The sequence below is a fragment of the Silene latifolia genome, chromosome 9, assembly GCF_048544455.1.
Source record: "Silene latifolia isolate original U9 population chromosome 9, ASM4854445v1, whole genome shotgun sequence".
Classification (NCBI taxonomy): domain Eukaryota; kingdom Viridiplantae; phylum Streptophyta; class Magnoliopsida; order Caryophyllales; family Caryophyllaceae; genus Silene; species Silene latifolia.
Window position 1 is genome coordinate 136,773,426 of NC_133534.1, and position 60,948 is coordinate 136,834,373.

The following is a 60,948-nucleotide window of genomic DNA, read 5'->3' on the forward strand; positions in this document are numbered from 1 at the left end:
AAAACAAGAATCAACAACACTCACAGCGTGCGGTGGTGCCTAGCAACAGCAGTGACAACCCCGAAAAGAGAAAAGAAAAACAAAAAAAACAAGGTTATTCAACCTCAATTCATCAATAACATGAATTATCAAACTAAATTTATCAAAATCAAGTCCTAAAGAAGGTTCCACTTAGCTAATAGCTAATTTCTCTTAATCCAAAAGACGGTTCCACTTAGCTAATTCCATTAATGCAAAAGACGATTTCACTTAACTTAATATTAATAATAATACGACGGTTTCACTTAACTTAGTAGTAATAATAATAATAATATTAATTAAGACGGTTCCACTTAGCTTAATACTAATGATAATGAGACGGTTTCACTTAGCTACCAACACCAAACACCACCCCACGATCCACCCCAACCACGGCCGATCACCACCACCACCACCCACCGAACCACCCCCACCCATAACCCTAAACCAAGACAAAAACCCCTTTAATCATTCCCTTTTAATTCAAACACAAATTAAACTAAATCTAACTACAAATTAAACTAAATCTAACTACAAATTAATCAAACATACTAACTACAAATAAATCTAACCAACTAACCACAAATTAATTAAACTAACTACAAATTAATCTAACAAATTAAACTAATTAAACTGAAATTAAACAAAAACAACTAACCTAATTAAAGAAGGTGGATGTGGCGGTGGAAATGGCGGTGGAAGGGTGGTTGTGTGGTGTTGTTGGTTGGTTGTGTCGTCGTCGCCGCTGTTTCGCTCTCCCGACTTTTTTTTTTTTGTTTCGTAAAGAGTAAAGTATGAGAGAGGCTGGTTTCTATTAAAAATTTTGGCGACTGAATTTCATTTTGGCGACTGAATTTCAGTCGCCAAATTTGGCGACTACACATATATCAGTCGCCAAATTTTAAAACTCGGTCGCCAAATTGATTCCCTTTTTAAAAAATGACAGCCTGGTTTCTACTAAAAAAATTGGCGACTGAAATTCATTTTGGCGACTGAATTTCAGTCGCCAAATTGGCGACTACACATAAATCAGTCGCCAAATTTAAAATCTCGGTCGCCAAGTTTGATTCCCTTTTTAAAAAAGACAGTCGCCAAATTGGCGACTGATTTTAGTCGCCAATTTGAAAATCAGTCGCCAATTTGGCGACTAAATATATCAGTCGCCAAATTTCGGTCGCCTGTTTTAGTTTTTCTTGTAGTGTTTATCGGGGGTTCTTTGATGAAGACCATTTTTAATATCTCTCGGGGGAATCGATGCTCGGACTTGTTGCCTCACGAACTCTTTCTCTCCGGCATCTAAACCCGCAAAATGCCTATCACCGTCTTTGTACTTTGCTACTTGGTGGTTGTGATATCCACCGCTCTCCGATGTCAAAATGTTCCAAACAATCAACTCCTTCCCATTTATATCATTACCCCGGTTCTCCACGGCTCGAACCCGGAACAAACACCCACACTTAGATGTCCCTTTCTTTTTAGGCTTGTCGGGAATATCGGGATCGATCTTCTTTCTGGTTCGCCCGTACCTTGAACAACGAAAGTATGAGCCCTGCAACTCGGGTTGTTTATGATTTTTGAACCCATTTGATGCTTTTAGTAAGGAAAACCCGTTATCAAACGCTATTTTCTGAGCCCAGTCAAACGCCTTATCTCGACTCGCAAAACATGTTACCGTCTCAAATAGGTGGTTGTAATTAACATCGTTTTGACCAAAAACCTCAAGTGAATCCTGTTAACCAAAATTAATAATGATTAGATGCTAAAATACGTAAAACGGCCTAAATATACGAAAAAATACTAAATAAAAAGACAAAAAACTAAATTAATAGTCCGTTCCATGAACGGACAATGACTATTCGCGTCCAGCACCAGGCCTGACGTGAACAGTAAACGTCAATGCCCCCAACAGACGTGAATAGTACACGTCCTTCCCCATACTGGACGTCCACATTCATCGTCCACAATAGCATAGACGTGGAAATTCATCGTCCCTGCTCATACCAAACGTGTGGATTCATTGTCCATGTCCATGTCCATGCCAGACGATGAATGTAGCCGTCCATGTCCATGCAGGACAATGAATGTTCACGTCCCTGTCCATGCAGAACAATGAATGTTCACGTCCATCTCCATGCAGGACTGTGAAATTCAAAGTATAACAATACTACGACAAACAAATTTACGATGGCTTTTGGATGTGTTCGATTCATGCTAATTCTATTAATAAGGTAATTCAATACTAATTCTATGAAGACTATTTCGATTCAAGCTAATACCATTCATATCAAGTTAACATGTAATTCGATCATCAATCCAATTAATACTAATTCGATTCAAACGAGAAATAGAATAAGTAGTTAATTACTTACCGATGAATCGTTGTTAGCGTTTGATGTAGATTGTTCGTTGTTCGACATTGAATCGGATGAACAAATTGTTGATTTTTTTTTTTTAAGGTTTGTTGTTTGTTTGGGAGAGTTTGGGAGAGAATAGAGTAGAGAGAGGGAAAGGAAGGGTAGAGAATGTCTTTTTTTAAAATAAAAAAACGTCGGCGATTTGTTATAAAACGTCGACGGTGTTTTATATAGCCCCATAAAAATGTGTATAAGAGGTAGACGTGTAAAGATATGGGCCGTGACAAAGAAGAGGGCCGAAAGAAGGTGTAGACCCAATAGGAAAATACTCTGTAATAAGAATGGATATAAACACAGCTAAGCATTTCAGTTGGACAACTTTTGTGTTTTTTTTTTTCTCTTTCCTCTCTCTTTGTTCTGTTTGTTTGTTGCATCAAAAACATCAACAGTAGACTCCCTAACTCCCTAAACAAATCGAAACGATTTACGTCGATGATCTTCAACGGCGTAATTACCCTTTTCCGATCCGTAATTTATCTTTTTTAGGGTTCTCTTCATCTTCATCTTTTTATCGATCCATTTCTAAACATATACCGTGCTTCTTCTATTTTCGCGATCTACAACTTTTCTTATTCAATTTTGCTGCCCTCAACTTTCAATCTCATTTTTAGTCGGGATTTGGTCGCCATGTGTGATTTTCATCTGTGTTTTTGACGATTTCCATGGCGGATGCAATTCTTACCGTAAGGTATAAACCCTAATTTATTTCTTTTTATTTATGTTTTTTTTTTAATTCGATTGCTATTTGTTTATTTATTTTGGATTGATTGGATCTGGAGATCGGGGGTTCGGTTTCGATTCAACATCTGGTGTTTATTTGAATCTGGGTTGTTTCAATTTCAATTTTGTTACAATGTGGTGGATTCAAAATTTCAAATATTTAATTTTGTTAGGGTTTTATTCAAATCAAAGATTCAGCACTCTACTTTAATTGTTAAGGATCTTACAATTTTGTGTGATTTATAAAACTGATTGTTTTTAATTTAATTGTTTTCCTCAATGTGCTTGCTATAATCTACAATTTTCGCGGTTAAAGCTACTCCCTCCCTTATATCCAATTCCATACATTTGTGTAGTACCCGATTTACAGAGGGACTACTTGTTACGTTGACCTTTTGCTACATTATATGCTGCACAATTCAATCTTTCTAATACCGTATTTATGTCGATAGCCGAGTTTGACTTCATTTTCCGCAATTTGATGGATTTTTAATGCTTCGGCGATTCATAGCTAACTTTTTACATTGATTTTTTTTTTATTATTGAATCTTCCTAATCGAAATTGAGGATAGCGGAGTTTGACTACATTTTGTCTTTTAGATTCTTTGCTGTGTTCTTTTATTAATTTTCGAATCAATTTCATTTTTCACCTTTCTTGTTATCATCCTCAATATTTTGTATTACATTTTTTTTGCTTACGTGACTTCAATTTTCTATCATGTTTTCTGTTCTCTCCACTTTATCATTGTTTCCCCTCAATTGATGACCTATATGGAGGTTCGTCGAAACAGAACCCAAATTTTATTGTCACTCTTTTCTTTTTTTTTTTTAGTTTTTCTAATATATTTATAACCTTGAAGTGCAGGAAAGAATCTCAGTGAGGCAGCTAAGATGATGAATCAGGTAGCTGGTTGAACTCCTTTTTGTTTATTTGTTAATTCTCATCCAGTATCTATGTTAATTTTTATGTTTGAAAATTCATGGCATAAGCTCATTTTTCCGCAATGTGTTTTCAGCCACTTTCACCTAAAAGTGAAAGGATTGCTTCTAGCAATCCTACTGCAGATGCAGCCATCACAGGGCCTTCAAGGAATGCCATTGAACCCGCAAGAGCTGCAGATGCAGCTGCAGATAGTAATTCAATCTATCCCACCTATGGCTCTCTTGAGCAAACATACTTCTATGGAGGTTAGTTTTTCATCGTGCTTGCGATTTACTTATTCAGATTGGGCCCCTTTACCTTTTGCAACGCATGTACTCCCTGCCCTTTCAAACTTGAGGAGTTCGCTAAATGTTTGGCTCTTTTAATTCTCTCAGGATACGATAGTAGCGCTAGCAATTGGAGTGGATACCCCCAGTATGCTGGTGCCGAGGGATTGCATGTCGTACCTCCGGTGAGGCGGCTTAGACAAATCATTCTCTCTGGTTCTTGTGCTAATTTCCATTGTACTTTATCTAAACTGATTTTCCTGTTGCTTCTTTTTATAATTCAGCAAGTCATCTATGGTGATAACTCCTCCCTTGGACTTCATTCCCCGTATGGCTATAATTCTCAAATGGCATTTGGACAGTATTCACCAGTCAGTACACCTGTGCCACAATTAATGGTTGATAACCAGCTTTATTCACATCAACAACTTCCAGTTTCTCCGCAGTACTACCCGCAGCCAGTTGGTAGCTCAATGTCACATATGTATACAGCAATTCCTGTTTCTCATGCTGACATAGCGACTCCTAAAGGTAATTCCATAAGACTCTCAATGGGGTAACTACCCTTTTCTTGAAAATAAACTCAAGCAAGAGCAAGTTGATTGGGAACTTAGTACTTCTGTGAGTTTTTCTTGCAGGGCATATGTCTGTGAATGTGCCGCATAATCACGGTTTCTATAACATGCATGGAATGTTTGGCTCTGGTGAATACTTGTCAAGTCCATCAAACACTACAGATGGGTGGAGATCTTTGACTTCTAATCCAGGATATCCGCAGTCAGTAGGCAGTATTGGTTCATTTGACCCCACAGTTGGACAGGTTGTTGGCTTCTCTCCCCTAAGGTTTTTATGACTGCATTTTATTTGTATGATTTTTTTTTTTATTAATTAATACAATGAGATGAATTGCTTGATAGATGTGAATAGAACATTCATTTAAAAGGTTTTCATCATTTTGGTATGTCACTCACAATCACAAAGGCTTTCTTGGTATTGTTGCTGTGAAATAAGGGGATACCAAAGCTAGATTTGATACTCCATTAACGTGTTCCCTATCCCCTTCTTGGATTCTGACTAGATTTGTATTCACAAAGGATTTGTATTCACCAAGAAGTTTAAGTTTGTGTCTGCACTTCTTCTGTGGGTGTTTCTCATCTTTCTTATGTTAATGCAGGTTACGCAGCATAGACCATATCCTGGATATGGCTTGGTACCAGATTATGGACATTATCCTTACGATGGATCATTCCAGAACTCCACCTTTGGTGGCATACCTAACTCTCAATCAGGGGCTACATATCGGAATCGTCTTAATTTGGATAAGGCAAGAAGTCAGAGGGAGCAGGATTCAATGTTTGTTATCTCAGGTGACCGCAATAGAGGACCAAGGGCATCAAAAGGGAAAGGAAAGGGAACCATGGGAAATGGTTTGGTGCCTGGCAGTGAAAGTCCTAAACAAAATGACGTATTGGATTCTACTGCTAAAATTGATGGATCAGCTTCTGGGATTGATCATGGATCCTACAACAGCGCTGAATTTCCTACAAACTATGAGAACGCAAAGTTTTTTATCATTAAGTCTTTTAGCGAAGATAATATACATAGAAGCGTCAAATATGGTGTTTGGGCAAGTACGCCTCATGGAAATAGAAAATTGGATGCCGCTTATCTGGAAGCAAAGGAGAAAGGAAACTGCCCCATCTTCCTGTTGTTTTCGGTATGTAATTTGTGACCGTTAATATTTACCACTTTTATTAATCCTTATGGGTTGAAGAATTTGGAAAAAAAAGGGAGGCATTTCCTGGAGTGGTACCTGCATACTAAATTGCATCTGTTGTTATGATGTACCCTTGAATTCTCAAATAGCAAAATAAATCGTGCTTCAAATTTTGTTTTTTTGCATTATCTGTAATGTTTCAACTTTCAAGTTCTCTATTGCCTGATGACTTTGTGTTTTCTAGCTCATAGTATTACATTGTTTATCTTGTCCCATTTTACTTGAGGAAAAGCTCGACACGATATTTCTTTCAGAATACTATTGATAATTAAACCGCCAAGGAGGTCGGAGTTGTAGAAGGTTTTGATTCGTGTGTTTGCTTGGCTCTTTTGCGCCTTTTTTGGCGTCACTTTTTTTCTTTCCAAGCTTAAATCTGTTGATTCTTTCTCATTCTTAGCCTAAAGCATGGAGATGCTTAACTGGTATTTTCCTTATTTTGATATCTGAAATAATGCCTGATGCAAGATGCAATTTGATGTTTTTCTTTTGATGATTTCATAGGTTAATGCAAGCGGCCAGTTTTGTGGGGTTGCAGAAATGACAGGACCGGTGGATTTTGAGAAGAATGCAGAGTACTGGCAACAAGATAGATGGACTGGGCAGTTTGCAGTTCGTTGGCATATTATTAAGGATGTTCCTAACAACAAATTTAGGCACATTCTACTTGAGAATAATGATAACAAGCCAGTTACTCATAGCAGAGACTCACAAGAGGTATGAAGTTCATTTCTTTGTGTCATATCCACTTCTTCTGCAATATTTTCTGTTACAAGTTGTTTGCGAGTTAATGCAATTAGCATCCAAGGCCATGCCACATTGTAAATACATAATTATGTTTGAAGTAGTCTCAGTTAATGTACCTTGATTGTATGCCATAAACAGCTCTTTGTCTGCTTAACGTTTTCTACCTTAAGTTTACGTTTGGACTGGGGTGAAAGTTGATTAAAGAGGTTAATCTCTCTTTTCACCTTGCTCCGTATACTTTTAGTTCTAACCTTTCTACACTTAGTATTACCCTATTTTAGTAGCCACTAATTTGGTGATGAAACTACGTGAAGGTGAAACTCTTTTAAGTATTATTGAAAGAAAATGATGGCTAGGAGAAGTAGGAGTTTTATAATAGTATTTAGATCTTCCAACCAGTACGATAAGAAGACTTACCAGTTATCATTGATTGTATCTGCCAGAAGCCATCACAGGAGGTTATGGTGAACGTCAAATATTTTAGGAAATGTTTGATGAAGTGTTTTTGAGATTATGTTGAATTATTGATCTTATTTTGGATAGTTTGACGAATGCCATTTTACCATGTTTTTCTTGTAGAACTGTTTTATCCGTTCAATGTTCTGCTGCCTTCGTATAGTGGGGATAGGGGATCCTACCTCCTTTGATCCCCTAACAAATGATTTACCTTTTTTGGCGGGTGTTCTGTTTTGTAGGTCAAACTGGACCAGGGGATCGAGATGTTGAAGATATTTAAGGAATATGATGTGCAAACATCCATTCTTGATGACTTTGAATTTTATGATGAGAGGGAAAAGGTGTTGCAGGAAAGAAAGAATAGACAAGTAGCCAAACCAAAGCCAGTGGGTCCCGAGTCTCTGACCGATGAAATGTTGAATATTTCTGACAGATTAGATCAAGCTCTCCAACTAGAAGAGAGTTGTAAAGATATAGCCGCAACTGAGAAGACAAGCAGTCCCCAGCAGGTCAGTAAGGTGTAGTTAGACGATGCGCATATGGTGTTCTCTGCAAATGATGCACCCCTTATTTCTCATAAGACCAATTTGTGTCATATCTTGGAGATACTTGTCTCATCATGCCCGATTCCTTTCATTACTTCTTTGTGCCGTTCTTCACATATTTCGTCTTAAAAAAACCTTTGTTTGGAGATGTACACGAGCCAGGTCTGGTGTGTGGGGGTGTTTCAGTTGGTGGTAGTGGTCGAAAGTTTTATATTGTCCCTGGCTCCTTTTCATTGTGTAATTTTAGCCCTTTTATCCTCCGGAAAAAAAAAAAAAAAGATATTCACTTGATTTCCCCTTTTTTCCTTATAAACTTATTTTTATCATGAATTTTCTTTTCAGTGGAACCTATAGTTATAGGTTAGCATTTCCCTTAGATACTGGTACTGCAAGGATTTGTACAATTTCCCCAACTTTTTTGGGAAGCAAATTAATAAAGTGTTACAGCAAAGGGCTTTTAAAGGATTGATTTGTAATAAGATTCTATTTATGATTCCTCTATTTGGTTTTGATGTTTAAATCGATTCGGAGACTGTCAGCTTTCATGAATTTCAGGACACTTAAGTCTTTGAGAGCTCATGATGGTAAGAGTGCAGTTTCATGTTTTGTAATACATTGCCACGGTCTCCTTTGTCATACGGATCCATGGATTATTGACAGAAACCCATTTAAAGATGTTCTATTCCCATACAGCAGATTCATTTCATGTTGCACATTATATAAATGGTGAAGCATTTTCATTTCCAATGTAAATAAAAATCGCTGCTAGTCCCTAGTGATGCTTGATCTGCAGGTATGAGTTATGATATTGATCTGGAAGTACACAAGTATCATCGTAGAACCGCATGCTAGCTAGTTCATTAAATTACTTGTATAGAAGATTGTTACTCAAGTTTATTCACAGGAATTCAGAAAGTGGTTGGCGATTTTACACTGTGAAGTTGCCTAACAAGAGAGTTAATTGAAACTTGTAGAAAAAAAAAACACAAGTTTCAGTAACTTCCACAAGTGTGAGATAATGTTACTCTGACAGTGCGGGATTGAGGCACACCTGATCAGATATAGGCATCTTTTTGCATAATCTATATCTAGGGTGTTCAGAATAAACCGAACTGCAATAACCGAACCGCAAAACCGAAAAACCGTCCATTTTTAAGGTTTGATTAACCGAATCGTTTCGACAAAGCGGTTCGTTGAACCGAACCGTTAACTTTATTATGGAAAAGGTTCGGTTAAGGTTCGCAATTTTAGATAACCGGTTAACCGCGAACCGAACCGTTTCACAAAAAAGTAAGCAAAAAATTAAAATATTATATAAAAAACTGTTCTTTCGTTTAATTTTCTTAGTGTATCCAAATTTAAAATTTCTTAAATTGATTAATGGTAAAGTTTAGCTTATTAACTTTATTGTTGGGTATAATATATAATGAAAATTTAATTAAACTATTAGAAAAAATTAACGAAAACTGAAAAAAAAAAGTAATATAGAACGATTATCGGTTAACCGGTAACCGAACCGCTAATAACCGTTTAAAGTGGTTAACCGAACCGTTTATAACCGTTTCTAACGGTGCGGTTTAGGTTCGGAGTTTTGCCGAACCGAACCGTGTGCGAACCGAATTAAATTAAAAGTTCGGTGAACCGAACCGCGAATGAACACCCCTATCTATATCACATCACCTATGTTACTCTTACTCACAGTGTTGTGTCGGCGACCACTTCAACACGTGATCATAATCAAGTGTCAGAGTTATATACAATATATATGTAAGTTTAGTGACTTCTTATGCAAGTTAGTTTTTTTTTGGGAGCTGTAAAAAAAAATGAGTTTACATCCTCATAACTCTCTTAGCTAAGCTGTGAGCTCTTTTATTTAGATTCCTAGGCACAAAACTAAAACTTAGACAATGAAAGGACGGCAGCAAAGCCGCAAGCACTCCTTTAGTAAGGTGATGATCTCTCTCAACCCCTGCAATTTGACAAAGTATTTGGAGACAGTCAGACGAAATTTCTAGATGTAAAAGTCCATTGTAATGACCCCACTCTAAAACTTTCCTGATACCAAGAGCTTTAGCTTCCCAGCCGATTTAGCCTTGAATTTGCTCCCTCCTTCAAACACGACACTTCCCACATTACTATACACAATCCATCCAGCCGACGCCTCCAAACTAGTATACCAGCTAGCATCCACCTTAATGCGAATCATAGAGCATGATGACTCCTGACCAACCATAGAGAAAGCATAAAAATTCCTAATTCTATCCTTAAGATTATCCATTGGACATAAATCATTCCAACTGGGCCCCTTTTGACCTTCATTTACCTCACTTAGCGCCTTAGAAGCATAAAAATGTGATTATGAAACCAACTTGAAAAACACTGCCGGAATTAATTTAGTCCCCCTAAAGATGCAATTATCCCTATGTACCCATATATTCTATATGATAGGCAGAAATAACATGATCCTATTATCCGCCTCATCTAACTTCCAAAGATAATTGATCCAACTTATGATCCAATCACCAATATGGCAATGCGAATCATTCGTTGTATTGATGCCCAAAATAGAAGCAGCCCAGATCCTAGAGATAACGTTACAGTCCCTGAACAAATGCTCAGACGTCTCAACCACTTGATACTCCTCCTCGCAAAAATGACAATGTGGATTAATATTAATGTTCCTTGTCATAAACTCATATCCAACCGGAAGAGTCCCCGTAATAATCTTCCACACTAAAATCCTCCATGTACTTGGACCCGGAAGATGCCACAACTTTGTTTTACAAAATTTTTTACCTACTGAATTAATTCGCGACTTATCCTTCTCCGATCCCCTTTCTCCCATAACGGCTTCAACTGCCACACCATAACCACTCTTAACTGAATAGTCGCCATCACTAGTGTGTTTCCAATAAATACAATCCGAATCTTGCGAGGAACACAATTGAATGGCCAAAATTTTATTCACTCATTCATCCGCGAAAACATCTCTAATATACACTTCATTCCACAAATCATTTTCATGACGTAAATCACAAATCATTAAGTTCACCAAATGACTGTTTGTAGAACCGACCAACTCATCTTTCGGCTCAGGAATCTCCCCATTAACCCATGGAGAGGTCCAAACATTTAAACCCGATTTAATCCCCGGTTTCCATCCAAAATTTTGCCTAATCAATTTCATACCATGATAAATACTCTTTGTACCCCATGACCAATTACCTTTTTTAGTAATCAAAGGAGCATGTGACCATTTTCTGATTCCTAAAATCTTAACACTAAAGACACGCCCAAAGAAAAAGTTGTTCCCCTTAGCTATTCTCCACGCCCCGGAGCTCTTGGGTAAACTGAGGAAATTTTTGCTACACCAGTGAATACACCTAGATGATCTACTCCCCGCCACAAAAAATGTGACAATAGAGAATTAATCCTATTTGCCACACTTACCGGTATTTTAAATACCGATAGAAAGGAATTTGAAAGGTTTGATAAAACAGAAGAGATCAAGGTGAGTCTACCTGCTGAAGACAAGAATAACCCATTACAAGAAGATATACGCTTCATGACATTGTCCACCAAACTCTTAAAAATACCTCTTTTCGATGACTGGAAATTCGTGGAGATACCCAAATACTTTCCAATACCTTTATTACTTTTAATATTAAGCACCTTAAGACACCTCCGGGCCTTAGCAATTCTAGTGCCCGGGCTAAACAAGATACCATACTTGTTATCATTCAAAACTTGTCCCGACACCATACAATACCTAGTCAAAATATTCTTCAATTGCTCCGCCGATTTACTATTGTCATAAAGGAAAAAATTGAATCATCGGCAAAGAAAAGATGCAACAAAGCCTCTGAGCGTCTACTTAACTTGATACCTTTCAATAAACCCCTTTGCTGCGCCTAAAGAACATTAGCAGATAGAACCTCCATACATAAGATAAAAAGATAGGGTGATAGAGGATCCCGCTGACGAATACCACACCTAGGATGAAATTGCAGCAAAGGAGCTCCATTAAATAGCACCTCATAAGAAACAAAGGTGACGCAATTCATAATGAGGTTTACCATTCTGTCCGGAAATCCGAAACCACATAATGTAGCCCTCAAGAAATCCTACCTAATACAATCGTACGCCTTACTCATATCTGCTTTAAACGCAAAACGCCCATTCTACCCCTTTTTGTGAGAATTAATATTGTGTATGGCCTCATGAGCAAGGAGAATATTATCGGTTATTTGTCTCCCGGGAAGAAAAGCGTTCTGAAAGCCGCCAACCAAATATCCCAGAACTTTCGCCAATCGATTGACAATGCATTTTGTGATAATCCTCATTATCACATTACACAAACTAATCAGATGGTAATCGCTCACCCCCTCCGGATTTTCATGCTTTGGATGAGCGTAATGAAGGTTCGATTCAGCTCCTTTAGCACCATTCCTGAATTTAAAACTGACAGAACCGCTTTAGTAACATCATTTTTAATCGTATACAACACTTATGAAAGAAAATCGCAGGAATTCCATCCGGACCCGGAGATTTAAGCGCCCCCATCTGAAAAGTAGCACGTCTAACCTCCTTAGCGGTAAATGGCCTTTTCAAGAAATCCACATCATCACTTTTAATAGTTCTTTTAAGATTTAGGGTTATTTAATGGGAATAATCCATCGTATGCCCCTTCTTTCCATTTTAATCCATCCTACGTTTTAACCCATATTAATCTGTGTAGATACCCGTATCCGTCGATATTGGAATTTATAGAGAACCCGACAAACACCAGATGATGATAGGACACATGTATTTTTTAGTTGTCATTGTCATTATTTGGGTTCGTTTTACGATGTAGAATGAGCGTTGTCGACGAAGTATTTTATTAATTTAAATGATATTTAAATTAAATGTTTTTTTAAAGTGAATTCATTTTATTTGTTTTAATTTGAATTTATTTTCTTAAATTTATTTTATTGAAAATAAAATATATTTTGGATTTGAAAAATCATTCTTTAGTTACTTGATTTGAAAAATCAATTTAAATCGTTTTATAAATCGTATTTGAAGAACTCGATTTTTACGACGATTTTATACGCGATTTTGAGCTCGTTTTCTACTTGATTTGGGCTCGATTTTCGACGCACTTTCGGCCCAATCCCCTCTCCTCCAACCCGTGTTCAAATCCCAGCCAAATACCACCACAAAACCCTGGCTTAGCCCTCCCAAATCACGCCCAAACAGCCCACACAGCCAACCCTTTCCCTTACCCGTGTTCGGCATTACCAAGCCCCAAACCCGCTCCAAAAACCACTTAAACCCGTGCCCATTAACCCTAAACCATACCCTAGTATCCTACCCATATTACCCTAGCTTAAACACCAAGAAACACCCCTCCAAAACCCTACACGAGCTCACGAAAGCTGCTGGACAACAGCAGCGAAACAGAGCAGCCCGACTGCTTGTTGCTCTCTTTTACCCTACTTTAACTCCCTATAAATACCTCCCCTCTGCCATACTTTCATTCCTCTAAGTTCTCCATACATACTACCGTCACTAACCAACACTAATCTCCACAAACAAACCCTAGTTGCCTCTCAAAACCCTCGACAAAACCGAGACATCCAAACTGAGAAACAGTTTGTGTCTCTCTCGAAATACCATTCGTTTCCCCTTCAAATCTCCATTAAAATTCGAGTTTCTTGTTCCTAATTAACCATATAACATCCATCTACATCTTAGACAAAGATTCACGAGCCAAATTGACCTTGAGAGTACACGAATCCCCTCGAAAAGCAGTGTCATACACTCTGTTTTTTGCGCTTTTCCTGTCTGTCCAGTTCTGTTTGTGCTCGTTTTTCGTGCCCAATAACTCAGAACGAGCGTGGTTTGTTTTAAGATATCTGTTCTACTCTCTTTCTAGTTTTCAAAACATCTTTTAAATCTAATTTTCACCGAGAAACGAGTGAGAAATTGCAGTTTGAAAGTTGCTGTCCAGATTTACCAAAAAAATGTGTTGTTGCTTTGTTCCTTCGTCGACGACGGCCTCTCGAGATAAAATCTACGATCGATTACGACCCAAGACGGTGTCAACAATACATGTAGGTTGAGGGTGCATCAAATCCTCCTCTTCTCCCTTTTATTTCGCTTTTCTTTATGTTTGTTTTTTATTGTTCGTTTTTACTTTGTTTATCGTTTTGTTTATCGTTTGATATCGTTAACTATGAAACTAGTTTAGTTTGAGTACGAGTTAAAGTACCACCATGAACACCTGCGTTGACTTGAGTCGGGAGATAAATCCGCCACATCGGTCGGTCGTATCCCCCTTCTCATTTACATATCCTCATGTTCAAGGTAGGACATTAATAAAACGAATTCTAACTTTGTTCCTCGCTTTTGACCCCTCGCTTGTTTCGCTCAATTCGACCTGCCCTAGGACCCTTCGCATGTTAGTTCGACCTCTGATTGTTAACATATGACTCATTTAAACGGCAGTAGATCGTTTTAATAACCTAATTAGACATGTTAGGTGGCATCGACATAGCCTTAAAAATCGATTAACAATTCTATAACCTAATTGAATGTATCTCTCTTTTCACTTGATTTATCGCTAGCATAGGAGTGTGTGATTAGCACCTTCCTATTAACACTCGATGAGTAAGCATTAATCTTGTAACTTTGTGACCTAATTGGACCTTTTTTAGGCCGTGTAGAATGCATTCGCGGGATATCTTCTCAATCGATCAACGTCGTTTCTAACTCGTTTTCTAACTCGTTTTCTAACTCGTTTCGCAATCATTTGATCTAACTAATGAACCTAACCTAGGAACTAGGGTGGCAGTGGCTTGGCCGTGAGGGTGGCCGTGTCTCTTGTCTTTCTTGCTTTGTTTTTTTATATATTGTTTATTCTTTGTTGTTTTGTAGCTTGTAATTTATAGTTTGTTCATCGAGTTGTAATTTTCAAGTTTGTTTTACTTTTATCGAGTCAAAACTTCTTCAAAAACCTTAGTCTCATTTGGTTAGATGGTTGTGTTCCAATTCGTGTAAGAGCGTAGTAAATCGCATGTTGTTTAAAGCGACATGGCCCGATTTATGCTAATGCATGCTTTGGTGTGTGACCTAATGTCTAATTCGATAAGATTAAGCGAAAGCACGCATTACGAGGAGTGACCCAAGGCCGTGAGTTATGTAAACCGTGGGCCACCCCTTTGTGCACGTTTTCCTAGGCCGAATGGCCATGTGTCGTGTATGGTGTCGTATATAGCAATTGTATTTAGATCGAGTTGTATCCCTAATTTCTCGTTGTGTCGGCATGAAATGCCTGGGTTGTAATAAGGTAGATCCCAACGGCTCCCCCATTCCCCTTAAGCCTTGTTTGGTTTGTTTTGTATGTTGTTAGATCAATCAACCCACATGCTAAATTACAACTTTGACAAAGTTAGTTTAGTTGCATCTAAATCGACATAGAAACCTCACATGTTAGGGTTTTAAAACGATGTTTGCATATCATATACCGTAGTAGCTACGACCTTGTTTGAAATCCGATACTTGACTTAGTAGAGGCCGTCATTGACGGGCGGGGTTAGGTGTCCTTATGGGCTTCCTAACACGTACCCTCACCCCTTACTCAAGATCTATGGTTTGTAGATCCGTCTAAATACCATTGGATTACGAGAGTCATTCAGATCGAGTGATATAGGATACAAGTCTTTATCTTTAATCACTCATAGTCGATTGACTTTATGCTTTTCGATGAAAGGTGTAAAGTTGACTTGAACGGTTCCAAGTTCCCATAAAACTTGGTGGCGACTCTAATTTGTCTTAATTCGATTCGAAAGAACCTCGAGTCGATTGTGCCCCTGTGGATCCCGCGGACGCAGTTCCCGCGGGCGTTGTCCACAGTTTGGCGACTCCGCTGGGGAAAAGAGGACTAGTTACACTTTGTTTCTAGGGTCTTTTCCTTCGAGGTGAAACTTGAAAAGAAAGTATTGGAAAGTAAAACATTACTCGTAGTGCTACGATTCATGCATAAACCCTCAAGGACTTTCCCGGGCCATCCCAGCGCTTCTTTGTGACGCGTGGGAGGAGACGTCCCACTATGCCAGGTGCTTGCATATTGCTTGCTTCCGCTCCGCCTCGTCGTGGTTCTTGAGGGTGGGGATGCTCTTCTAGGTACTCTACCTAAAGGCCCTTGCTCTATTAGACCCAAAAGGACGGAGGGCATAGACCTTCTTGTAGAAGACTTGCCGAGACTTAGAAATGTCTAGGAACATACATCCTTATAACATGAGAATGACAATGTGCAAGGTGAATTTCCCGAGTCTTTTCAAATTTTCCATATCAATTTCAAAACCGAACTTTTGAACAACTTACTTTCAAAATAGCATGGTTTTAAAAACGCGGAATGCTGCCCAAGTAGGACTAGATTTTTTGGCCCAAAATAAGCTTTTATAGCCGGCATGCTGCCCATTTTAAATCTCATTTTCAAATCGATTTTTTCGCTTTTTTCGAATTCAATCCAAAATGTTTCTCGAACCTTAACCAAGCATGAAATACGTCGAGTCGTGTCCGGTTCTTGGCCGTGTTTGGCTAGGCGTGTTTCGTCCTAAGTATCTAGAACACGACCCTGTTGGGTCACCCAAGCTTACCTCTTGGGATTCGAGTCATGTGGGTCGACCAATTGGTCCAGGATAGTACACAGAAACGTCCAAGCTAGGCCATTTTAGGGCGTTTCACTTAAACGTATGGGCTATGTTAGTCCAATCACGGGTTTAGTCACACCGAGTCCAGTTTAGAATCGAGCTATGACAGCTTGAGTCATGTCGTTTTGTCGAGTCTAAAATGAATCGAGGTCTAAATCCAACCGTGAATCGAACCTTTTGGTTAGTCAGTCTTAAGTCGAGTCTTTGCTTGAGTCAAGTTGGTGTCGTGTCCTTAAGTGTGCAGGGGCTCTTGCATTTGAATATTGACTCAGTTCGGGGTTTTCTTGTCGAAAGGCCGCCAAAAACCCGACTTCAAGCAATGGAAGATGCTGTTAACAAACTCACTGAGGCCGTGAACCTCATGATGGCCAGAATGGATGTGATCGAATCCAAGATGGGTGAAGATTCCTCTTCATCTACCCCACCTCTGAAAGATCTGGAGAAACGGTTCAAGTTCATTGAGGACCGTCTGAAACTCTCCCAGGGGAAGAACATCCATTACGAAAATGCTAGGGCCTATGCCCCAATTCAGGATAAGTTGCCCACGAACATGGTACTCACTGATATCCCAAAGTTTAAGGGCACGAAAGATCCATCCACCATGTTAAGGCCTATAAGGGGTACTTAGCACTCAAGGGAGTGCTCACGACATGCTCTCTGAAATTTTTGCTCAATCTCTGGATGAACACCCGAAGGCGTGGTTCTACAATCTGGACCTTAAGAACTTCCCTACTTTTGAAGATATCACGGTGGAGTTTTGTAAGCACTATGCTGGCAATGTCGAGATACGAACCAATATAAGAACGCTAGAGGTTATGACACAGAAAGAAAAAGAAGGCTTTACTGAATTCCTTGCAAGATGGCGCGCTGAAAGCGTGAAATTAGCCAAGAAGCCTGATGAAGTTGAAATGGTAGATAAGTTCGTAAAGAATCTACGACCTGTTTACCGTAATGCTCTGAAATACCAGAATTTTGGTTCTTTCAAAGAATTGATAAGAATCGGGATAAAGGTAGAAGATGACGTCCGAATGGCAGAAGCTGAGAAGCCAAAAGGATACCAAGGGGCCTCGTCATCTAAGACAAAAGCCCCAACAACGACCCATATTGATGAAGCCATCAATCTCTTAGAAGGGCAATCGAAGAAGTCGCAGCGCCAAACACCTAGGGCATTCACCGATATCGGATGCACTTATACATACGCTCTCCAAAGGCTCATAGCCCAAGGAAAGCTGAAGCCTATTGGTCCAACTCCAGACCCTCCCGCTGATCAACAAGGTAAATGGTATAAACCAAATGCCTACTGTGCCTTTCATCAAGGGAAAGGTCATGATACTGAAAGGTGCTATCGATCAAGCACGAAATCCAAGACATGATTGAGAATGGAACACTCCCAATCCCAACTGTTAAACCCAATAACATCACCAATCCATTTAGCGATCACGCCAACTTTGTTTCTGTCGAAGACAATGTCGATTATTCCCATCTTATCCGCCCATGTCACTTGAAAGGGGTGTTTATCGGGAAAATATTTGTGTATTGCTTTGAATTCTTGCCAAACCCGAAGAATGAAATTCAAGTCGGGAGTCTTGCTCTAGAATGTACTCCTCTCATTAACGAAGTTAATAAAAGACAATTCGATTCACCAACCTCCATCACTAGCGTAGATCCTCAGAGGACTACCTCGGGATGGAGGCAAACCATCACAAGGATCAAGGACAAGAGCCGAGCATCTAAGTTGACAACTGAACAAGGGAAAGCTCAAAACTAGATTTGAAAATTATGAGTCGGGATCTGTTTTCTTATCTTAGTCGAGTCGAGTCTAGGACTTTCTTTTCTTGAAGTTGAGCCGTTTGTTCCGCGATGACCTAGGGTGTGTCCTAGGAATCGTTCTTTCGAGTCTGTTAAGCTTTTGCCATTCCAATAAAAGGTTGCAGTTTCGTTTCCCAATATGTCTTGTTTTCAATCCTCAATCATTCCGGAAACATGATAAAATGCACAACACACTCAAAGGCATTCCTGGGGTAGAAATATGTCCCGTTTCAAAATGTAAGGTACATTAGGATCCCGTGTTTGATTCCTTTACCTATTCCATGTCTGGCGGTAGAAAACCTCCATCAAAACCAGGCTTATGACAGGCTTTTAAATGATTCTAGGACAAACCCGGATTAGCTCCTTGGTTTCCATATCGATGCATGACGGAAGGCAAGCCTTTTTCCCACAGAATCATCCCCTCTCGAAGAGAGAAGATATCAACCCGTTCTAAGAAGGAATTGTTAATTCTAACCCAATTTAGTTGGCGAAGCCCAGGTTTTAAGGTGTATCCATTTGTGACTAAGGGAATAATTAGAAGACCATTTTCAAGAAGAGAAGAAAAAAAAAAGATGAAAAAGAATGAAAAGATGAGGGAAAAAAAAGGACGAAAAAAAAAAGCAAAAGAAAAAAAATGAAAAATGAAAAAAGAAAAGAGATGAAAAAGAAAAAGAAAAAGGGAAAGAAAAAAAAAGAAAAGAAGAAGAAAAAAAAAGAGAAGAGAAAAAGAAATGTCAAAATGTTGATCGAAGTTCAAAGGCGAAGCCAAAATGGTCAGGTAGTGCCATCAGCAGTCATCCATACCTCTAAGTCCTTCCCGAGGCATTTACGAGGGAATAGTTAGGGATTCTGAGAATCAGTCTGCTTGTGTTAGTACACCCAAGCCTTTAGGGTCCAGACATGGAAATTTGATCCCACATCGATTTCCAACCCATTTGTAATCACGTTTCATCCAACCTGAGACACCATCTCCATCCACATCAGCAGCCATAGCCCTTAGCCTTAGCACCACAAAACAAACCTTCAGAATGATGGTTAACCATTCAAACTTATTATTACCAAGCTCCACATCCCAAAGAATCACAACCTTCTTCACTGACCCTAGACACGGGATTTAACAGTACCTTACAGGCTAGAATGGGATACGACATGATACCATAGGTGAAACCTTCGAGTGTGTACACACAATTAAAATGCCAAGTTTATGCACCTTGATCGAACTACGTCGGATTTGATTTCGCTCCACGCGAATACGTAGGCAGTCTTTCAGAATAAGGGATTCAATCCACTCATCAACCAAGTTGTCATCTTGTCGGTTTCTTACGGGTCTTAACCAAGTACAAATGAAGCCACCTTTGTTTGAGTTGGTCTTAGTACTCGATGTAAGCTAGGATAAGGATATAGGTTCACATGAATAGTATCAAGTCTCAGAATGAGCTTTATCGAACGGTTTAGGCCAAGATGCCGAGTCATATAGATGTAGGTTTGTGTTGGGAACAGAAAATATGAAAAACCCGCTGAAAAGAAAGAAGGCGTGGAAGAAAAATAGTAAAAGTCCGCTGAAAAGAAAGAAGGCGGTGTCAAGAAATGATGAGTACTCGCTGAAAAGAAAGGAGGCGAGGAGAAGAGTGGCAGAATGTTCCCAACATGAGTGATGTGTGATGTCCAACTGTTCTCATAAAATCAGTCTGTGTTTAGTGTCTAGGCGAAGCTAACGTTGTTGCTCCGTGAGTTTAATCCACCTTGTCAATGCCAAGTGATCTTGATTTCCATGTGCCCTCGGGAGCACGCCCATGCCATACGATATCCTCGTTCCACGTCCGACGACCTTGTGATTCCCATTTGCCGTTTTTTGGGCGCCAGAATGGCCTATTTACATTTCTACCCCCAACAAGTTAATAATTGAATTAAAACTCGTGCACACTTACGGTTTTATTTTCCTTTTTTGTTTTACGGTAGCGGGCTACGCCCACGTTGTTTACGGGTCATACGGAGTGTCTGAGTCGTATTTCATGCTCACCCATCAAGGTTCGATTTCAAAAAAAAAAAAAAAATTTCGAAATTTCAAAATTCCAAAAACTTTTTGCGAATTGTGGATAGATGACCCAAGTAGTGGAATCTTTGTGGGTCGATGATCCAATCCTTCGAAATTCAAAAATTCAAAATTCAATTTTTGAAGGGCCGATGGCCCAATATTCCAAATGATGACAAATTCGAAATTCGGGTCGATGACCCAATTATTCAAAATTTTCGTATTCAATTTTCGGGTCGATGACCCAATCCTTCAAATGATCCAATTTTAAGATCGATGATCCAAATGTGCTTATGTGATGATTATTGCTCGTACATTTTCTATATTTCAAATAAAGCAGGATATGCTTCAACTGGGGGCTCTAAAGTCTTCGACTTTAGAGCCATCACAAGCTGGGGGCTCTGAAGCCGTTGGCTTCAGAGACCATTATCAAGATGTAAAGGATGACATCCACCAATAATTCAATTCAATAGAAGAGTATGAAATGGAAGAATTCCGTAGCTGAAAGCAAATGATGAAAGCGGCGGCAACCTCCTCGGAGAGTCCCGTCCCATTTCGGACAAGTGCCAGCAGATGATAAACTTTGGGCAAGTGTCAGCAGTTGCCGAACTACGACGCGGGTTTGATTCCGTCAGAAACGGATACGTAGGCGCCTAAGGATAAGGCTCAACCCACCATATATGCAATTTTATGGGTCGACGACCAGCGATGATAATTTGACGCAACAGAAGCAAAAGTTAATCCCCGACGAAGTTTCAGGTATGATCTCTTCTTATGGCTGGCGAGCTTATATACGCAAGTCTAATGGACTATAAACGACCCGCGGAATCCTCAGGTCGAGAGGGGCCTGGGGTATACTTTGACTTTCGCCTTGTCCAAGCCTCAGTCAAAGTGGGGGCTCTGTAGATACCCGTGTCCGTCGATATTGGAATTTATAGAGAACCCGACAAACACCCGATGATGATAGGACACATGTATTTTTTAGTTGTCATTGTCATTATTTGGGCTCGTTTTACGATGTAGAATGAGCGTTGTCGACGAAGTATTTTATTAATTTAAATGATATTTAAATTAAATGTTTTTTTAAAGTGAATTCATTTTATTTGTTTTAATTTGAATTTATTTTCTTAAATTTATTTTATTGAAAATAAAATATATTTTGGATTTGAAAAATCATTCTTTAGTTACTTGATTTGAAAAATCAATTTAAATCGTTTTATAAATCGTATTTGAAGAACTCGATTTTTACGACGATTTTATACGCGATTTTGAGCTCGTTTTCTACTTGATTTGGGCTCGATTTTCGACGCACTTTCGGACCAATCCCCTCTCCTCCAACCCGTTTTCAAATCCCAGCCAAATCCCACCACAAAACCCTGGCTTAGCCCTCCCAAATCACGCCCAAACAGCCCACACAACCAACCCTTTCCCTTACCCGTGTTCGGCATTACCAAGCCCCAAACCCGCTCCAAACACCACTTAAACCCGTTCCCATTAACCCTAAACCATACCCTAGTATCCTACCCATATTACCCTAGCTTAACCACCAAGAAACACCCCTCCAAAACCCTACACGAGCTCACGAAAGCTGCTGGACAGCAGCAGCGAAACAGAGCAGCCCGACTGCTTGTTGCTCTCTTTTACCCTACTTTAACTCCCTATAAATACCTCCCCTCTGCCATACTTTCATTCCTCTAAGTTCTCCATATATACTACCATCACTAACCAACACTAATCTCCACAAACAAACCCTAGTTGTCTCTCAAAACCCTCGACAAAACCGAGACATCCAAACTGAGAAACAGTTTGTGTCTCTCTCGAAATACCATTCGTTTCCCCTTCAAATCAACATTAAAATTCGAGTTTCTTGTTTCTAATTAACCATATAACATCCATCTACATCTTAGACAAAGATTCACGAGCCAAATTGACCTTGAGAGTACACGAATCCCCTCGAAAAACAGAGTGTCATACACTCTGTTTTTGCGTCTTTTCCGTCCCGTCCAGTTCTGTTTGTGCTCGTTTTTCGTGCCCAATAACTCAGAACGAGCGTGGTTTGTTTTAAGATATCTGTTTTACTCTCTTTCTAGTTTTCAAAACATCTTTTAAATATAATTTTCACCGAGAAACGAGTGAGAAATTGCAGTTTGAAAGTTGCTGTCCAGATTTACCAAAAAAACGTGTTGTTCATTTCAAAAAAAAAAAAACGTGTTGTTGCTTTGTTCCTTCGTCGACGACGGCCTCTCGAGATAAAATCTATGATCGATTACGACCCAAGATGGTGTCAACGATACATGTAGGTTAAGGGTGCATCAAAACCTCCTCGTCTCCCTTTTATTTCGCTTTTCTTTATGTTTGTTTTTTATTGTTCGTTTTTACTTTGTTTATCGTTTTGTTTATCGTTTGATATCGTTAACTATGAAACTAGTTTAGTTTGAGTACGAGTTAAAGTACCACCATGAACACCCGCGTTGACTTGAGTCGGGAAAGAAATTCGCCACATCGGTCGGTCGTATCCCCCTTCTCATTTACATATCCTCGTGTTCAAGGTAGGACATTAATAAAACGAATTCTAACTTTGTTCCTCGCTTTTGACCCTTCGCTTGTTTCGCTCAATTCGACCTGCCCTAGGACCCTTCGCATGTTAGTTTGACCTCTGATTGTTAACATATGACTCATTTAGACGGCATTAGATCGTTTAAATAACCTAATTAGACATGTTAGGTGGCATCGACATAGCCTTAAAAATCGATTAACAATTCTATAACCTAATTGAATGTATCTCTCTTTTCACTTGATTTCTCGCTAGCATAGGAATGCGTGATTAGCACCTTCCTATTAACACTCGATGAGTAAGCGTTAATCTTGTAACTTTGTGACCTAATTGGACCCTTTATTAGGCCGTGTAGAATGCATTCGCGGGATATCTTCTCAATCGATCAACGTCGTTTCTAACTTGTTTTCTAACTCGTTTTCTAACTCGTTTTGCAATCATTTGATCTAACTAATGAACCTAACCTAGAAACTAGGGTGGCCGTGGCTTGGCCGTGAGGGTGGCCGTGTCTCTTGTCTTTCTTGCTTTGTTTTTTTATATATCGTTTATTCTTTGTTGTTTTGTAGCTTGTAATTTATAGTTTGTTCATCGAGTTGTAATTTTCAAGTTTGTTTTACTTTTATCGAGTCAAAACTTCTTCAAAAACCTTAGTCTCATTTGGTTAGATGGTTGTGTTCCAATTCGTGTAAGAGCGTAGTAAATCGCATGTTGTTTAAAACGACATGGCCCGATTTATGCTAATGCATGCTTTGGTGTGTGACCTAATGTCTAATTCGATAAGATTAAGCGAAAGCACGCATTACGAGGAGTGACCAAGGCCGTGAGTTATGTAAACCGTGGGCCACCCCTTTGTGCACGTTTTCCTAGGCCGAATGGCCATGTGTCGTGTATGGTGTCGTATATAGCAATTGTATTTAGATCGAGTTATATCCCTAATTTCTCGTTGTGTCGGCATGAAATGCCTGGGTTGTAATAGGGTAGATCCCAACGGCTCCCCCATTCCCCTTAAGCCTTGTTTGGTTTGTTTTGTATGTTGTTAGATCAATCAACCCACATGCTAAATTACAACTTTGACAAAGTTAGTTTAGTTGCATCTAAATCGACATAGAAACCTCACATGTTAGGGTTTTAAAACGATGTTTGCATATCATATACCGTAGTAGCTACGACCTTGTTTGAAATCCGATACTTGACTTAGTAGAGGTCGTCATTGACGGGCGGGGTTAGGTGTCCTTATGGGCTTCCTAACATGTACCCTCACCCCTTACTCAAGATCTATGGTTTGTGGATCCGTCTAAATACCATTGGATTACGAGAGTCATACAAATCGAGTGATATAGGATACAAGTCTTTATCTTTAATCACTCGTAGTCGATTGGCTTTATGCTTTTCGATGAAAGGTGTAAAGTTGACTTGAACGGTTCGAAGTTCCCATAAAACTTGGTGGCGACTCTAATTTGTCTTAATTCGATTCGAAAGAACCTCGAGTCGATTGTGCCCCTGTGGATCCCGCGGACGTAGTTCCCGCGGGCGTTGTCCACAATCTGAACTATACACTCATTTAACTTTTACTGAACCAGTCTAATTTTTACCTGTTACAACAGGTTAGATTTCAGGTCATAAGCTTGTGTACCTTTTTTTTTCTTCTTCAATGAACTCAGCATTCATCTTCTTTCTAATCTTCCAACTTTTCCCAAAACAACAACCAAAACCCAGAAAATCATATTTTCTTAAATCATACTTCCTTAAATCCCTCAATCAATCGGTATCAAATTTCCATCAAGAAGTTTAATAATACAACCACAAATCACACTCAATTCTCCTTCAATCTTACCTCGATAATTTGTAATGTTCATCATTCTTCTTCTTCCCCAAACCCCCAATCTACATTCACCAATAAAACACCTCTTTTCTTGTGCTTCTTTTCCCTAATCACAAAGGGTCATCTCCTTGTGGAATTCGTATATGCCGCTGTCGAAACCGCCACAATTTCACCGTCGGCATCCCTCTTTTTCACCTCGGATGTCGTCTGAGATGGCGGAAAAAACGCAAACATTGCTGCCAAATTTGACATTGAACACCCCATTTTTAATTAAATCAAAAACTACCCAACTCATTAATGCATGTTAAATCTCATAAAGTTTGAAACATTCATGAATTTTGTGTCATATAATTTGTGGGTTCTTCTTGAATTTGGGTTACATGTGAGTTTTGTTATGCTTTTTGTTGATTCTTTGTGCTTCACGTTGAAAAATGGTGTGGTGAGCATTGAAGTAGTTTTTTTACTATTTTTTCTCAAATAAAATGTGTATATATGTTACAAAAATTGATGTTAATGAAGTCAGAGTAAAATCGGTTGCTAATGTTTTTAATGATTTTCTTTTTTTTATTTTTATTTTTGTTTTTGTAAGTGTGACCTGACAAACAAGTAGTCGGTTACCTGGTGCATTGAAAGATAAATGAGTGCATAGTTCAGATTAATATAGGTTAAAGAGTAGGACGGATTAAAATGAGAAGAAGGGACATAGGATGGATTATCCCTATTAAATAACCCTAAAATTTATTAACATATCCCCTAAAATCAAATTACCTTCACTTGAGCCATAACCTTCTTTATCAATGTTATCCGGATTATATAAATCATAGAAAGATTTATAAAATGTATTTCCCACCTCCTTTGGATCATAAATCCAAGAACCGTCATTTCCCTTTACTCCATAAATAAAATTTCTACCCGCTCTTCCTTTAACCCAGTTAATAAAGAACTTTGTACATGTATCTCCATCAATATTCCATTTGATCTCAGCTCTCTGCTTCCAAACAATTGTCGCAGCTTCCGCAAAACTCCGGACTTCCTCATTAACCCTAATATATTGCTCATCTTTACCTTCTTTTATAGCTATTTCCATTCCCTCCTCCAATCTAATATCAAAGTCTTCCCACTTCTTCTTCCATTCATGTTTTTTTATCAAGAGTCCATCTACGTACCTCCTGCCTTACTCGTGCAAGTTTCCGTATAATTTGGAAGGCCGGGGAACCCGTAACTCTATAACACCAGCTTGTACTAACCACATGCAGACAATCCTCATACTCCAATGCCCATGAATCAATCTTATATGGTTTTTGAAAATTATTACAAGTCAACTGGAAAACCAATTCAATTGGAGTATGATCCGAGATTTGAATTGGAAAAATTGCAAGAAATTCAACTTTCCAGTTACTTCCATCATCAAACAACATTTACTCAGCTAATGAAATGATTGCTTAGATATTAACATGACATAATCTCTGTAACACCCCGATTTATGAAGGAGCCTTTAGCAAGACATTCCCTAATAAACCGGACTGTTACCATCTCGGTTTCCCGAGGTAGTGAATAACAAATTAAACTCCAAGGCAAAATATATAATTATTTAACTTAATTATTACAAAACCTCTTTTACATCAAATTACAAGGAACTAACATAAATGAAAGTGAAAGTCTTCTAAATGATGATCTAGCTACTAAGTCTTCTGATCCAGTGTCTCACGCCCATCAAGCTCCCAGCCTATCTCATAAACCTGTCAAGCCTGCTCCCCAATATTTGGATCGTCACAGGTGTTCACGAATACACAGGGTCAACCACGAGGTTGAGTAGGGAATACAATGAAACAACAAAATATGATATGCATGCTCCTCCGTCACCTCCATCTCCATCTCAACTCATATCTCATAACCCGAACACCCACCATACCGATCCCCGGTAGACTATATATCGACCGTAGCCGATCTGCCAGCTCGCAGCTGAGGACACCAGGGCAAGTCCTGCAGAACCCGCCTGGGCCTTATCACAACATCATCTTCACCACACCACATCACCACAATATCCTCCATCTCCAATGCATATGAATGCTCAAAAGAAATTAATGCAACACAATATATATATCTTTGAACTGATCAATCATAAAATCATGCCTTGTTAACAAATGTTGTGATAACATACTCAATACGATCAATTCAGTCAATCACCTTCCAAAGATATGGATCATAACGTAAATCAACAAATCACGAAGCAAGTCAACGTTCACCGTTTGGTCATACGAAACACAAACAAGTCAACACAATTCAACATCAACGATAATAAGTCAAGTGTATTTCCCTACCTTTTCGCAATCCAAGCACACACAAGCAATCACTTATGATCCTTCACTTATCCATCACCTACATAACATAATTATGTATAATTACCATCTACTCAGTCAATTAATCATGCACATAACCTAGACTCATCATAACTTATTAGGAATATCAATTTAAAGAACAAACACGACTTTTCCTGATTTTCCTGCTCATGGCAGACTCGGTATAAAATGAATAACTAATTCCAGAAAATTCGAATTGATGCAAGGCCAATTTAATTGGAACCCCATGAGTCTTAGCTACAATTTATATCTAACGTGTTTTTCTCAAACTCCAAACTTATCAAGGGTTTTCAGACTGATTTCCAAAAACTGACAGAAACCGTCGCATAAAAAATATTGATTCATAAAACGAGTTTGACAAATGATTCTTAAGTAAAACCAACGCCTAACTCATCTAAACTCTTTAAATTAAATATATGAAAAATACCCAGCACCAATTCAATATCTAAATTATGTTTTAGAAGTAATCTTTCAGCCTCTACTGATTTGCGGACTTTTTAGATAGACGTTCACAAATAATTTCTTCAGGAAAAACTACACGGTGAAATGCTACCAATTTTCACAGGCATAAACTAGACTTGGAATAAACATGAGTCTCTTCTTTAACGTTTTGCATCCCACGGCTTTAAGACAGGTAAAACACTCAAATAACACAGACCAACGAATCTGTAAATTGCTGTAACTATTCCATTCATTTATCTCATACAATTTATAATCAAAAACCCCCAAACCAATTCTAGGGTTACGAAAATTATCCCAATACTACTATAATTATGCTAATAATTGAATAAAGAGGTAATAGGATAGTCTACTTATGAAATAGGATGAGAATAGGTGAGAAATCGCCTCGCATTCCTCACGCGCTCCCTTCACACACGGCTCCCTCTTCTCTCTTTTCTCTCTTTTCTCATGGTTAAAATGAATATGGTGATAGGGAGATTAGGGTTTGGTTAGATGGGTTATACATATAGGATAGGTGCTATTAAGACGATACGGGCCTAGCCTAGTTAGATTAATTAAAACCCGAGTCACATAATTACCCGAGTCACAAATACACTACACGACCCAGCTGGTAACTCGGCCTAATATAATATCATATTAAAATACCGGGTATTACAGTCTACCCTCCTTAAAAGAAACTTCGTCCCGAAGTTTAACCTTAACAGAAACACATCATGTAACACTCCAACATAACCCACACAACGCATAACCAATATAGCCAAACTGAGAAATCACACATGAAAGTATAAAGATTTTACAATCCTACCCTCCTTAAACATGGTTACGTCCCCGTAACCTTCATTATTATAACAAAAGTTCTCAAACTACTGCTAACAACTGAAAGAGGATAAAAGATTCGCAACTCACGTTCAAGTTAACTAATCCCTACTAAAGACAATCAATATACAAGCTCTCTCAAGGAAGCTACGATTCTGCCGCTCAAAGACATCGCCACGGATCGGAGCAAAAGCCACGTTGAATAACTTAAGACATTTCAATATTAATCTAAACACTCTTCATATCAATCAATACATGCAATAACATTCACAGGATCTGCTTGTCAATCTAATTTATACATTACTACTCAGGTTACAAAGATGAAGATGCTTAGGTGCTCACATATGGTTCATGTCAAATAACATATTTTCCAAGAAATATTGGTCGAATAACGAATGACGAATGCACATTGATTGGCAAATTTTACAAGCTTATTGGTCGAGTCGACCAAGCGAGTAAACAGTGATATTGGAAAGTTAACATACAATACTATCATACATAAAATTTCATTCTTGGTGCTAAATATATTTAAACCGCACCCAACACCATGACATAAAAGATTAAATGTATTTAACTACACCAATTTTACAAATATTCATTACATATCATGCTAATATCAACATACCATGTTAACACACAACTCACTTAAATCACCACATTACATTTCCCGTTTTGACATTCGTAACTAACCACAACCCACTAATTCACTACATGAACGAACAACATGACTAAATTAACCCACTATTTGTGACTCCGTTCTAGCTTCATTCCCCCGACTAGCAAATATCATGAAACCATACAACCGGACACAATCGGCCGGAAATCTCATTCAATTTATACTCACACGACAAAATTTAACTTCATTTTCAAAACTTTTACTTTTATACTTTGATTATGAATAACTTTCTTAACATAAATCTTATAACAGAGCCGTCCATAGAATCCATTTAACTCAAAATCAGATAAACTTAACTCAATTCCTTCAAAAAATACGAGCTTAGGTGTCGACTCATATTTTGTAATTTACAGGTTCATCTTATTCATTTCAGTCCTATCTTTACTAATGAACGACTATTACCTCAACATCAGGATTTTAGTTGCAATTCTTTACTCAGTTATATTCACGGCTAACACGACTACAGCATTTAATCGGAGACCTTTTAGATAGTACACATTCCCTGGTGACGTCTCATCAAAGCATACGATTTGTACCATGATGTAAAGCAAGTAACTATAAATTAACTGTGTTCAATCAAAATTTTACCTCTTTATTATAGATCTATTTATCACGGGTTGCATGGTCACACAAAAGTATAAGTACCAACTCAATCACATGTTAAATTTTAAAACGATTTATCACGTCATAAGAACTAGACAAGAGTCTAACCATATAGTCAATATAAGAAGATTATTAGTTTAGATCGGAGGCACATTATAAAATTCCTGTTAAACTCCTTACGGAACCATCGATCATGCGTCATGAGTAATTAACTTAATAATGTAGAAGTCAAACAACTGAAATTACAATTGAGTATTAATGGTTATATGATTCACAATAACAACAAAATTACTTCCATATCACACATATGTTTAACATTTTAGCAACCATACCATTCAATTGTATCCATCAACTCAAGATAATTCATTTTCAAAGAAAATAAAAGATATCGCATAAACAACTTAAACTTGTACATATACCATCATATAACTTGTAAAATATTATCTATGACAAAAGATTAGCAAGGTGAACAAGTTCTCTGGTTTGCACGGTTTGAACAAATAGGCAACTCGCGGCTCAATTAAACGTAACTATAACGACTATCATTTAAACATACGCATAACATGTGAATCATCAAAGGGTTATCTCATTATAATTCATAGCGACGGTTCGAGAATATATTTCAAATATCGTAACTATATCGTAACTATATCAAAATATATTTCAAATATCGTGACAATTGCAACAATCACCTTAGCATTTCATGACAATACAACTATGAACATATCCAATAAGGAGCAACAACACTATTTTCTTATCATATCATAAGTTTAGGTTCAACTGAAATAAATTAATGCAATGAAAGTAATAAGTATAACTATAGGCACACAGACTCACATAAAAGACATTAGAACTCAGATGACATCCTACATGTGTGAACATTAGAGATACTCATTACTACCATCCATGTGTAAACATTTAAACATAATTATTATAAATATTCATGCGAATATATTAGAACAATCAAGTTAACATTTAACGCCACCAACTTTACCAAGATATGACAATATAGTTTTATATTTATATATATCCGACCACTATTCAAATATGATGAACACACCAGAGATATTATAACATGCCAAGCATAAAATATGCAAACAACTGGACTCGTATAAAATATTTCACCCTCGATTAAGAATCAAATTAAGCTATTCAATTTCACTCATGCTATCATGCCAACAATGTTATAAACTAAACTTTAATTTTTTTTTATCACTAGTTAAGATACATAACCAATGAATATGTGTGCTACTATCATCATATAAAGACACTATAATTTCACATTAATAAGGCTCATGAAATAATCGAACAACTGCATGAAAACTCAACATAGCATTCACGTTTTAAAAGTTATGATTCACGTTGTAACTTCCAAAAAAAATCACGAATAAATAACCGTTCAACGAAAACTTGAGTTATATTACTTTTTATAACATACAGAGAGTTAATAATTCGTGAGAAAAAGAATGAGGTCCAAAGCTCAAGAATTCAATTTTTAAAGGATTTTACAACTCAGTTGATCCAAACAAGTATGTGACAACAATTGGTCCGAAACTTGGGTCAGTTTGCAAAACTTACCATTTAATATAGAAACATCAAGAATTTTCGTGGCTTATCAATTTGAAAACATATGCGAATATTCTGATCGATGGAGTTGGAATTATGCAAAAATTATTAATACAATTTAAATGAGGATTTTTACAAAATCGTTGGTCGAAACATCACTGCACAGGAACTTCCTGACCACAGCCAACTAAAATATTTATTACTCTTAATCCGTATATCCTATAAGCATGAAACCAACGCCAAATGAACCCTAACTCACGAGGCTATCTCTCATAAAATTTTCATCCATAGACAATAAACAGAAATGAAATGGCAGTAAGGTCAATTAAAGAGTAAAATCAAACAAAACGAGTTTCAGCACTAGGTCATTCTTTACTATGTTACAAGCTCTTATGAACATACTATGTATACTAACCCATCCCAACTTAAATCTCACACTTTTTACTTACGTAAACATCTATCCCATAGAATCCCTTCGCATCTCGATCTACTCCTTACATCTAAATCACGATTGCTATGACTAGAAACAAGCAATTCAATAGTGTTTCTGATTACTATCACAATACTATACTAGCATGGCTTCGGGATCACATAACCGCATATCACTAGACATAATAGCACTATCAACACGTCATTCACATCCATCCAGATAAATATCATCAATTCACAATTATTTTCACGCTCACGATTACCACAATCCAACACTTTATTGATTATCAATCTGAACACGAAAATTTATTTCTCATCTCCACAACATCATATGATCACGTCATCATTCATACAAAATACTTACCGTAACGTTGTCCAGCAGAATGGTTAGAATATATGGGTCTCAAGGTATACATCAACTCGATTATATCCAAGGTTTTCCTTCTAACTACCCCATTCACTCAATTTTCTCTCGGGTTACCTGGTTCAAAACTGAGAGGGCAAAAGAGCACGTATTAAGGGCGCCTTCTTAACCGCACTGTGAGCTCCTAACAGTTTATTCCTAGGGGTTCATTTTATTTAGACACATCCTACGTTCATTGGGTTCATTGGTTTAGGCCTGAGGATCGTTCTCTCTGATACCACTTTGTAACACCCCGATTTATGAAGGAGCCTTTAGCAAGACATTCCCTAATAAACCAGACTGTTACCATCTCGGTTTCCCGAGGTAGTGAATAACAAATTAAACTCCAAGGCAAAATATATAATTACTTTAACTTAATTATTACAAAACCTCTTTTACATTAAATTACAAGGAACTAACATAAATGAAAGTGAAAGTCTTCTAAATGATGATCTAGCTACTAAGTCTTCTGATCCAGTGTCTCACGCCCATCAAGCTCCCACCTATCTCATAAACCCGTCAAGCCCGCTCCCAATATTTGGATCGTCACAGGTGTTCACGAATACACATGGTCAACCACGAGGTTGAGTAGGGAATACAATGAAACAACAAAATATGATATGCATGCTCCTCCGTCACCTCCATCTCCATCTCAACTCATATCTCATAACCCGAACACCCACCATACCGATCCCCTTAGACTATATATCGACCGTAGCCGATCCGCCCCACTCGCTGAGGACACCAGGGCAAGTCCTGCAGAACCCGCCTGGGCCTTATCACAACATCATCTTCACCACACCACATCACCACAACATCCTCCATCTCCAATGCATATGAATGCTCAAAAGAAATTAATGCAACACAATATATATATCTTTGAACTGATCAATCATAAAATCATGCCGGTTACCAAATGTTGTGATAACATACTCAATACGATTAATTCAGTCAATCACCTTCCAGTATATGGATCATAACGTAAATCAACAGCCACAAAGCAAGTCAACGTTCACAGTTTGGTCATACGAAACACAAACAAGTCAACACAATTCAACATCAACGATAATAAGTCAAGTGTATTTCCCTACCTTTTCGCAATCCAAGCACACACAAGCAATCACTTATGATCCTTCACTTATCCATCACCTACATAACATAATTATGTATAATTACCATCTACTCAGTCAATTAATCATGCACATAACCTAGACTCATCATAACTTATTAGGAATATCAATTTAAAGAACAAACACGACTTTTCCTGATTTTCCTGCTCATGGCAGACTCGGTATAAAATGAATAACTAATTCCAGAAAATTTGAATTGATGCAAGGCCAATTGAAATGGAACCCCATGAGTCTTAGATACAATTTATATCTAACGTGTTTTTCTCAAATTCCAAACTTATCAAGGGTTTTCAGACTGATTTCCAAAAACTGACAGAAACCGTCGCATAAAAAGTATTGATTCATAAAACGAGTTTGACAAATGATTCTTAAGTAAAACCAACGCCTAACTCATCTAAACTCTTTAAATTAAATATATGAAAAAGACCCAGCACCAATTCAATATCTAAATTATTTTTTAGAAGTAATCTTTCAGCCTCTACTGATTTGCGGACTTTTCAGATAGACGTTCACAAATAATTTCTTCAGGAAAAACTACACGGTGAAATGCTACCAATTTTCACAGGCATAAACTAGACTTGGAATAAACATGAGTCTCTTCTTTAACTTTTTGTATCCCACAGCTTTAAGACAGGTAAAACACTCATATAACACAGACCAACGAATCTGTAAATTGCTGTAACTATTCCATTCATTTATCTCATACAATTTATAATAAAAAACCCCCAAACCAATTCTAGGGTTACGAAAATTATCCCAATACTACTATAATTATGCTAATAATTGAATAAAGAGGTAATAGGATAGTCTACTTACGAAATAGGATGAGAATAGGCTGAGAAATCGCCTCGCAATTCCTCACGCGGCTCCCTTCACACACGGCTCCCTCTTCTCTCTTTTCTCTCTTTTCTCATGGTTAAAATGAATATGGTGATAGGGAGATTAGGGTTTGGTTAGATGGGTTATACATATAGGATAGGTGCTATTAAGACGATACGGGCCTAGCCTAGTTAGATTAATTAAAACCCGAGTCACATAATTACCCGAGTCACAAATACACTACACGACCCAGCTGGTAACTCGGCCTAATATAATATCATATTAAAATACCGGGTATTACAATCTCAACAAGAAAGCACAAACTAGAATTCATACAACATTCAGGCTATGCTTATTGTTACAAGGCTTGTTTTATATATAAGCAGCTCCACCTTTCATCACTTTGTTGCATATGCAAGATGGGTCTTTGAGTCTGTTTCAATCAAAAGATTTTTAACCATCTGTGCAACGATGGACATAAGTCATTGTTACAATTACGCGATTTCGAAAAGAAATCGTTCAACATAAAACATGCTTAATGATAGCCTAATGGAGAGTTTATTAACAAACTATTAACTTAAATTCCATATGTCCTCATGTAACAGAGTCATGCTCTTACCTAATCATTAGTTTATTAGGGTGATAAGAATAAAATATTAGCGAATAACGGATAAAGTTGACACACAAATATATGTGGTTCATCAGCAAAATCACTAGCTACGTCCACCCGAAAACGGGAGAAAATTCACTATTGTGGAGATAATTGTACAACAGTTGACCACTATACATGTGCTTAATAAGGAGCCAAATTCTGCCAACAAATTTGGTCATCTCAAGGGATAAAAGAGACTACTCTAATAAAAGACAACCTGGAAAGATCTCAGCAATGAGATGAAGAACATATGACCTTGAGGCCAACCATGATCCGAACAAACTCCTCGGATCTCAAAGACAGAAAAATACCAACCAATTAGAGTTCGAAACAAATTGAGAGGTTCATCTCAGGAGGAACCCCGCAAATCTACTCTCTCTCTCTCTCAATCTAGACTGATATAAGGGTCTTTATATAGATTTATTCCAACCTTAATAAGAGACCTAAACTAATTAGGAAACAAATACAATTAGGAAATATATTAATTTCCTAAACAAAACCAAAGACCAAAAGCAAAGCAACTAAAGTCTTACTGGGAGACAATTGCTAGGTCACTAAAATCCTACAATCTCCTATGTGACCTCAATTGTTTAACACGAACCAAAATAAGCTTCAATATGATCGACTCTCAAGTCTTTATCTGCCTCATTAAACTCCACTCTGACTTGAACATAACCCACAAAACGAACAAATGAACCAAGTGTGCACAAACATAACCAAATGTACAAAATACCAAATGTAGCAAGCCGTGACTACCAAACGTAAAAAACACCGAAGAGGACAACAACTACCAAATGACAACACAAATTTATGAGATACCAGTGTCAATTAGATTGATGGTATACCAAAAAAGGGCACACAAGATGTAACACCCCCTCTTACCCGACCAAGGTAATCGGGAGTACCACCATCTCGGTTTCTCGAGGCAGTGAATCGGAACTACAATTAAGTAACAATTTATTAAAATACATGTTTAGTGAATTACATAAATGAATAACATAAAGTGAACTATACATGATACAACTCCTCTAAGACCTACATCGTCTATCATGTGACTATGCAACTCGACTCCAAACTCCTTAGCACGGCCCATGACCGATCGTGCCATATCTAAACCTGTACTCCAAACTGCTCCCCATATGATCGGAAATATCATATGGATCACCACAAGCCACCTCAATTAAAGAAGGTGACAGTTTACACATAGCCACACACGTCAGTTTCAATAATACAAAAACTCACGAGATAACACGTAAATGAGAATATGCAATGCAATGCAAGAGTAAATCACTGGGTCTCCACAACCACCTCACCAGTACCGGGAACCCGCCCAGAGAACCAAACAACCCGATGACAACATCGCAACACCGCCACCAAATAGCCAGACCGTAGCACGTAAAACAGGTACGCGGGACGCACCCGTGGTGCCGAGCCCGGGAGCTAACCGGACCCGGCCTGCCAAAATTTGTGGCGCAAAACGTGTCCCTCCATACTCAAGTCATAAACGTGCACGTCTCTCTTGGGATGAGAAACCCCAAGAGGCGACCCAAGCGTAAGACGGTCTCTCAAACTGCCTTACGTCTCCTCAAGAACCGTATAACACAACAACAACTCCGCCAATCACCACCAACATTATGAGACTAATAACAATATCCCTTTTATATGTTATAATGCAACCCAATGACAATATGAGACCAACACTAATGACCCATTATCATGTCATAATGAAATCCCCACAATAAGATGAAACCAACAACAATTATCCAACAACAAGTTATAATGCAAATATAATTATCATGTAAGACTAACAACAACAAGTTTGACATATGAGTAAGCATCCATATTACCAAAACCGAGTAGGGAATTCCTACCTTTTAGCAAACTCCGTAAGCAACTCAAGATAATCAAGACTCCGTCTCACAAAACCGTCTCATCCTACATAAATCACATAATTACCATCACAATATATCTTATACTAGGGAGAAAAATGAAGAGAGAGAAAGGAAGAGAGAGAAACACTTAGAATTTTCGGTTGCTTTTTGATCAAGCAATGGCTCGATCCAGAAAATCACCAAAAAATCATAAAAAAACTCCAATTTCTAATAAAAAAACTCACAAAATTCACAAAAACAGGTTGATTTAAGCTTTAGTACACGGAATAAAGGGAAATCGCATCAAAGATAATTAAAGTTTTCGACCCAGGAACTGGAAATTGACCTTGAATCCATCCTGGAGGATGAAGAATTGGACCATGAAGAGCCTTGGATGGAAACAACAGATGAGATAGTAGGTAGTCTAATGGTTCAGATAACAAAAGAAAACGTAGCTGGTGAGATTCAATTCTGGTCTACTTCTGTTGTTTGTTACGTCCATAGCGCGAACCCACCGAGCTCTGTTTTATTTGGGTTTGTGCGAAGGGTGTGGCAAGCTCAGAAGGTGGATAAGATCTCCTTCATGCCTAATGGTATTTGATCAAGCAATGGCTCGATCCAGAAAATCACCAAAAAATCATAAAAAAACTCTAATTTCTAATAAAAAAAACTCACAAAATTCACAAAAACAGGTTGATTTAAGCTTTAGTACACGGAATAAAGGAAAATCGCATCATAGACAATTAAAGTTTTCGACCCAGGAACTGGAAATCGACTTTGAATCCATCCTGGAGGATGAAGAATTGGACCATGAAGAGCCTTAGATGGAAACAGCAGATGAGATAGTAGGTACTCTAATGGTTCAGATAACAAAAGAAGACGTAGCTGGTGAGATTTAATTCTGGTCTACTTCTGTTGTTTGTTACGTCCATGGCGCGAACCCACCGAGCTCTATTTTATCTGGGTTTGTGCGAAGAGTGTGGCAAGCTCAGAAGGTGGATAAGATCTCCTTCATGCCTAATGGTATTTTCCTTGTGAGGCTTAAGACGAAGGACCAGCAACAATTTGTCCTGAACAATGGTCATCTACTCTTTGATAACAAGCCTGTTATTATCAAAGACTGAAAACCTGACACATAGTTGGTGAAACATGATGTAAAACGGATACCAATTTGGATGAAATTATTTGGGCTTGATGTGAAATTCTGGGGAATGGAGCGTCTTAAGAAAATTTGTGAAGTGGTTGGAAAATTCATCAGATGTGATGATGCTGTAACACCCCCATACTCCAAGTGCCTTACCAGGACCACTCAGGTATGAAGACATTACCATCTCGGTTACCCGAGGCAATGATAATCAAATAACAATGAAGAAACAACGTTTATTATAAATACTTAGCGAAAAGTTACAATTCTCAAAACCAAACCAAAAGTACGATACATGTTCTCAAACTGACTGTTCTAACTGAAATGTAAATAACTAATAAGCTACAGCGGAAGACTCCTATCATCATGTCGTGGCAATCCCAGCTATCCCAGTACTCATCTCAATACCTGCTCAATATCTGCTCACCATCCCCGAATGGATCACCGCAGGTTTACAAAACAACACCGGGTCGATTACTAATCACACAATTCAATATATATTAACAATAAGATAAACAGACACTTAATCATCACACACACACAATCACGCCAAATCCAATCATCTCAATCACGATCATCCACTTTGGACCACCCCCCGATGGGGGACCGCAGCCGTACCCATCAAATCCCCGCTCCACATAGTGAGCGATAACCCTGTCCATTAATATGCACATCCCTTCTGTGGCGGGTTCCACAGAAGGCGAAACTAGGGCGTGAAGCAACTCCCGCAAGTGACCCCACTCAGCCGAGGACACGCCTCGAGAACCACAGACAACAATCACAAACACAATCGCAATCACGACCGTCACAATACAATTACTATATCAACAATCAATCTCAACACATCAACCAATATCCCATTATGGGACTAATACTGAGTAGGAAATCCTACCTGGTAAGCACACAATCAGACGGTCTCTACTGCTGAATCAAAAAGCTTCCTCTATGAACCCTCCTCCTATCATACAACACATAAAGGCTACCAAATCACATACTACACATAAACCCCCAAATCTCTAAATTAGGGTTTAACCAAATCAAAGGAAAGACAATAAAAAGGGTACATAGGTCTTACCCTCGACGCAAGGAATTCAACGGTATAATCAACGCTAAGAACTGACCTTCCAAACTCCGGGTATTGCTAATAATGCGATTAGGATGAAGAACTTGCTTGCTTTCTCTCTTAAACAGTAATTTAGGTTTTGCAAAAGTGATTTAGAATAATGACGACAAAGCTTATATACCTTAATCGCATAATTAACAAAACCCGGGAAAACTCCCCAGTAAACCGGCTACTCGATCGAGTACCCGAGGTACTCGATCGAGTACCCCCTTACTCGATCGAGTGCCCCAGCTACTCGATCGAGTACCCAACAGGTCAGAAACTTTTCTAAAACGCAACTTACCCTTACTCGACAGAGTAAGGTCTACTCGATAGAGTACCCCAAGACCTATAAATACGGAGTATTACAGATGCTACCCTTTATAAGAATTTCTTAGGGTTTGCTCGCATTATGATTGAGGTTGACATAGGCCAATCTTTCCCTTATGTGATTAATTTCCTTGATGAACATGACAAAACCCAAACTTTCAAGGTTGTATATGACTGGTTGCCTCTGACATGTACGACTTGTAAGGGATTGGGACATTTATCTGAAAATTGCAGGAAAGTGGGTACCAAACCAGTTGTTAAAAAAGTGTGGAAACCCAAGGGACCAGGGATTCCCAAACAACCAGCACCTGGAAAGAAAACACAGGTTGTTCATACTGTCCCTATTCAGAGACAGGAGCCCGTGAAGCAGACTGTCACAACACCTGCAATACATGTTGCACTGACTCCTGTAATGGTTCCAAAAACCCCGGTGGTGGAGAGTTCTCTTCCTAGGAGATTTATCACTAGACTAATGAATAATGAGACTAGGGGAAATAGAACTTTTACTCCTGGGGGCTTATCATTTATGGAAGCTTTGTCTAACTCTTTGCGGAAGTTCAGGCTGGGGATGGTTGATAATAGAATTGTGGAAAAAGGGGAAACTAGTAAGTCAAATACTGATTATGGGTAGTTATGGAGTATGGAACTTAAGAGGTCTAAATAACCCTAATAAACAAAAAGAAATAAAAAACTCCTTCATCAGAATAAAGTGGGATTATTTGGATTACTAGAGACAAAGATTAAGAACAAAAATTGGAATAAAGTTGATTTAATTTGTGTGATGACTGGGCCATATGTACCAATACTAGCTTACATAAAGGAGGCAGGATTTGGCTCATTTGGAACCCCAGCTCTTTTGAAGTAGATGTGCTTGATATTACTGTTTAGAGTATTCATGCAAAAGTTGTTGATAAAGCCAGGAAACACAAGTTCTAGTTTAATGTGGTGTATGGGCTCAATAAAGTAGCTGAGATGAGACCACTGTTGCAGGTTGTTCATGAGTGTGAGCTAGCTGATTTCAGGGCTAGAGGGGCTTTTTTTACCTGGACAAATAAACATGAGATTGGTTTCAAAGTTTATAGTAGAATAGACAGGATGCTTATTAATGATGAATGGGCAATTACTTTCCCTGATAGTTATGTTCATTATATACCTGAAAGCATGTTTGATCATTGCCCTGCACTTATAAGGCTTGAAGGTGAGGGGCAAAGAAGAGGTACCTCATTTAAGTACTTTAATATGTGGTCCTTATCTCCTCACTATGAAAGTATTATTAGAAATGGTTGGCAAAGAGAATGTAAAGGGACTGCAATGTTTAAAGTGGTTAAAAAGTTGAAGGGATTGAAACATGATTTGAAAAAACTAAACAAGAACCAGTTTGGGGACATTGAAAACCTGACTCATATTACAGAGATTTCTTTGAGGTAGATTCAAATTATGCTGATTCAGGACCCCCTGAATGTGAACTTGAGTAATTCTGAAAGAGAGTGTGCTAAGGATCTTGAGGAACTGATCAAAGCTAGAGATCTGTACCTTAAACAAAAAGCCAAATTGAGTGGATGAAACTTGGTGATGATAATACTGTCTATTTTCATGCAAGTATCAAGAGAAGAAGAGCAAGAAATAGAGTGTTTCAAATAAGGGACATTAACAATAATTTATGTACTAAACCTGAGGACATCCAGCAGGCATTTGAATCATACTATGAACTCTTACTAGGCACATCTACTGAAGTCAGAAGGATTAATACTGGGGTAGTGAAGGCTGGCACATGCTTGAGTATGGAGCACTGTGCTGTGTTGAATGCTCATTTAACAGCTGAGGAAAGCAAGGATGTTATGTTTGACATACCTGGGACTAAGGCCCCTGGTCCAGATGGGTATAGCAGTTAATTTTTCAAGGACAACTGGGGTATTGTTGGTCCTGATGTTATTGCAGCAATTAAGGGTGTGTTCCAATCTGGCCAACTCATGAAGCAATGTAATAACACCACTATCACCTTAATCCCTAAAGTTGAGATGCCAAAAACTGTCCAACAGTTTAGGCCTATAGCCTGCTGTAACACCACCTACTAATGCCTATCTAAAGTACTATGTGTTAAACTTGGCAAAGTGTTGCTTGATCTGATCAGTCCATCATAAAGTGCATTTATTAAAGGTAGAGACATTGTAGGCAACATCCTCATTTGCCAAAACTTGATAAAATTGTACAAGAGAAAGAGCTGCTCACCCAGAGTCATGATGAAGCTTGACCTGCAGAAGGCTTATGACTCTGTAGAGTGGAGATTTTTGGAGGAGATGATGCAAGCTTTAGGTTTCCCAGTCAAGTTCACCCAGATTCTAATGCAGTGTGTCACAACCCCATCATACACAATATCACTGAATGGGGAAAACTTTGGATTCTTTAAGGGAAAGATGGGGCTCAGGCAGGGAGATCCAATCTCCCCTTTACTGTTTACTCTATGCCTGGAATATCTCAGCAGGATCCTAATGGTGGTGCAGAGGCATGAAAAGTTTAAGTTCCACCCTTTATGCAACAGGATTAAGTTATCTCACCTTTGTTTTGCAGATGAATTAGTCATGTTTTGTAAAGGGGAAAGAGCTCCTATTGAATTGATGCTGAAATATTTTGACTACTTCTCCAAAGCAACATGGTTAGTCATGAATAAAAGCAAGTATAATATCTATTGCAATGGGATTGATGAGCAGATGATCAAGGAGATTGAAATTACTTCTGGAATGAAGAGAGGGGCAGTGCCTTTTAAATATTTGGGGTCAGTGTCTCTCCAAAGAGACTATCTATACTAGACTGTAATTGTTTGGTTGAGAGGGTGGTTGACAGGATCAAAGGTTTGAGCTCTAGAAAACTGTCATATGCAGGCAGGACAGTGCTTATCAAAGCAGTTTTATCTACTCTTCATAGTTATTGGGCTCGCATCTTTACTCTGCCTAAAACTGTTATAAGGAAGATAGAAGCCATCTGCAGGGCTTACTTATGGCATGACAATGATTAGAAGGAAAGTCCTTCTCTAGTTTCCTGGGAACACATATGCAAACTTAAGAAGCAAGGAGGACTGGGGGTTTAAAGACTTACAAGTTTGGAATGTTGCTGCTGTTGGTAAGTATGTGTGGTGGGTGGCTAATAAAGAGGACCACCTCTGGGTTAAATGGGTCCATCCAGTTTATAGAAAACAGACTCCATGGTAAGACTATATTACAGGGGTGGGGAGTAGCTGGGCATGGAGAAAGATATGCCAGGTGAAGGATATATCAAAACACCATTTATTTACTGCTGCTGGTACAGAGCATTATAGTATAATGGAGGGATATCAATGGTTGAAACCTGATGGAGAGAAGGTGCCATGGTATCCCTGGATGCTAAATAGATGGATAATTCCTAAGCATGGTTTTTTATGCTGGTTGGTGGCTCGAGAGAGGCTTCTTACACAGGATAGACTTGTCAAAATGCAGGTATTACAGGAGAATTGCTGCTTCTTATGTCGACTGCAAGAGGAAAATCATAAGCATTTGTTCTTTGAGTGTGTGTACAGCAACCAGTGTCTTCAGTTGCTTGCTGAGTGGTGTATGGTCACATTACCTACCTCAAACTGTATTCAATGGTGGGTTGATTGGAGACAATCAACCCATAAAACTCTTTTATTACATTTTCCCAAAAAGAAAAATATCTTATACTCTTTTATTATATAAAACTCTTTATTATTACTTTTAAATTACCCATAATACTCATTATAATTGTTAATTAATATTACCCATAAAATCCCCCAAAAGTTAGGGTTTACATAGAAGGAAATAAAAAAGGTGAGATTCCGACTTACAAATGGTAGATCGGGAAAAAGATGGAGGAAAGGAAGCATCATCTTCAAATCGAAGCTCAATATCCATGGAATAGTGTTTGGTAGAGTTCTATAGAGAAGGGAGAGTGTAAACCCCCGCGATAATATGTAACAATATACGAGTAAAAATGCAGCGAAAAAACACGGGTTTTTGAAAACTTTTAAAGTTCAAACACGAAGGTTCACTAAACATAAAGAAAAATAATCTTAGGTTATTACAAACCAAGTCTTGCAAATAGGGGTAAAAGATATCCCATGAATAACAAGTTTAAATAGGTGAGTCTAAGCATTACGATAGACAAAAATCCAATGGTCAACGATACTCGCTAGCTCACACATGTCTTCAGCCCATAAATGCACCAACTAATACCTGTCATTAATGAAACATGAGTGCCACAGTCAGTGGGGAGTAACTCAAGGTTCTCCCAGTCATATTATATCAAAATGAGCATAACAAAGAATATAATCTAACAAGGCATATCAAAGCAAGATGTAATTAACTTGAATAGAGTAACCACAGGATCATACATGTTAACATAAAAAGGTCTTGATTTTAATCCTGCGTAAACCTAAGTACACCTACTCCTATATAAACACAAACCACAACATACCTATACTCTTTTGTCAGTTTTAAAACACAATCACACAAACCCCTTACCCTAATCGTGAGAAGGAGAAGAAAGAGGAAAAGCACGCTCGATTCATATTCCGTTTAACAATTCACTTTCTAATTATCGTAAGTATTCTAATCGTTGTTTAATCAATCGTGAGTCATAATTAGGGATTGAGATCGAACCCTAATCGTAGTAATATCTATTTGTTCAATACGTTGATATATTGGGCTATAATTGATTGCATACTTTATTATCTTGTAATTAGGGCACGGATTCGTAGAGGACTGATGATCGAGTTTTGCCGTCAATGTTGGGGTTGGTGTCCTTAACAGTTAGTGCAAGGACTTATAAACCTCTAAAAGGATCAAAGGGCATACTTTGGTATTATTATCAGTTGATCCACGTTTATCAATAACGGTTGGCTTGCTAGATAAGTTTGACGTTATTGTCATACAGATGGCGGTGATCAACTGGTCCCTAAAAGTCACACCTATAGGATACGTTCGAGAGATGTGACAAGATGAAAATACTTGTCATATAGATGCCAAAAATTGACTAACCAGTTAGTCCGAGTTATTTGACTAAGTAATTAGTCAAATATGTGATGTTGAGATATTATATTTAATACGGATTAAATATCATGGGCTAAGGCGAATTAACCAGTTAATTCGTAAAATTAAATATACGTGATTTATATTTAATTAAATGTATATTAAAATAATTATACAATATTTTTTTTGTCGGACACGTATTAATAATTCAAACTAACCCGAATTATTAGCTGATGCCTTAATTTCCGATAACCGATAACAGTTTATAATCAGACCACGTCATATACACTTAGCGAGTGATGGACCGGACCGCGAGTTTAAGTGAAGAGAAATTGAAAAGCCCATACGGGCTCCTCTCACTCGGTTTGGCCGAGAATCACCAAGACAAAAGGAGAGCTTTCTCCTCTTGTCTAACCTAATTCATTCTCGCTAAATTTTTAGGGTTTCAAAGAGCATTCTTCTCTGTAGAAACCGAGATCTCACATCTCAAACAAACTCCCACTTGTCCGAACAAATCTGCTCGATCGAGTACGAGGACAACTCGATCGAGCAGTAGGGTTTAGAAAGGGGTCGATCGAGTACAACAGGGACTCGATCGAGCAAAAGGTTTTTGAGACAGGGTCGATCGAGTACAACAGGGACTCGATCGATCAAAAACAAGACAGAAACAGCACTCGATCGAGTAGAAATACGCTCGATCGAATGCAAAAGTGGCTGAAAACTTCAAAACCCTCGTGAAAACATATATCGAGACAAGATCAATTGTAATTTTGATCAAAAACGCATCAAAACAAATTTAACAATTGACAAAAACTTGACATGTTGCTATAATCTCTGTATAAAATAACATGTAAAAACAACATGAAATTTGAAACAAAACAGCCGTGTAAAACATGGCACGGTTTGGTTTTCGAGACAAAACAACAACAAGAGCAACCGTGTAAACAAGACACGGTTCCCAAAGCAACCAAAAAAACGCAGCAAATTAAAAAAAAAAAATTTCTGCCGAGTAAAAAAAAATGGCTGCCGAGAGATAACCCAATGCCAAGTGCCACATTGGACCGTGAGTCCTGGCTTAGGATCTTCATGAGTCAGATGAATCAGTCCACTCGACTGAAGAATGACGGATCCAACTTCGCGGACGGGAGGCGGATTACGGAATCTTGCCGCTGGCGACGGAAAGCTCGGATATCCGCTGAGCCCATGCCGTTAAACCCAGGCCCCACGGTTGGAATTAACGAAATCAACAAGTATAACGATTTCGCTTTAGAAGCTGGTGCGGTAAAGAACGTACTTATTTTTGCAATGGAACCCAATTTGCAGAAACGCTTCATAGCCCAAGGTGCAAACAAGATTTTCACCACGCTCACTAAGGAATTCTCGAAAGCACCGAGAATCGTGACCTATGAGCATACCACTCGCTTCTTTGATGCGAGACTCCAGAAGGGCCAACCGGTTAGCCCACACATTCTCGGCATGATTGAGAATGTCGAGAAGCTCGGAGACCTTTAATCGTAACATCGGCGAGAATATTGTTATCGACCGTATTCTTCACTCACTCCACGATGGTTATTCGCAATTTGGAGCGAATTACTATATGAATGATTTGAAGAAAACTCCCCATGAATCGCACTCCTCCTCGTACAGACCGAGAAGGACATGAAGTGCAGTGGGAGCTCGAAACAGGATATTCTCGTTGTGTCAAACAAAGGGAAAGGTAAGGGCAAATCTCCCAAGCAAACCTAACAGTAGGTAAGGCGAAGTTCAAGAAGTCGGGTTCGGGTAAGAGTGGTCCTGGTGAGTCGAGTAACTCATCGTGCATGACAAAGAGCAAGAGTGAAAACATGGAATGCCATCATTGCCACAAGACTGGGCATTGGAGACGCACATGTCCTGTTTATCATGAGGACTTAAAGGCAGGTCGTGTTAAACCTGTTGGTATGTCTTCTCTCTCTTCTACTTTTATTCATATGATTGAGATTAACCACGCAAGTTACGGAACTTGGGTACTTGATACTGGTTGTGGTTCTCATCTGTGTAATCATGTGCAGGGGCTCCGAAACATCGAACCCCTCGTAAAGGGTGAGGTGGACCTGCGTGTTGGGAATGGAGCAAGAGTAGCTGCCATCTCCAAGGGGACATATGTGATCCAGCTTCCAAGCGGATTTGAGTTGTCATTATATGACTGCTATTATGTACCTAGTCTTTCCAAAAACATTATTTCAGTTTCTGCGCTTGATAAACATGGTTTTTCATTTGTAATAGAAAACAATGCTTGCATTTTCTCATTACACGATATGATTTACTGGCAAGGCGCTTTCCATGAACGGAATTTATGTTTTAGATCAGACCTCGGAAATATTACACGTAATGAATAAAAAGTTAAAGGTTGGTGACAAAGATCAAACATATCTATGGCACTGCCGTATGGGACACATTAATGAGAAACGCGTAAAACACTCATCAAACATGGAGCTATCTCGGCCTTTGATTTTCAATCATTTGGCACGTGTGAATCATGTCTCATCGGTAAGATGACTCGGATTTCCTTCAAAGGTGTTGGAATGCGCGCTGCTGACCTATTAGGGCTCATACACACGGATGTATGTGGTCCTATGTCAATCACCGCACGAGAAGGCTATAGGTATTTCATCACTTTCACGGACGATTTGAGTAGATATGGCTATGTCTACTTAATGAAGCACAAAAGTGAATCCTTTGAGAAATTCAAGGAATACCAAAATAGGGTACAGAACCTATTAGGTAGAAAGATTAAAACACTACGTTCAGATCGTGGTGGCGAGTATCTTTCTCACGAGTTTGATCAACACCTGAAGGACTGTGGGGTTGCCCTACAGTTAACTCCACCTGGAACACCTCAGTTGAATGGTGTGTCCGAACGGAGAAATCGAACACTACTTGATATGGTTCGATCCATGATGAGTCACACGGTTTTACCTGATTCATTGTGGGGTTATGCTCTTATGTCAGCCGCTCTAATACTTAACCGAAGTCCGTCTAAAGTCATTGACAAGACTCCATATGAACTATGGAAGGGAACGGTCCCCAACTTGTCCTTTATACGGGTTTGGGGCTGCGAGGCTTATGTCAAGTGGAGACACGAGGATAAGCTCGGCCCGCGATCGGTCAAGACATACTTTATAGGTTATCCTAAAGGAACACGTGGTCATTACTTCTATTCGCCAACCGAACAACGCGTTTTTGTTGCGGCTAGTGCGACATTCTTAGAGAAGGAATTTCTCGAGAATGCAAAGAGTGATAGAACCTTCGACCTGTCGGAGATTCCAGAACCAAACACCGAGCAACCATTGGAGGAACCAATTCCTTCAATCCCGGCTGCGGTGAATATTCCTGAGGAACCTAGGAGGTCGGGTAGAGTCTCTATTCCTCCGGACAGATACATTGGTATGGTCGAGGAACATGACATAGATGACGTTCTACTCTTAACGAGTAGTGAACCCGCAACCTATAAAGGTGCCATGACAAGTTCTGACTCAAAGCTATGGCTTGAGGCCATGCAATCCGAGATGGACTCCATGTATGAGAACAACGTATGGGATCTTGTTGACTTATCCGCTAAGGTTCGTCCCCTTCAATGCAAATGGCTTTACAAGATAAAGCATTCATGGAAGGTCGCAAGATATCTACAAAGCACGACTAGTTGCTAAGGGTTTCACCCAAGTGCCAGGTTTGCACTACGATGAGATTTTTGCACCCGTAGTCATGCTGCGTTCCATTCGGATTATCTTAGCGATTGCCGCTTTTCATGACTATGAAATTTGGCAAATGGACGTGAAAACCGCCTTCTTAAACGGCTTTTTGGAGGAAGAGTTGTACATGGTACAACCCGAAGGTTTCATCGATCCTGAACATCCTAAGAAAGTATGCAAACTTAAGCGTTCCATTTATGGACTTAAGCAAGCATCAAGGAGTTGGAATCATCGCTTCGACCAAGTGATAAAAGACAATGGATTCACTCGATCTGTCGAGGAACCATGTCTATATATCAAGTCGAGTGGGAGCAAGATTGTCTTCCTAATATTGTATGTTGACGACATACTCCTGATTGGGAATGACATACCTCTCTTAACTTCGGTGAAAGTATGGTTGAAGAACCATTTCCAGATGAAAGATCTGGGAGAGGCACAGAGAATTCTAGGCATCCGTATCTATCGAGATAGACCACGACGGATGTTATCTCTCAGTCAGGAGTCTTACATAGACAAAGTCCTAGAGAGATTCAGCATGACTAACTCCAAGAAGGGGTTCCTTCCTATGGCTCCGGGGGTGCATTTGAGCAAGTCTCGGGCACCGAGACACACGGAAGAGAAAGAGCGCATGACACGGATTCCTTATGCTTCGGCTATAGGATCAATCATGTATGCCATGATATGCACACGTCCGGACGTGGCATATGCATTGAGTATGACAAGTCGATTCCAACAGCAACCAGGTGAACCACATTGGTTGGCTGTCAAGAACATTCTTAAGTACCTCCGGAGGACTAAAGATTGGGCATTGACTTATGGAGGCTCTCAAAAGCTATGCGCAACCGATTCTGCAGATGCTAGCTTCCAAACGGATCGAGATGACTCGAAATCTCGATCTGGATTCGTTTTTACTCTTAATGGCGCTGCGATCACCGGAAGAGTTCGAAACAAACTGTTGCAACAGATTCTACGACTGAGTCCGAGTACTATGCCGCGTCTGAAGCAACAAAGGAAGCGATATGGATGCGTCAATTCTTACATGGGCTCTCTGTAGTGCCTAGTTCGAATGACCCGATCACCATCTATTGCGACAATAGTGGTGCCATCTTCCAAGCTAAGGAGCCAAAGTCTAGCAACAAATCTAGACATGTACAACGGAAAGCTCATCTAATCCGGGATTACGTGGAGCAAAAGGAAGTAGTGATAGAAAAGATTGCTACGAGATGATAACATAGCGAGATCCTCTCGGTAAAGCATTACGACAAGATAAGCATGAAGGGCACGTAAATTCCATGGGAATCAAACGTGTTCCTGAGTTGTAGTACTCTTTTATGGATCAGATTCATTCTCCTTTGTACTCTATACGACATCATCGTTTTGATATTTTTTTATATATATATTTTGTTTTTCATGTGGAATTGTACGACAATTTTGAACACCACAAAGTGAACTGAACAAACATCATATCTTGTTAGTCCTTAATTGCCCACATGAGCTGATAACTCTGGCAATTATTCTGTGACGTTGGTTGATGGTGGGTTCAACGAGCCATAAGTCAACAGGTTGACTGACCAATCACAGAGGCGATTTATACGGATATTTCGTAGGACACAATTGTGACATCGACGTGGAGTCCTAAATGTTTTATAACATTCGTTGCCCGGTCGTGGATAGGACTTCCATGGTGATCCTAAGAGTCGATTCTTAGACTATCGACTGTCTCTTGAGACTACGGCAGATTTTGGGTGACTTTGGTTTCTTTCTCACGGTCATCCGTAACAGGGGCCAAGTAGATTTTTTCTGGGTCATTTCATGCCGTGCTTAGATCGGAAGGAGTCGAGTTGAAGGAAATATTCAGCCTTTATCAGTGTACTCGATATTTCTCGGGGCCACTCGAGGAGTCAGAATCGAAATGCATGGCCATGCTCGGATACGGATTCGTTTTATCAGTTAAGTTACTCTCTAGTCGGGGAAACCACTCTAGATACAGATCGATTGTAAAATACGACCTTTGTGGATCCAGATCTGCAAATTGTTTTACATTGAGTGGGAGAGATTTTAAATGAATATGAGAATCGGTTATCGCACATACACTTGTTCGGACAAGTGGGAGTTTGTTGGAGCTTGTGTCCTCCGGTTAGTGCGGATAACGTCATTGCACATACACTTGTACGGACAAGTGGGAGCTTGTTGGGGTTGGTGTCCTTAACAATTAGTGCAAGGACTTATAAACCTCTAAAAGGATCAAAGGGCATACTTTGGTATTATTATCAATTGATCCACGTTTATCAATAACGGTTGGCTTGCTAGATAAGTTTGACGTTATTGTCATACGGATGGCGGTGATCAACTGGTCCCTAAAAGTCACACCTATAGGATACGTTCGAGAGATGTGACAAGATGAAAATACTTGTCATATAGATGCCAAAAATTGACTAACCCGTTAGTCCGAGTTATTTGACTAAGTAATTAGTCAAATATGTGATGTTGAGATATTATATTTAATACGGATTAAATATCATGGGCTAAGGCGAATTAACCTATTAATTCGTAAAATTAAATATACGTGATTTATATTTAATTAAATGTATATTAAAATAATTATACAATACTTTGTTTTGTCGGACACGTATTAATAATTCACTAACCCGAATTATTAGGCGATGCCTTAATTTCCGATAACCGATAACGATTTATAATCGGACCACGTCATATACACTTAGCGAGTGATGGACCGGACCGCGAGTTTAAGTGAAGAGAAATTGAAAAGCCCATACGGGCTCCTCTCACTCGGTTTGGCCGAGAATCACCAAGACAAAAGGAGAGCTTTCTCCTCTTGTCTAACCTAATTCATTCTCGCTAAATTTTTAGGGTTTCAAAGAGCATTCTTCTCTGTAGAAACCGAGATCTCACATCTCAAGCAAACTCACATCAGTTCTCCCTATATTGCAAGGCAATCGGAGAACACTGTTCTAGCACAAGGGCATATCTCGGACAAAGTCTTGGGTGTAACAATTAGGAGGAAATCGCATTGATTTACATCTTTCTGCCGCAATTTTAAAGGACCCGAGGTTATTTCTATACATTAATCATTTCATTGTGTTTATCGTTTTATGACTATAAATTGCATGTTTAAATTTACGTTATAGTCCTGCAATTAAAGGGTAGTATACGGATATTAACCCACAGTCAATTCTCGCACCAAAAACAATTTGTAAAACCCAATAAAAGTAGTATTTATCGGGGTCGAACACGAAGATGGCGGGGGTTTCTACCTAGCTCGTTCAAGTCTCAATTTAGCCTAAACAAATAAAAGAGGTTGTTTGATTATAAACTAATATGCAAACTAAATATGAAAATACGCTAAGATAAAGACTAATTTATCAAAGATGGGACAAACTAGAGCCTTTGGGTTCACTTGGGTATAAAAGCATGAAACAAGGTTAAAAAAAAGATATGAGTGATAACAACTGTCAAGGGTTTACGCCTAATTTCTTAGTCACCTTAAGTTCCTTAACAAATTTTCATTTGGTTAAGATAAACTCGTCACACACATAACACGTTGACTTTGTAATAGCCTAAGCACCAATATAGGTCATCCAATAGTAAAGGGCACCAAAAAAAGTCAAACATGTAAGGAAAATGTTCAAACTTTCGTTCGAACATTCCTACAAACACTTCATGTGCAGGAAAGTGAAGACCAAAAAATCACCCAAATTTAAATGTTAATAACCAAAATTCACACCCATTGACAACCCAAGATCCCCCTAAGCTCTAGGTAAGACTACTCACACATTTTCATGGGTGATAATTCAACAACCAAGTGCAACAATACACAAGCAAACATGGTAAACATGATAAAGATTGCTACTTTTTGAATGAACAACAAACAAGTAAGACAATTAATGTAAACTAATTAAGTAAATGTAAACAAAAGATGAGAATTATACCAACTAAGAGGAAACTAATGAACTTGGATTGATAAAAGAGATAAATTTCTTCTTGTCTTTCAATTACAACCCAAAATTAAAATGTAAACTAATTAAAAGAGAAAAACTTGAATAAACTAGAGAGTAATTAAATAATAATTAAAGAAAGATTACAAATTTTATTGAAATATTGAGAGGGAAAAATATTTAGGGTTTTAAAATGTTGAGAGAAAACTAAGCTAACTAGTCTAAAATGGTAGTGGTTGTGTGTGTAAAATGTGAGTGTGTCTTAAATAATAATAATAATAATAATACTTACTACTACTACTAGACACGACACATCTTCACTCAATTATAAAACAAAACAAAAGCAAAAGGGTAAAATGGGGAAAACGAGGGATGAAGACGCGGAAAAGGGGCGCTAAGCCGGTTCACCGGCCGTCGGTGGTGCGACCGGCAGGGAGTCTTCTGGAAATAAAAGGGTGAATTGATAGGTGGTGTGAGCCGCTTGGGGTGTCGGCAGCCGGTGGGGCGGCTATGAGCAATTTGAGATGCGATTGTTGATTTTGGGATCCGGGTAGTCGACGGACGACGGCCGATGGTATGGCCGGCTGGGGAGTCTATGGAACTTTTGAAGCAAAATTATGGGTTGCTCTGAGCCGGTAGTGAGGGCGGCAGCCGGTGAGGCGGCTGAGAACACAATTGGTGCAAATCAACTCGGGTTTTGATTCTAAGTTTGAGTTGATGAACGAATTGATGGTGGTGCGAAAATGGTGCAGTAGAACAGCACGGTGGTCGAGTCAAGGTGATTATGGGTTGTTGATGCAGGTGGTGGTGTTTGAAACAAGGAGGTGAAGGGTGGAGATGGTGGTTGTTACAGGAGATGATACGAATTGATTGATGCGAGTTGATGGTGTTGACTAGTGTAATTCCCGTGCTAAAGCACGACATTTTTTGGATTTATTTTATAAAGAGACGCTCTCAATTAAAGTATTTACATAAATGAATTATGATTTAATTTAATGTTATAGTCTATTAATATTAATCTTAATAGAAAGTAAAAAAAATGCTTATTACCATCAAAAAAAATACTTTAAAAAATTACTATTTTTTTACTATTAAAAATAATGGTATATCATTACATACAACTATTTTATGACATTAATAATATAATTAAGTTAGTTGTATAATCTAATTAAAACGCGTATTAATCTTAAAACAAAAATCGGTAAAAACAATGGCTAATTCAAAAGCGTGGGGCTATTAATAGTTTTTTACTTTGACATGTGGGATAGAAAAATGTGGGCTACTTATATGATCCACAATTTACAATCCGTCTAATGTTGTGGTGTCAATATCCAGAAAATAGGCCCAATTAAGTAGGAGTTGTTTAGGCGGGAAAACTAAGAGAATTTTTATTCTCTTAGTAGTAGGGGGATTGGTAAAGTGAGGTGGTGAAGCAGCTGTGTTGTTAATGGCGTTGGAGAATTGGGTTGATGGTGATGCGGTGTAGAGGGTACTATGGTGGTTGTTAATTGAGGAGATGGTGAACTTGAGCAAGGTGGTGTTTGTGAGGATGCCCGAGTTTGTTTCCATGACGGGTTTCGCGTGATGAGCACGGTCAGGGGTCGAAGTGGCGGTGATTGTTGGCGGCCTGAGTTGGCGTTGTCGATGTTGTTGCCGCTTCAATGGTGGCTTGATGATGCCGGTGCTGGAATGGTGTTGTCGAAATGGTGATGGAAGGAGGTGGAGGCAGGGGTCATTATTTGGCAAAATGAATTGTCAAACCTTGACTTCCTTTGTCTTTATTCTATCTCCTTTTCTTCAAATTGACTCCGTCTCAACCCGTTTCATTCACTTGATCATCGTCTTGCTTGACTCGTCCCGACTTTTATTTTTCTACAAAAAAATACGACAAAGCAAAGCGGTAATATAAACTTAATAAAAACCATTATTCATATAACATTTATAATAAAACTAATAATTACTAATTAACAAATATATATATTTATTCGCGATAAATAAAATTTAGCTATTAAATACTAATATTATAAAAATCCGACTAATTATTAAATATAATTAAGATGACTAATTATTATAAATTAGTAATTAAAATGAGTTATTTAATCAATTAGGCACGCAAAATCGAGTCAGAATAAGCTATAAATGAGGGGTAAAATACGACTAAAGTACTACTCATCAAGGACCGATTCTAGATCCTTGCTTGTTTCATCGTTGCGGACTCTTATTATTAAGGTAGGGATACACTAATCAACTACGTTATTACTGTCATTGTTATTGTTGCGAAAGTTGCGAGAAACGGAGTACAGAGACCGTCGTTGTCACTGGTCGGTCGACGTAGCCCTCTGGTCCATCGACCTGGGACATGATATAAATGAGCTGGTGTATGGAAACGTGTTTTATTGTTGCGTGAATTATCGTATCTATTGTTTATTGTTCTTGTATATTATAATGTGTGTCATAGAGGCGCGGTGACCACGGAGATGCGCCATGTGTGGTGTTATGAGGCACGGTGACCAGGGAGTTGTGCCATGGCGTTGATGTGGCATTGTGATGAGACGGTACGGTGACCAGGGAGTTGTACCGTGTTAATATGAGCAAGATGACCAGGGAGTTGTGCAATATTGTATGTTATGGTGGACGGTTGACCTGTTTAAGACAAGGACCGTACACCTTATATGTTCTCGGTGCTTCTGTTTTATATATACCGTTGTACTTAGTGCTTCTGTTCTATCCTTACTCAACCAGTGGTTGACGTGTGTATTCTTGTGTCAAAATTGTCACCTATTTCCGAGGTTGCCTGTGTTGATCCATTCAATGATTTCCGCTTGAATGGGGAGCGGTTAATAAAGCAGGTACAGATTAGTTGATGTTGTAACACCTGATTCTTACCCGGCCAAGGTAATCGGGAGATGTTACCGTCTCGGTTTTCCGAGGCAATGAAATCAGAATTACAATTAAGTAACACTTTAAATAAATAACATGTTTAGTGAATTACAAATGAATAAAGGAATAATAGGGTAAAAATACATTATACTACTTGATTACCATCTATATCGCATACCAACTAGCCATATGACTCGACTCCAAGTCCAAAGCGCAACCCGAAACCCGATCACTTCACCAAGCGAAACCTGTACTCAAACTGCTCCCCATTTGATCGGAAATATCATATGGATCAATACAGAACACCCCGGAAATAGGTGACAATTACACACAATCAACACCCGCCAGTTTCAATAATTTAAATGCTTAAATGTGACATAAATGTATAAATAAGCAACACGACATAGAATGCATGAGACCCGAATACTACAACCATGATAATGCACGACCATGGCACCGATACCAGGGACACACCCACGGTAACACACCCGGTGACGACACCGCAGCACCGCCCACCAAACAGCTGAACCGCAGTCCGTAATAAGGTACTCGGGACAAACCCGTGGTACCGGACCCGAGTGCTAACTGGATCCCTGCCAGACGTCGTGTCTCAACCACACGAGTCCCTCCAAAACTCAAGTCATTAATGTGCGCATCCCTCTTGGAGTGGGAAGTTCTAAGAGGTGACCCAAGCGTAAGACGGTCTCCCAACCTCCATACGTCTCCTCAACAACAACTATATCTTCAACATATATGACCATCACAATAATATAATATGAAACATAATACATCAAAATCCTTATGAGACACACTTCCTAAATATGCCATGAACATCCATTCCTCAAGTATTTCGACTCATATGCATCTCCAACAACAATATGTGACTGACAATCATTCCAAAATCCCATCATGATGCATACCGACTCATACCATGAAAACATGATGATGGACACAAAACAAGCATTCACATTATTAAAACCGAGCAGGATAAACCAACCTTTTAGAAATCTCCATAAGCTACTCGAATCCAACACGATCCCGTCTCATCCTATACAAATCACACAATACTATCACAATACATCCTACACTATCATACAATACAAAACCCCTTATTATTACCCATTAATTACCCATATTACTCATATTAATTACTAGTTAATTAATCACCCATAGCAAAAACCCCCAAAAGTGGGGGTTCAAAAGAAATAGAAAAGGGTAGATCTTAACTTACAAGTTGAAAGGAAGGAAGGATAAAGTGATAAATCCTCTAATCCAAGGTTGAATCCCATGGAGAAGTGTTTGTGATGATTTTAGAGAGAAGGGAGAGGATTTGGAGTGATAAGGAGGAAGAATGAAATGATTTAGGATAAGATGCCGAAATAGGTTATACCGCCTACTGTTGAGCTGCACTCGGTCGAGTGCCGAGTCCACTCGGCCGAGTGTCACTCACTCGATCGAGTACTCGCCGTACTCGGCCGAGTGTCAGTCACTCGATCAACTAACGCTCTACTCGGTCCATTGAAGCCTAACTAAGTCAAGTCTAAGCCCACTTAGTCTAGTGTGTGGCTATCCTTTTCTTCCGAGTAGCTCTCATTAATTCCGAGGGTCCTCTCATGCATCTCAAGGTTCCTTTGTAGGTCCCAAAATATCCGGGTATTACAGATGTTGCTGTGAGCTATGTTGTGTTGGGAATGGACGGGTGATGAAGAGTGGATACGAGTCTAGCTATGACCATTCATTTAGTAGATGTCGGATCATGTCACCAGTGAACTTTGTCATACTTTATGTTATTTCACTTTTGGGTTTGGAGGTTGTAAAGCTATTTTGGCTATTCATTTCATAACTATGTAAACTTTATTTAAAGTGCCTTTTTTATTGTTCTACTTTGTTATTCACTGTCTCGATTTACCGAGATGGTAACACGTCCATTTAGTCGGGAATGCCTTGATAAGACTCCTTCCTAAACGGGGGTGTTACAACAACACCCACATTCTAGGGACTTTGGGTCCCCCAAAATCCGACTGTATTCCACAAATACAAGTACGAGCGATATTCAAACGAGTGCATCATTGCCTCGACAACACTCGCTAGCCACTGGACTTGTAACCCCCATCATATATCACTGACCTATCACCTGTCATTCATAAAATCAAGCCACGGTCAGTGGGGAGTAACTCAAGTGTCCTCCCATATTAGGGTGGCCTAAGCCTCTAGGTGGCCCCATAAATCGACCTAGCATCCCCGCCTCAAAGCAGAGGAAGAGCGAGGTCAAAAGAAACAACTTTGGAGCTTCTCTAACAAGGGGATCATCCATCCATGCCAAGGGATGAGGAAGACCCAAGGATCTCTAATATGGCTAATTTGCATCCCTAGAAGAGAATGATGTTCCCTAGTAAGGGAAGGAAGTAAAGGAAGGAACAAAGAAATGGAATGGGAAGTTGTGACCTGTCCCGGGCGGGACAACTTCGTCCCTTCTAAAGACCGCTCAGTTTTGCGCTCTCTCCCCCCCCTAACCATTCTTAAGACCGCCAAGCCTTCTCGAATGAAAACCACGCCAAAAGAAAAGGTTTGATCCTCTTATTATTCAGGTTTGATTTACACTCTATGAGCTGAGAAATATTTACCAGACAAAAGGAAAGAGGGGTCTTGATTCTGGGAGCGATCTTGAGCAAAGGGTGAAGCGAGTCGTGTGTGGGAACTTTAAAGTTTTGAAGTGCATATTGATGATTATTTATAAGGGGGTTGTTTAAGGTGAGTCATAGATTGGGCTAAGGTATTGTTGGGTTGTTCTGAGATTGGTTTAACGGTGTTTGGATCATTAGGTTGCTGGATTGCTTAAAAGAAATTTGCTTCCAAGTTTTAGTTGTATAGAGTATTGTTTGGTTAGAGACTTAGACCATGTTCTTTTGAACTTAATTTTGCTGAGCTTTTCTGAACTAGATTTTCTGAAGTGAACTTATAGGATCTAACTTAAATTAATTTAGCGTAACTTAATGAATACTATTATCTTCAATTTTTAGAGATGACGTTCACAAAAAAAATTGTGTGGAAAATAAAATAAGATAATAAAATTATTTCGCTTAATACAACATTTTTTTTTCACGTATTACATCCTTTTTTTGTTGGGAAAATTAAAACAATAATTCAAACTATGGGCGACATTCTCATATTAATCATACTATATTTTAACTTAGAATAATCTCAATTATCAAATCTTCTTCTCAAAATAGACAATGGTAGAATTTAACTTCTTGTTTTTTAAGGAAAAACTGATATAATGCTAATTAATCAATTTACTCTCGTCAAAATGATCACCCCCTCATATTATGTTGTCCAATATTTAATACAATTGGGGTTTTTTAAATGGTACTAGAGTGCTTTGAGAAGATGATTTGACAGTGGAGATTATTAAATTAAAATATAGTATGAATTAATATGGGAAGACATTTCCTAGTTTGGATTATTGTTGTTAATTTTTCCTATTTTAGTCATCTATTTCCATCTTATCCTCTTCCTCATCTCTTTCTTTTTCATTTTCTTCACCAAATATTTGTCCTAATAAATATAGTTGTAAATCTAACTCAAAGATTAATTTAGTTTACAAAAACCTAGGATGATTAATATGAGTCTTCATTTTCATAACTATAAAATGTCCATCAGTCTAGCTTGAAGGCATATATTAATGTATGATATGTAACTAAATAATGCATGGTATATAACTAATTAATTTAACAAAAAAAACATGAGACGGTCTCACAATGGGACATTTCTATTATATAAAAAGACAATTCATTTATTAGTAGTAAATGAACTTTTTTATACATAAACAAAAGTGGGTCATCTCACCATGTAAGATCGTCTTATTTTATATAATCTATTATAAGTTAACTTAATGATCTGAACTGAACTTATAGGATCTGAACTTTTCTGAACTGAACTTATAGAAGCTGAACTTTTCTGAACTAAACTTATAGGATCTGAACTGAAGGATCTGAACTGAACTTATAGAATCTTAACTTTTCTGAACTTGTATGATCTTAACTGAACTTAAAAAGGTGACTTTAAGTACAAAAGAACATGACCTTAGAGTTGGACTAAATAAAACTATAGACAACAAATCCAATCCAAAATAGACCAAGTCTTTACCCAAACACAACTAACGTAGACCCTCGGAACCCGATTTAGATCAAGGTAGAGGTCAGAAGACAAATTAATATCATCTAGAGCTGGCAAGTCTGATTCGACACGAACCAGAGCAAACCCGACTTGATAGAACCCGAGAATTTTGCGACCCGATGACAACTTGCAACCAGACCCGACCCGATAATCAGTGACTCGAATCTGAACTAGACCCGACCCGATATTGACCCGATTAAATTGATGACCCGACAATTATTAAGCTTAATATTGATTAAAATTAAAGTGATTTAGTGCTTAGATTGATACGTTTGACTTAATAATGAAATAACTAAACCAAATAATGGTTAAAAACTAAATTTAATGGTAAAAAATTATTGTAATGCGATAAAGTAACCGGACCCAATAATGATCCGACCCGACCTGATATATCATTTGACTTGAAATGACCCGGCCCGATAACGACTTAACCCGACTCGACCCGAAAGGGTAGGTGATGTGGTCGTTATTTACGCACATTTAAACCTTAACTAACCTAATTTTGCATTTCAATCCCATATGAGTGGGAATTGATATGGGATTGGAAGGCTATATGTAAGATTAAGGACACATTTCAATCTGGGTACTATCAAGGAGGATGGCTTGCTAATCAGAAAGGGTATATAGTTAGATCGGGGTATGAATGGCTTAGACATAAAGAGTAGAAAGTGGGTTGGGCTAAGCTTGTTTGGAACACATGGAGCTTGCCCAAACACCGGTTCTTAGCCTGGCTCATCTTCAGGAATGCTCTGAATGTTAGGGAGAAGCTCTATAGGCGTGGGAGAATGAGACTGTAGATTGTTGCATATGTCAAGATGCTGAGGAAACTATCTCTCACTTGTTCCAGCACTGTGAATACACCAGACTGATAATATCAGGAATTTATTTGAAGATGCACATCCCCACCTTCACTGGAAATGGTATCATCTGGCTTGGACGAAGGAAATGGTCTCAAATCAAGAAGAGGATATGCGTAGGGGTGCTGATGGCAGCATATCATGCTATCTGGCAACAAAGAAATCAGGCTAGACTAGAAGGAGTTTTGCTTAGACCTGAGGTTGTGGTTACACAAATCACTAGACAATTGAGATGCAGGATCAGTAGTAGACCAGAACAAAATAGAAGTGTTAAAGATGAGGACTGGATCAACTCTATTATTCACTCCAGTCTATAATTGTATTTGTTTTGTATTAAAGGTGATGATCTTATAGCTTGTAATAGTTTATTGATCTTAGGGATGGCAACGGATCCTGGATCCGGTCTAGATCCGTTAGACCCTACCCTGATGGATAGGATATGGATCCTTATATTTCGGATCCTACGGATCTGGATCCACGAGTATAAAAACGGATCTGGATCTGGTAGGCTAGACCCGGATCCGACCCTAAGACCCGTTTTTAATACTCCCTTCACTTTTTTATATATGACGTTTTGCATTTACGAGGTAAGCCTTTGACTTTAATATTTACAAAAATATATTTGTTCAAAAAATATTAAAATGGTACCATTAAATTCCTTACGAAAAACTCTTTCATATGAGTATACATATCATAATATTTAGTCTTATATTTTAAGAGATATTGAAGAGAGAAGGGAGTGTCTCGAAATGTGAGAAAGTCATATATAAAAAAATAGAGGGAGTATTATTTTAAAAAAAAATGCCTGACTTAGGTTATGCGTAAATCCCTCCCAAGGCCCAAACCCATTTACTTACTACTTACAGGTCACAATTAGCTCACACAACAAACTGACAAACCCTCATACCTTCACATGACACTCACAAAGGCCTCCCACCACTGCCAACAACCACCAGCCGCCCCATGTCAGTTAGCCGACTGCCACACTATCAAAAAATGATCGTCGTTCTGCTTCCTTCAGACTACCACGTTCCGCTATCCCCTAATCGATAACCTAATCGCTTATCGTAGCACCGCTCGTCGATAACCACTGCTAATTTGGCAATTTTTTCAATAGCTGTAAAGGGTGGTAGTGTTGGATAAGTTTGAGGGGGAGATCGTTGGTCCT

General features: G+C 38.6%; 2 protein-coding genes across 3 annotated transcripts; both read left to right on the forward strand.

Moving 5' to 3' along the window:
- The first annotated feature begins 2,735 nt into the window (after nucleotides 1-2,735).
- Nucleotides 2,736-8,403, forward strand: LOC141600098 (YTH domain-containing protein ECT2-like). Of its 2 annotated transcripts, none has more exons than XM_074420284.1 (9): nucleotides 2,736-3,120; nucleotides 4,018-4,055; nucleotides 4,169-4,340; nucleotides 4,470-4,546; nucleotides 4,646-4,892; nucleotides 5,000-5,181; nucleotides 5,536-6,078; nucleotides 6,640-6,852; nucleotides 7,578-8,403. In XM_074420284.1, the coding sequence occupies exons 2-9, from the start codon at nucleotides 4,044-4,046 to the stop codon at nucleotides 7,860-7,862; spliced, it is 1,731 nt and encodes a 576-aa protein (XP_074276385.1). In that variant the 5' UTR covers nucleotides 2,736-3,120; nucleotides 4,018-4,043; the 3' UTR covers nucleotides 7,863-8,403. The 2 variants fall into 2 exon arrangements, with proteins under 2 accessions (XP_074276385.1, XP_074276384.1); XM_074420283.1 differs by having other exon boundaries at nucleotides 2,738-3,120; nucleotides 4,013-4,055.
- Nucleotides 8,404-40,134: 31,731 nt separating this feature from the next.
- LOC141601637 (uncharacterized) lies at nucleotides 40,135-41,054 on the forward strand. The gene is made up of 2 exons (XM_074421933.1): nucleotides 40,135-40,586; nucleotides 40,763-41,054. The coding sequence occupies exons 1-2, from the start codon at nucleotides 40,135-40,137 to the stop codon at nucleotides 41,052-41,054; spliced, it is 744 nt and encodes a 247-aa protein (XP_074278034.1).
- The last annotated feature ends 19,894 nt before the right edge of the window (nucleotides 41,055-60,948 follow it).

Excerpts from the sequence above, each read along its gene's own strand:
- LOC141600098 (XM_074420283.1), top strand. The coding sequence starts at position 3,095 with ATGGCGGATGCAATTCTTACCGTAAG. Across the intron at positions 3,121-4,012 it reads GATGCAATTCTTACCGTAAG|TGCAGGAAAGAATCTCAGTG; the intron begins GTATAAACCCTA and ends ATAACCTTGAAG. Across the intron at positions 6,079-6,639 it reads CCATCTTCCTGTTGTTTTCG|GTTAATGCAAGCGGCCAGTT; the intron begins GTATGTAATTTG and ends ATGATTTCATAG.
- LOC141601637 (XM_074421933.1), top strand. The coding sequence starts at position 40,135 with ATGAGACCACTGTTGCAGGTTGTTCATGAGTGTGAGCTAGCTGATTTC. Across the intron at positions 40,587-40,762 it reads ATTACAGAGATTTCTTTGAG|TATCAAGAGAAGAAGAGCAA; the intron begins GTAGATTCAAAT and ends TTTTCATGCAAG.